General features: G+C 44.7%; 1 protein-coding gene and 1 pseudogene across 1 annotated transcript; one reads left to right on the forward strand and one right to left on the reverse strand.

The window, feature by feature from the left end:
- Positions 1 to 37,588: 37,588 nt before the first annotated feature.
- On the forward strand, positions 37,589 to 38,358 carry LOC124684362 (transcription factor IBH1-like 1). The gene is made up of 2 exons (XM_047218690.1): positions 37,589 to 38,171; positions 38,286 to 38,358. The coding sequence occupies exons 1-2, from the start codon at positions 37,641 to 37,643 to the stop codon at positions 38,286 to 38,288; spliced, it is 534 nt and encodes a 177-aa protein (XP_047074646.1). The 5' UTR covers positions 37,589 to 37,640; the 3' UTR covers positions 38,289 to 38,358.
- A 10,515-nt stretch (positions 38,359 to 48,873) lies between these two features.
- LOC124663136 lies at positions 48,874 to 50,428 on the reverse strand (annotated as a pseudogene).
- Between the last annotated feature and the right edge of the window lie 21,661 nt (positions 50,429 to 72,089).

A 72,089-nucleotide genomic window follows, 5' to 3' on the forward strand; every position in this document is an offset into this window, starting at 1 on the left:
GCGTGTGGTATCAAGATTACGTGATTGTTACACTTGATTATATACTTACAAGGCAAAGCTGGGGCACCATAGTACCATACTACTCGGTAATGCATCTAACTCAACTCGGACACACGCACACGAACATGCACATAGCTGATGTGATGATTATATTTCCCAGAAGATGGTAGTTGCTGACAGATTTTGTTTCAATTCAAGTTGTTTTTGGGTGCTGGCCTGAGGAAAATTGTCCATCGGAACCCACATGCCATATCAAGTGTAAAATCTTAGTGAGGGTAAGAAATGGCAAATTTTTTGCTAAAAGAGGTAATATGAATAAAAATATATTAAATGAGGTAATTAATGTCAAAAATATTAAATTAGGGGGTAAAAACTGGAATTAACTCTAAAATTTAAAACCTCCTACTATCTTGGTAGAGGGATATGATTCTAAGATACGATATTTAAGAAAACAATATGCAGATTACTTGGTATCAAAACCGTGATAGCAAACAAGTAACTCGTCTAGGACCTATTGACCTAAACACCATTCATCTTGTCCATGAGTAATTATTATCGACTTTATTTCCTCCTACCTCTCATGCAGTATACATATTCCTATATATGTAGGTCCCACCCGAAAAAACCACAAACGTAGCTCGAGCTATATGTAGCTCATTTAAAATAAATCAAAAATAATATTTTTAAGTTTCAAAAAATCTGAAAATAAATCTATATGTACATGCAAATTTCAACTCGGAATACTTTATATTCGAAGCTATGCAAAAATAATAAATTCTGATATCTATAATAGTGAATAGTACAAATTCTCACAATCTCAAAATCTACCAGATTTTGTTATTTTTGTGCTACCTCGATTATATGGTATCTCACGTTCAAATTTTACACAATTGTAGAACTAAACATTGCCTACATCTATATTTGTTTTCAGTTTTTTTTAAAAAAAATTAGAATGCCATCTTTGAAATTCTTAAAAAAAAGCTATATGTAGCTCATCCAACAAAAGTCCACACTCGGTCAGTCGCTTCCACCCATCTTGGGCTATACAAGCAACCTCAATAAAGAAGCATATACGGGGAAATGCACTTTGGTTCATAGGATCATATGCTCCCATTATGTGAATCCATATTTTAAAATATTAAAAAATTCTAAACTAAATTTTTACATGTATATCTAGATATTTTATGTTGGTGCACAATTTTTCAAAAAAAATATTTTTCTATGGCTCCTGTAAAAAAGACAAATTTTGATGATGTAACACGACTACATACATGGCATTTTTTTTGTCTTTTTTGTACACATCACCCAAAATATTGTTTTTCCACGAAAACTTGTGAGCGAACATAGGATGTCACGATGTATACCAAAAATTTTATGTCAGATTTTTTTAACATTTTTAAAATTGTTTTTTTATTATTTTCTATAATATGTGCATATGCACGGGTGTGCCAAAACACCACCTCCGCATATAAGCTGGTTGTCTCAAGTGAGCTCGGGACCATGGTTGTGTTTGAGACATTTCCCTCATTATCGTTTGATGTAGTTGTGTTGCAGGGAAATGTAAAAAAGGTATTCTACCACATAAAAACCCACTATCACAAATACTGTACATTAGATTGGGAAGCATAAGGGCATCTCCAGCGGCGCGACGCAAACGGACGCTGAGCGACCGTTTTCGTCCGCCGTGACCGGAAATGCGTCTGGGGCCTGTTCCAGCGGGGCGACGCAAAGTGACCGGGCCGTCCGTAAAGACGCAAACCTGGCCCAAATATGCGCCAGGTTTGCGTCTCCGCGGACGCTCGGCGGTCGCTCCGAGCGTCCTCCATTTCTTACCCGGTCCCGCATGTCAGGGACAGTGAAATCGACCGCTTTGATTTGCTTCTTGTTCCCCTTCTTTCCTGCCCTAGTGCGACGGCACCACCCCCACCCCTAGCGCCGCCCCACGGCCGTAGCGCCGCAGTAGTCGGCGTCGGCTCCGTTCTTGCCGCGCGGGAGAGCAGGAGCGTGCTCCGCCGCGTACGTGCCGGCTGTTTTCGGCCGAAACGCTCCCGGTTGCGCCGCCCTTCCGTGCCGCCCACGACCTGTTCGGTCAATTGCGCCGGTACGTTTCTACTCGTGTTTTCGGCGCTATTGTGGGTTTGGTGTGCTCCAAGCTCGGTGGGCAATTGTCCGTCACCCGGCAAGAACATGGTCGCTGAAGACCATGCATGAGGTGATGACATGCTGCGTGATCATGCACAACATGATCGTTGAGAACGAGCGTCCTGATGGCCGCAATGAGAACCAATGGGATTTCCAAGGTGAGTCTGGTTGCGCCACTTCCCGGAGCTTCATCTTGGCGGGACTATCTACATAGGAATGTAGAAGTCACCGACGAGAATGTCTCCAAACAGCCGCAAACGGATCCGATTGAGCATCAATGGACATTGGCCGGCCATGCGGATCATGCCTAGAGGAGTACTATCTTATTTGCATGCAGACTTTTTAAAATTTAAATGTAATAACTATGACTTCGTTGAATATTATTTTGTTGTTTCGAAACTTCATATTTCATGCAAACGCGAAAATGCGTCGCGCCGCTGGAGCCACCCCAAGGTGCAAACGGACGCGCGGACAAAAACGGTCAGTCTCGCGTCCGCCGCACGACGCAAACAGACATTTCGGACGTCCGAAATACGTCGCGCCGCTGGAGATGCCCTAAGGAAAATATCTGCTCGTTGCTAGAAGACGTGTGGCGGAGCATCTAATATGCATCATTGCCCCATGACATATGCTGAGACTCACGCGTGGAAAGAAACAGAGTGATAGGCAAGAGATTCTAGAAACATGCCCTTTTCTAGCCGTCCCATATGATGATCCTCATCCAATTGGTACTTACCCAAACTACATGGATCAAACATGGTTCCTGAGTCCTGGCAGCAATTTTATCAAGCATATGTTTCCCGGGCTTCGTTCAATCCATACTTGTACTACTTGGATAAATCTGCAATTATCATCGCTCCCTACAGACTCAGCCATTTAATTCCATCTAAGTGCAGCCGGCCTCTTCAATCTTCATGCCACGCACATCGATCAGTCGAACTGGCTCAATTTACCATTCATCGTTGCGCTGAAGGAGAAGCATATATATCAGCGGCGCCGAGGCCGTCACATGCATGTCAACTCATCCCCGTCCCGCTCGTCGCCAGAGAAGCGTTGCCGCTCAGCACTACGGTGATGCCACATATTCGGCCATGTGCATGCGTCTTGTCCTCACCTTACTTCCCGGAGCTCTTGCTTCCCTTTCAACTTGATACTCCAACAAGTTTTTCTGTCTGACTGTGAGATCAGTAATTAATTTGCCATCGTAGGGTAGAGAATTTCGGAGACCTTAAGCTCGTGGACATGTTGGGTCGTACTTGTCCATCCTTGTATCCATAGCAAACATACGCGACAATACGCAATGATGATGTGTTTGAGACGGCCAGCTGGGTGTACTTGTGACGGCCGTATCTAGCGTAATCTACCTTTCCAGTTTGCAAACCATTACTGTGTCAGCTTGCGCGCTTAGTCAATCCTAGTTCTCATCTACAAGGAGGGGTGCGTTTGGTTGCCTGGGCCTGATTTGTGGCTCACTGGCGCAGCCGTGCAAGCACACTTGCGCGTCCAGAATGAGCTACGGGTCAAAATTGGCCTGTTGTTTGGTAGGTCGGGCTGCATCGGCTGGGCAAAAAGGACTTTCTGTTTGTTTGCATGCAGCCAAGCCCAAATTTCGATGAAGATCATATTAGGCATGTTTGGTACCATCCAGTCATGTCTACGGTTACCTCTTCTCTACGACGGGTAGCCTTACCACGCTCTCACCTCCCATCACACAGAAATCACAGTTCATGATAGTTGCAATCAGTTCACGAAATCATCCCTAGCTACTACGAATTGCAGTTTATCATAACGGGGTCGTTCAACATACGGCGATCGAAAAGGGTTCGAGAAACAGGGGATCATAGGGGTTCTTCTTCTTCTTCTTCTTCTTCTTCTTCTTCTTCACTTCTTCACTTCTTCACTTCTTCTCAGATGGTGGTGTTGCCTCTGGCTTCCCACATTGCGTCTGCCCACTCTTGCCTCTTCACCTTCCAGGCATCATTGTCGTCTGCTTCCACGCCATGGACGGTCTCTACTTCATCAAAAGTGAAAACCTCTTCGAAGAACTCATCCTCGCCCCAACCTAGGATCCAGTTGTGAAGAATGCAGCAAGCAAGGACCAGCTTTGCCTGAGTGTCAAACGTGTGGAACGATTTCTGGTCAAGGACCTTGAACCTGTTCTTCAGTGTATCAAATGCCCTCTCAATGGTGACTCTAAGGCTTGAGTGTCTGAGATTGAACAACTCTCTCGCATTCAGAGGTCGGTGCTTCGTACAGAACACTACTAGGGAAAAGCCTATAGGTGGAGGCAAGTTGTGCCGGCGCACCACCTTGTGCATGCGCCGGTGGAAATGATTGCCGGCGCACCACATTTCAGCCGCGCCGGCGATGAAGGGCTACTGCCGGCGCACCTCGGGGAAAGGCTCGCCGGCGCTATTTCCTGGCATGGCCCCGGCCGATTCGGGCCAGGCCCAAGAATCATTGCCGGCGCACCGGCCCAGTGGTGCGCCGGTGGAAAGTTTGCTATTGCCGGCGCACCCCTGGGCCGGTGCGCCGGCAATGATTCTTGGGCCTGGCCCGGTTGTGATATAGCCGAAAGGGGTATATGTTGCCGGCGCACCATGGTCCAGGTGCGCCGGCAATAACCTGGCAGTTATTTCAGCCACCAACCAGCCCACTCACTCACACACTCACTACACTCCACTTCTCCACACAAACCCGAGCCTTCTCCCAACCCAGCTCATTTTTGCCCATTTCTATCCCCAATTTCACCAATTTGACCAAACAAAATCAAAATTTTTGAGCAAATCTTCCCTTCCTACATGCATCTCCCACATCCCCCTATGTAGATCTAGATCTACTATCCCGCATTGACCGCTCAATCTAGATCTAGATCTAGAAAGTCGGCTTCCATACGCCATTGTCGCGGCGCGTCGTCTCGATCTTATCGACGAATATATCAAACAAATAGGTGATTAATGAACAAATTAAGGAATGAAATCGATGTATGTTGGACATTTGAAGAAAAGCTCTCGTGTGTGGCATATATATATGTTGTGCTTGTGCTTGTGTGTGTGTTGGCGTTGAAAATGAGTTGCCAACGTTGCGCCGAAATGTTGATTCTTCAAGTTTCCGTTTCGGCACATTTACGGCGCTCCTATGTCCTACCGTGTAGGAAGGTCATGCCGAAATTTTCCGTGAAAACTACCGACGGATGCATGGTTCTAATGAATTATGTAATCTTACCATGCGAGGCGATAATGGTTATCGAGATGAGTGAAAGCATCGTGATGAGATATCTGAAACACGCGATCATCGACATGTATGAAAATAACCGCACGGAGGTATTGTGTCCGTGCCGGAGATGCAAACGAGGGAAATGGTTTGACCCGTATTCGGGCAAGTTGCGGGGGCACCTGCTCACTAATGGTTTCATGCATGGACACACTCAATGGATGAGTGATGATGGCGCGGAGGTCAATGGGGCGACGGCGGCGGTTGGTAAAAATGGCCGGCAAGAAGGAGGGCATCATGATACGATGACGATGAAGAGTTTGTCGCACATGACGATAACCTTGACGACGACAATAACCTTGACGACGACAATAACCTTGACGACGACGAAGAGGTGCCGCTAGCTTCGGTCGTGCGGGACCCTCATCTTCAAGATCTGCTTCTCGAAAAGACGAAAGGCGCCAAGCGGAAATCAAAGCTTGAGCAACTCGAGATAGACTCGAATACTCCGTTGTACGACTCAGGTCGCGGGTTGGGGGAGTCTCGCTTGAGAGTAGCTCTCGATGTGCTTGCGGATGAAGGCGAAACACGGATGGACGGACACAAGCGTCGACGACATCCTGGAATACGTGAAAGATCTCCTTCCTGCCGGGAACACGTGTCCTGGTAGTCTAGCCGAGGCCAAGAGAATCACGTGCCCTCTCGACTTACCCCACGAAAAGTATCACGCCTGCATCAACGACTGTATCATGTATCGCAAGGAGCACATGGACAAGACCAAATGTCCTGTGTGTGAAGCTGAACGGTACAAGAAAGGGAAGAAGAAAGCTCCTCGGAAAGTTGTGTGGTACTTCCCGCTCGCCCCCGGCTTCAACGGTTCTACGCGGACCGCAAGGAAGCAAAGCTCATGCGGCGGCACGCGAGAAAGAAAGGAGGCGGTGTTGAATGATAAAGAGCGGATTGAGCACCCGGTGCCGACGCACCCTTCGGATGCAAGCCGGTGGAAAGCATTAGACAATGAATTCGGAAGTTTTGGGGCAGATCCCGAAACATCGGGTTGGGTGCGAGCACGGACGGATTCAATCCGTTCGGAAACCGGAGCAGCACACATAGCACATGGCCCGTGTTTGTATGGATCTACAACCTCCCGCCCTGGCTGTGCATGAAGAGGAAGTACATACGGATGAGTATGCTAATTCAAGGGCCGACACAGCCAGGAAACGATATCAACATGTATCTCGAACTATTAAAGGAGGAGCTTGAAACGTTGTGGGCGGAGGAAGGGGTAGATACATGGGACGCCGTCGCGGAAGAATATTTCCCTTTGAGAGCCGCGTTGATCACGACGGTGCGGGACTACCTCGGATACGGTTACATTTCGTGCCGGGTGTGCCATGGACACAAGGCATGTGTCGGGTGCATGGAAGAGACGATGTTTTTGCAGCTTGGTAAGGATGGCTCTTCGAAAACGGTTTACATGGGGCATCGAAGGTGGCTACGGAAAGCCGACCCGTGGAGAAAGCGTGGAGATCCGTTCGATGGTACAAATGAACCCCGAGGACCTCCACGTAAGAAGAGCGGCGAAGAGATCGATACATTACTGAAAGGTTGGAAGGAGTGCCCTGCGCCGGGAAAGATTCGTCAAAAGCACTGGAGAGAAGAAGAAGAAAAAGGAAACGACGCCGCTCATTGGTGTATGGAAAAGGAGGTCCGTGTTTTGGGACTTGCCGTCTTGGAAAATTCTCGATACACCTCACTGCCTTGATGTCATGCATATTACAAAGAACGTGTGCGAGAGCTTGCTTGGCACTCTTCTCAACATGCCGGACCGGACCAAAGATGGGCCGAAAGCAAGACATGACCTGAAAGTTTTGGGCATCAGGGAAGAGCTTCGGATCCCGCCGGCCCAAGAGGGACGATCGGAGGAGGAGGCGGACGGCGGTCGGAAGCGCAAAAGGATTAAGCAGCCGGACTATTACTTGTCCCCCTCCTGCTTCACTTTTAGTCCGGCCGAGGTCGATCAATTTTTCAATTGCCTTGTAGGAGTCGAGTGCCCTTCGGTTACTCCGGGCTAATAAGCGGATACATGGACCCCAAGAAACGAAACTTCGGCGGCATGAAGTCTCATGAGCTGTCACGTGATGATGACGCGAGATTCTTCCGGTTGCAATCCGAGGTATAATGGATGACCATGTCCGTGCAACGCTGGTCGGGCTCTGTAACTTCTTCGACGTCATAACTCGGAAGTCGATAAGCGTGAAGAAACTCGCAAGGCTCCGGGAAGAGATCGTGGTGATCCTATGTGAGATGGAGATGTACTTCCCGCTTGCATTCTTTGACGTGATGGTCCATCTGTTGGTCCATATCATGGATGATATCGTCGATCTAGGGCCGGCATTCTTACACAACATGATGCCGTTTGAAAGAATGAATGGGGTCATTAAAGGATACGTTCGTAACAGGTCACATCCGGATGGAAGCATCGTACGGGGCTGGCTCACCGAAGAGTGCATCTCTTTACGCACGAATTATCTAGACATCGAGGACCACTGTTGGTTTGCCTCAAAACAAGTACCTCCGTAGGTTCGAGGGAGTAGGCCACAAAAATGGAAGGAAGGAACTGCACGTGCACATGTACGGTCGGAGTTCCGACTTTGACGAGGGCCAACTTAGTAGCGCTACAACACATTGACTTGATCGATCCTTGGTTGAAAGAGCACAAAACCATGATAGAGAACAGTGGCAAGCCGATGATGACGGAAGCAGAAATATACGGAGAGCACAACTCCTCTTTCGCGCGCTGGTTCAAAGACCACATTGTTGCTAATCCCCCACCAATGGATTCGACAAGGATAAACTAGTATTGGCCTTGTCACATGGCCCCGCGCCCAACATCATGACTTACCAAGCGTACGATATCAACGGGTACACATTCTACACGGAAGAAAAAGACAAGAACGGTGTTTACCGGAACTCGGGGGTAACGATGGATTCCTGGACGGGTGACGTAAAGACTAGATACTACGGAAGAATCGAGGAAATGCGGGAGCTTAGCTACGGCTGGGGAGAAAGTGCCGATGTTCCGTATCGGATGGGCTAAGAGCGTCGAGAAAAGAAGACCGGTATTTCACCACCATGTTTCTACCCGAAGCCAACAAATCAAAGTCCACGAACGCCACCGCGCGAGAATGAGCCATGGGTGCTGGCGGAACACGTGCACCAATGCTTCTTCATAACCGACCCATCCGGGCCTAGCCGTGTTATCGTGAGGAGAGGCAAGAGGACCATCGTCGGAATGGATGGAGTCGCCAACGAGGAAGACTTCGAAGGACAAGTCGGAGACCCAATGATGGAAGAATCCGAGGATGAAGACACAACATACACCACAAGAAGAAGCGAGGACCACGCTACCGAGGTCAGGTCGACCCTTCAAAAGAAGAAGTCACGACACGGGGCTAAATTATTCAACGACGAGCAAGAAAAGCAAGAAGAAAGCGAAACACTCTTCTCAATCGATGATGTAAAAATTTATTTGCAAACTATAACTCATATTTTGTGTAATTCATAACTACTCATATGGTCATGGCCAATATTTTATGTATGACTAATTAATATTGTGTTGGTCAATATTTTGTGTATGTATATATAACTCATATTTTTTTGTAATGCCTAATTAACTCATATTGCTTTGTTATTATCTTGAAAAGAGAAGGAAAAAAATAGTATAGGATTTGTGGGAAAAGAAAATAAACATAAAAGAAAGTGAAAAGAAATAAAGAAAAGAAGAAAAATAAAATAAAATAGAAAAAGGAAATGTTTTAGAAAAGGAAAAAAATAGTATAGGATTTGTGTTGGTCAATATTTTATGCATGCATGTATATATAACTCATATCTTCATGTTTTTACATAACTCATGCATATTGCTTTGTTATTATCTTAAAAAGATAAGAACATAAATATAATGCATAACTCATTTTTTGTATATGATTTGGGAGGAAAGAAAATAAACATAAAATAAAGTGAAAACAAATAAAGAAATGAAGAAAAAGTAAAAGTAAAATAGAAAAGGAAATGGCCGGCCGGGGGCTGGTGGGGGCTAAGTCCCACGTATAGCCGGACCCATGTTATTGCCGGCGCACCACCTGTTTGGTTCGCCGGGGGTAGAGTTGTCCCCGGCGAACCAAACGGGTGGTGCGCCGGCAATAACATGGGTCCGGCTATACGTGGGACTTAGCCGCACCGCGCGACACTTCTCCCTCCCCATTCCCCAATCGAGACGAACCCTAGCTAACCGCGCTGTTCTTCTCTGCTGCCGCCACCGTCGACCTCGAGCACCGCCGTCCTCACCCAGGCGTCGCCACACCGTCGCCTCGGAGAGGAGGATCGAGCAGGCGCCGGCCACCGTCGCGGCGGAGAGGAGGATCGAGCAGGCGCCGGCCACCGTCGCGGCGGAGGAGGAGGAGGGCGTCGCACACGCGCCGGCCATCGTGTCGCCACCGTCGGTAAGAACCCCCCTCTCCCTTCCCCTCATCCTTTCCCGACGCCGCCAGGACCTCCTCCACCTTCCCCTCCCCTCTTACTTCCTCTGTCCCTCCCCCGATTTCCCCTCTCTGCATCAGTAGCCGAATTCTTGCAGTAGTAATATGGAAATGGGGGGAATTGGATGCTCCTGTTACTGTCACATTCAAAAACCATGCCCTAATTTTAGTTCTTGCATGCGGTAGTCGAATTTCTCGACAACATGTACAAATTAACTCAATTTCACCGATTTACTTGATGAATTTTAGTTTTTTTACTTAAAGACAGGAGCATATTTATTTTGTCGAGTTCCTTGTCATGGTGAATTCCTGGTGTAAAGGCATTCCTGTTCCTAGTGTAACTGCATTCCCAACTTACGTAATTTAATTTTTGCATCTTGGAAGTATCGAGTCAATTCTTGTATAGTATACGTACTGCGGTTGAACTTGTTGCTTGGTGGGTGGTTACGGAATTCTTTTTAGTAGCGAGGACATGGCATTGTGTACGTTACTATGCTTCCTTAATATCTCGTTATGTTTCATGATCTAAGTTGGGGTAACTACCATCTATGTCATTTGCTTGAAAATGACACGGTGCTAAGTTTAGACATGCCATGTATTGTTATTTGATTTGTACTGTTAGAAGCTGTCGACTTGCATTGCATTGGTTAGATAAGGTTTAGTTGGTGTTTTGTGATGGCCTGTGTAGCTCATCTAATTGCGTTTGTCTATTATATTCAAGCTGTCTCCCACGAGGTAGTCCGATACCTGAGATTCCTTTGATAATATCATTATTCATATGTATGAAGTATCTGTCTCCCATTTTCACATTGTCTTTAATGTGATAATATTATCCTGCAACACTTTGCCTTTACATGCAGATGTACAGTTTGTTTGGTCTTTGCTTTTGCACATAATATGCTATGTCTTACCTCACTGGCTCCTAGCATGTAGGTTTATTGTTGCATATATAGATGCTTCGAGGTTATCCATCTTGCTTGGTGTTTGGTCTTTGCTTTTGCATATAATATACTATGTTTTGCTTCATTGCTCCTAGCATGTAGGTTTATTGTTGCATATATAGATGCTTCGGGTTATCCATCTTGCTTGGTGTATGATTCCACTGCCTTTGTATTATCCTCCTTTGTGATGCAAAAACCTAAAGTCGGATTATCTGTTTAGAAGTCTGTGAAATCTAATATAGTATTGCTAGTTGTTTGTTTGTGGTACCAACAGGTGCACTCAACCTTGAGATAGTACTTTGTTTATTGTTATTGGACTATGTGCTATACTGTTACTAATTGTAATTGTTTAAGTATGAACTTCTGCTACCTCACCATGTGGATGATGCAACGACCTAGTAGGCGATCTTGCTTTGTTTATTCTGTATCATTCATATCTTATGTTGCACTGAGCACTAAGCAGAGTTTGATGTAGCACTGCTTATTAGATATATAAAATTCACTATGTTCATTCTCTGGTTTTAAATGGAGGTTGTCAAGTGTTATTTTTATGCTGATGTAAAATGCCACTGTAATGTATATGCTAAAAAGCTAGCTACTGTAATTTATGTGGTGATGGTTATGGTGATGGCATGGTTATGGAGATGGTTATGGTTATGGTTATGGCATTTATATGTTTGCATTTACGTTACAGGGATTGAGTTGCTATTGAGTGCCGGAATGTCGATTCATTTCCGTTCCGGCAATTCTAGCACTCGGCATGACCAATTTTTAGCAAAGGTCATGCCGAATTTTTCCGTGAATTCTAACTCTTTTTCGTCTTCTATTAGTGCAAGCCACCATGTCGTCTCAAGAAGAGTTAGAGGAGCACTACAATAGGCACTTCTTTAGGACGGAGGAGGATGCCGAGGCCGGCGGTGTTGGCGGCGACGAGGACCATGAGATGGAGGATGCCGGCGGGGGTAGTGCCGACGAGCCGAGCGGCAACGAGGCAAGCGCCGCCGCCGGGGGTAGTACCTACGAGCCTAGCGGCGATGAGGCAACCGGCGCCGCCGGGGTGGCGGCGAGACAAGCGGCGACGATCCTAGCGCCGCCGCCGGGAGTAGTGGCACCGGGACAAGTGGAGCCAAGAGGCCGCGGAAGGCAAGGCGCCAAAACACGGTCGGCACCGGCGGAGACACGATCACGAGAGGTGGACCCCGCCGGTGGTTTGCCGGTGTTGCCTAAGGATGTTGCCAAGGGGTACGGCAACCAGCGGCATGTATCCTCCGAGAGGTCGTCAATCTCAACGAGACGGACCTCCGAGCTGAGAGCAAAGCGCCTTTGCGAGCCCGGCTCATTGCGAGGTTGCACGCACGATACAAGTTCCTAGGCGACTACGCCTCCGGTCATCAAACCAACAACATTGTGAACTCACAAGCCCTCACTGAAGTTCACCAAACACCTCGGCAGCTATAAGTACATGGTGCGGAGGCTGATTGCTTGAGGGCAAAGGTTTCGAAGAGGTCCACTCCGCCTTTCCGCATGTCACCCGGGCGGACTTTGATGCTTTTGTGGCCAATGAAGAGCTACAAGCAACCAAGAATCGCAAGTTGTGGGGGAAGGAAATGCGGGAGCTTAACATCGGCAACCACAACCTTGGGAGCCGTGGGTACGAGGGAAAGGAGCCCTATTGGGCGAAGGAGGACGAGGCGTATGTAAATGCCGGCATTGAGAACCCCTGGCTCAAGTACAAGGACCCGCTTGAAAGAAGATTCATCGGGTCCCGGTACCATAAGAAGAAACTAACCGGGGAACTTGTCACGGACCCGAAGGTCGTAACCGACATAATTTGGTTCACGAACGACCGGAAGGTCCTGGCGTTGGAGAAAAAGCTGGTAAGCAATTTACCGGTTTTATTAGATCAAGTATCGTTCATATAATAGTAGCAACATTTCTAAATGGTTCGCGTTTCTTCCGCGAGGAAGAAGAAAGACAAAGACTTTCTCAAGCCTCCCAAGGTGACGAAGGCTCCTCGTCCCGGGCGTCGACGGGCAGGGTAGCACTGGGACAAGCCTCTCGTACGGGCGCTAAACATCGTTAATGAGCATTCACCGACGAGAAGGCCGCATAGAGGCCGTGTGGCTGGCGCCGGTACGGGCTACAAGCATGGTCACTATGGCTTGTCGTCTGCGGCCGATAAAAATGCGCGTAATGAGAGGAAGCGGCGGGAGGCGGAGGAAATGAGGGAGTCAATCCTAGCCCAAGTCCAAGCTGGTTTGGTACCGCAAGCTGGTACCGCAACTCAAAGCTACACTCGTACACGAAGTCAAAGCTGAAGTCGCCGCTGGAGTCCAAGCAGATTTCAACGCTATGCAAGCGTGGTATGAGGGTGGCAAACAAGGCCCCCCGAAAATGCAAGTGGTTAGCTTCAACGGCAGCAACTCGATGGTGCCGCCGTCCGCCGGCAATGACAATGTTATAATGGAGACTCCTCCGGCCGCCGGCAATGTCGGCTGGTGCTAGGGATTCACCGTCCATGCCGGGTAGCAGCCCCTCCGTCACTTGCACGCCCGCCGCCGCATGTGCTGGCCCGTCGACATTAGCCGAGCTCAACGCCCTCACGGTAATTAACTAATGTGTACATCAAGTTAATATATTAGTTTCGTCATCCTTGCCCTCTCTCTAACGCCATACACATGTTCTCGCGGGCGCTCTCGACGCCATGCACCTTTTTGATGAGAGTAAACGACGAACTCAAAGACGTCGCGAGGGGTCCATCATTCGGCCCCTGGATAAGAAGTGGCACACACGAGATATGGCGGATGACGTTTACCGGGTTGAAGTGGATCGGGCGTTACCGGGCTATGAGGATTTGTTTCCTCCTAATCAACCGCATGGTGCCGATGACGATAGCCCGTTGAATGCTGGCCTCACCGAAGGGTTGGCTACTGCTATGGCCGAAGACCCTAATTCGGATCAACACCTACTCGGGGTCGACGGCAAGCAAAGACAAGCACCTTGCGGCGCCACATGTCGGCGTCCCTCCACGACGGCCGGCGGCGCCCGTGGTCATCGCCCCACCGGAACGGCCGAGCTGCGCCGGAGGTCGGCGCCCCACCACAACAGCCAGGCTGCGCCAGAGGCCGAGGAATATGAACGTGACAACTTCCAATGGGATATTCCTACGTCTTCACAAGTTGTCCATGAGGATGCGCCGGGCTTCAAATATGTGTGCTCCAAGAAGCTGTTCGATTCTCAAGAAACGGCTGATGAGGAGGAAAATCTCGAGGAGGTCGCCACCGCCGCCGTCAAAAATATGTTGAGCCCAAACACACTCCGTGCTACGGCCACTACGGCGATGGATGGTCCAGCACTACAACCCAAGAAGAGGAAGAGGGCAAATAAGAAGGACGCCCAAGACAAGGCGGCGGCGGCCAAATCCAAGGACAAGGTCCCACTCCTTGACAAGTTGCCAAACAATTGGCGACCTCTGCATCACTTGGGTCAACCGATGCTTGCCGGAGCATGTCGTGAAGAAACTCACCCCGGATATGAGGAGCTTGCATGAGGCTGTCTTGCATGTGGAGAACCTTCTTCTCAAATCAAAAGATCCTGGTTACCCTCTCTTCGTGGCGAAGGTGCCAAGCGGCATGAACTTCGTCGAGAAGTACCCCGCGGACTTGTGCTTCATCCGGTTCAACGACATCTTCAGCATCTATCGCATGCAAGCGCTCCACTTTAGTGTGGTTCGCCTAGTTGCTCTTAGCATGTCTTCCCAGATTGTTAAGGAGGGGACGCCGACCATCGCGATCATGGACCCCTTCTATATGCGGGAGAGCATCATATGCAACCCTGGGGATCGCGCGATTGCCACCCAGCAGGTCGAGGATTTCATGCTGGCGAACATTAAGAAGGGCGCCATTCTCATCCCTTACTTCCCCGAGTAAGTAATCACTCGCTAGTCCCCCATCACCATTCTATCCTATATCTCCATTTGCATTTCCAAAGGTTAATCCGTGTGTTTTCCGCGAGAGACAAGTTACTGCACCCTCATCGTCGTGCACCCGCAACACTCGCATGCGGTCTATCTCGACTCGGGTAGGGACCGCAAGAAAGACTACTCCCACATCGGGGCCCTTCTCAATGATGCTCTCACCGGCTTCGCCAACAAGGCGAGCCCCCTCAAAGTAGAGAGGAAATCCCGAGGAGGCTTCGTCTTAACCCACACAACCAACTTCCCCTGCCTCGGGCGATCGACGCCCGACAATGGGATGGACGCGTGGTACGCCATCCTTCGGATGCGGGAGTACATAAAGTACGCGAGATGACATGTTGCTGCCGGATAATCTCGAAACAGGTTTGCAAACATGGCGGATGTCCACGATAGAGAGATTAGAAAGAGCTGGGGTCGCATCCGGCGGTTCATTTGCACGATAATCCTGCGGGATGTCAACAATAGGTACGGCGAGTTCTTCTACGGCTATGGTCTACCACCTAATGACGAGATAGACCTCCGCTTGGAGATGTCGCGTGATGAGAGGCCGTTCAACTCGCTTGAGGGCTGCCGTCCATTCCCCCTAGGCGTACAACCTGATCCTACGACGGGAACACTTGCTAAAGCTTGAACGATATGTCCTTGAACTTCCGTACTTGTAATAATTGTTATATATTCCCATAGAATCGAGTAGTTGCTTTTATTTAGTTGTATGAATGTGCATGTGAACATGTGTACGTAGTTTCATTTACTTTGCTATATATTTCAAGATTATGGCGTACATAGCTTAATAATTATTTGCATTTACTCGACCACTACTTGCCTCGTATTTGGAGTTTGCCGATGATTAGAATGTTCGGTCAATCGTACACTCGGGGGTGGAGCCAGTGAGCCTTGGTGCGACGGCCACAAGTATCAATCTATTGTGCATCCTACCTAGCCTCCACTGACTCCATCCCTGGATGTTAATATTTGTTTCGACCGACAAAGTATGAGGCACGCTATTTAATTCGTACTACTTGTCTTCTATTTGAGTTCGCACTTCTTAATTGCATTGGCCGATGATTAAAATGTTCGGTCACTTGTACACTCCGGGGTGGGGCCGGTGAGGCTTGGTGTGATGGCCACAAATATCAATCTATTGTGCATCCTACCTAGCCTCACTGACCCCATCCCTGTATGTTATTATTTATTTCGACCAACAAAGTATGAGGCACATGCTATTTAGTTCATACTACTTGTCTCTTATTTGAGTTGGCACTTGTTCATTGCATTGGTACTAACGTTTTACTTGTCTTGTGAATGGAGATGCCGACGACATATGTCGTGTACAAGGGGAGGGTTCCTGGAGTCTACGACGGTCGGGAGGACTGTCGGAGACAGGTGCACCGTTTCGGCGGCAACGGCTACAAGGGATACCCCACTAGGGTGGAGGCGGAAGGAAGATACGCCCGTTATCTAGCGGGAGAGATGAGGGACATGAGGAGGAACCGGATGAAGACCATGGCCTTCGTGATGATGGTCATGACCATGTTGGTCATGTTCTATGTGATTCTAGTTTAGGTTAGGACCTACATTGTGAGGTGTATGACGATACTTGTGACGACTATGTACCAAGACTTCTAACTTTGTGAAACTTCGCCGTTCGGTGTTGCATATGCACATGTGTGTTGTATGAATCAACACATTCCGAAACGAGACTTGCGTATTTGTGTACTCGATACCGAAATGAAACTTGGCTCTCTATGTGCTTCTCATATTGCATGTAATACTGTATAAATATGAACTGCGTTTAAATATATACTCGTCAAATATGTATTGTAATATCTTGTCAAAATTGTATTGTAATATGCTTGGAAAAAAGTGGAAAAAAGAATTTTCGAATTAATTGCCGGCGCACCTAAATGACACATTGCCGGCGCACGTGGCATTCGCCGGTGCTTGGAAGCACTACTGCCGGCGCACCTGATAGTGCGCCGGTGGAATAGATCTTTGCCGGCGAAGCGTGGTGGTGCGCCGGCAGTAGCGGAGATATCGCCGGCGCACTACCTGGTGCGCCGGCAGTGTCCGTTTATCACCGGCGCGTTCGCACCGGCGGGCTCGTGGTGCGCCGGCAATGGGGGTTTTAGGTGCGCCGGCAATGGGCCTTTCCCTAGTAGTGGAACTCGTTGAGGTGGTACCTTGTTTTCCTGAAGGGAGGTAGAATTTTAGGTCGGCATGCATATCCAGCATCTCCAAGGTAGAACTTACCGTCAGGGATTGCAATCCATCAGGCCTTGAAAAGCCGTCGGCCAGGATGCTCGCATCATGAGATGAACCCTCCCACCTAGCAAGCACGTAGGTGAATCTCATATCAAAATCCACAACTGGTAGCACGTTCTGGCTGGTGTAGTGCTTCCTCCCGCGGAATGCTGCAGACATTGATCTCGGTACCTTTGCAGTGACATGAGTACCATCAATAGCCCCAGTGCAATCCTGTAAAAAGGTTAGCACACAATCATGTTTCTCACAGTAGCACACATCTGATAGGTAGAAGGAACATTATTTTGTACTCACCCTGAAATAGGGGAACCACCTGTAGTTGTTCTAGATCTTGGTTGGTGTGTTCATTGATGCTGGCTTAATCATATTTCACCTCTGAGCTCCCCAATTGCATACAACACCTGCTGGAAGTACCGACAGATAGTCTCCGTGGATCTCCTGAATGTGTTATGGATGACTCTGAACCTCTGGTTATGACCGATGACATGAAGAAACATTGCGACTTGTTCTTCGACAGAGGTGTGGATGCTATCAGTCAGCAGTCCTCTTTCACTGAACGTTTTCACAAGTGCACAGAAAGGGGCTCTTCTCATCCGTAGCATCTGGATAGCCTCTACGTCGTTGCAGTTGTAGATGTTGTTTAGGTTGGCAATCCTCTCCTGATCTCGTTGTAACATAGGTCCGTAAGCCACACGAGGAAAAGCAGCATGCCTAACTGCTTTCTTGTGCACCATCAGGATCCAGGCTTGTACGCAAATGATGAGTGATGCGGCGTGATGCACAAGCTGGAGCTGGTCGGTTTACTCAAACAAGATCTATGCATTACGAACGGTCTTATCGAACCCAACCAGTTCTATGAACATGAATCGAACACTACAGTAGAGCAGAGGAGTTTCCCCCTACCTCCGTCATGGCGGACGATGGACACGGCCGAAAGCCGCCGCAAATGTTCCCAGGCTCCATCGCGGCTGGAGAAGAGGACCTTGCTCCGGCGCCGGAGACCCAAGGGAGATGCGCGCTGCCAGATCTGGGTCACTGCCGCCGCCGTCGGTGCGATATTTAGGGGAAGGCAAAATATGGGAGGGGGCTAATGGAGAGGGTAACCGAAGAGGGAGGTTACTCCTACCTTTGTCGTGCTACGCCGCTAGGATTTTGGCTTCTCCCGCCATGTCGAGGCGGAGCTCCCGCGCGAACGGCGTTGTCGATTTTTGTCTCGCCAGTGCCTGGCCCTGGAGAAACTATCAAACTGGGCATTCCTCCGGGGCCTGTCCCAGGGGTGCTTTAAAACCCGTGCTATGCAAGAACGCGAGTGCGCCTAGGGAACTAAACGGCCGGAAATTTGTTGGGCCGATGCGAGCCAAGGGGCGATCAGGATACCAAACGCGCCCAAGATGTTTGAATTCTTCTTCCACTTCCTCCTCCGAAAGGTGACAACATCGATAATCACCATGTCATAATTGGTAATCGTCTGCTGTAATTCCTCTTCAGGTACCTCGCAGCAGAAGAAGCCCCGCTGGCCTCCTCCGAAACACGCCCAGAAGGGATCCAGAGTTTTGGAGAAGGAGGCGCACATAGCCGAAAGGTGCCCCACCGCGGAGCCTTTGACGCAGAACGGCTCCGCGGTGCAGTCTGATTGAACATGGCCTTGCTTCACGCAGTTGTAGCATGTCATGTGCGCCGCCACCTGGTTGGTAATGCCAGCCACACCCGAGCCAGAAGCATCGACCGGCGTCTGTGAAGGCCCCGGCCCTTGCGGCACCCTAGGTTGGCGAAGAGACCGCCTCCCGGTGCCCTAACCTAAGTCGCACCCTCGCAATCCAGGAGGGGGCGATGGTTGTCGAGAGGCATCCTGGCACTAACGCTCCTGGTCTCGGCACCACGACGAGGACCCGGCCCAGTCAAGATCCCGGGCCGCTTTGACGTTTGATACGTCTCCAACGTATCTATAATTTCTGATGTTCCATGCTAGTTTTATGACAATACCTACATGTTTTGCTCACACTTTATAATGATTTTATGCATTTTCCAGAACTAACCTATTAACAAGATGCCGAAGTGCCAGTTCTGTTTTCTGCTGTTTTTGGTTCCAGAAAGGCTGTTCGGGCAATATTCTCGGAATTCGACGAAACAAAAGCCAAACATCTTATTTCACCGAGACGGACCAGAACACCGAAGGGGAGACGGAGAGGAGGCCCAGGGCCTCCACACCATAGGCTGGCGCGGCCAAGAGAGGGGGGCACGCCGCCCTATGGGGTGGACCCCCCAGGCACCCCCTTGCGCCGCCTCTTCGCCTATAAAATCTCTCGCGACCTAAAAACCCGATACAAATTGACGGAACTCCAGAAAGACTCCAGGGGCGCCGCCGCCATCGCGAAACTCCGTTTCGGGGGACAGAAGTCTCTGTTCCGGCACGCCGCTGGGACGGGGAAGTGCCCCCGAAAGTCATCTCCATCGACGCCACCTCCTCCATCATGCTCCGTGAGTAGTTCCCTGTGATGACCCGGCATACCACTGCATGGTGTAGTATGCAAGTCTGATATAACACCAATGAAACATCGTTCCACTAGTATTATATCGCTCAGAGTGGTACAACAGAAACATATGCGGGTCCAAGGCATGTCTATAGAATTACAACATTGACTCTGTTACATAAGATCAGCACAGCCTCCTACTTTACAATGAGGTAAAACTGCAAATGAACTCCAGGAGAACGACTCGTAGTCTAATCCTAACACGAACTCTATTTGTAGAGTATTTAACTAGCTACGAGAGGCTATGAATAGATTCTAGCTAAATAGGAGCTAACTTTAGGAAGCTAGTTCCTTTCTATTGCTAATCTAGGTTTCTCCTTGTTGGATGTGGTATCTGACTCCTCTGGTAGGTCCTGTTTCTTGAAGTACTTGTTGACTCCTCGGCCTTCGAGTTGCACTCGTAGATCCTCCATCATGGCCTCCATATCTAAGCAGGGGATTTAAGAGTGGGATGAGTACGAGCGTACTCAACAAGTTCATTATAGGAAAGAGGTGTTTAATGCACTAGCTACAGCATTAGACCGTAAAGTCTAATACCAATGCAGGTTTTCATAATCATTTCTTCAAGAGGTTGCTTTTATTCAGAAGAACTATGTCCGTCGGCCTTCACCGGTTTACTAGAACTTCATGGAGCTCCTTTCCAGCAGCGTTCGCAGCTTCCATATCCCGGAACAGGGAGTGACAGGTCACGGTTCTTTACACTCGCAGAGGTGTGTTGCTTTACCCATAAGAGATCTTAACCTTGGTGCCAACCGGGCAATTTCCCCGTCCACACTTCCTATGGTGTGAGGCCCGGTATAAGATCTAGCCAATCATGTTCCTCCGCTACCTCGAACACCCACCCTTTGTTGCATACCCCGACCCTGGGTCCTCGTCGGTCCTCTTATACCACTTAAGGATGGACCCCGACCACGACAACGGTTTGGGATCGAACCAAACTCCTTCGCCGGTAGCTGCAACCCATCATAGACCGCAATACCGTGGGGACTTTAGGCTTCCCCAGCCCACCGCTTGCACTTCGAGCGACAAGTGTCTACGGACTATGCCGTGGGGACTTAAGGCTTCCCCAGCCCACCGCTTGCCCCGACGGATACAAGTGTCTACGGTAAAGCGCATCCGTTGATGAACGAGAGGTGGAAACACTTTTGACTACTCCGTCCCACTCCGGATCTTATGGTTAACACGGATATTACGGCATAAGAATCACTGGCGACATTTGTTGTTTAATCCTAGATGGATATAAGCCCGTGCAATGGAACCTCCACCATATCAACACAATCCATGGTTCCATTGCCCACCACATAGTCATATTCATAGTTATGAAAGTAGTGGTTTTGATTTTTGTGCAATAGTGATAACCATAATACTTTGCAAGTAATTTGATAAAAATACTCAAATGACATGAGCAAGTGATGAACTTGCCTTTATTGACTGCAAGATTATGCAGGCAAAGTCTTCGATACGCAATAACTCCAAATTCTGAAATAGTATCATCGTCCGATAAGGGCGATGTTTAAAAGATTGCCAAGGATGCAATAATGCATAAGTATGAGATGCAATCGTTCTAAACGTGACCTAACCCCGATGATTTAGGATCGGTGAGTTGTAATGATTAGCTCGGGGTGTGTTGCACTTTTAAAGTGATTCACAATCCAGGTTCTTATTCGGGGTTGTGTTGTTTTAGAATTATAAGCGAGATGGCAAAATGAATAGTAACAATCATACACAACCAGGAATAGTAGTCGTATAATAAGTAAAGAGCGAGTTGTCAATTTTAAGTCCTATAATACATGGTTGATGATTACTTATTATATAATTCAAAAGAGTAACTTTTGAAGAACATGTTCTAAAATGAAGAACAAGTATGATATTAGGTTTGTGGGGTTCTATGGTTTTCTATAATTCTAATTGGTTTCTGGAGTATGTAGTAGATGGATCACAACAATGTTGGATTCATCAATACCTAGGACCTGGTAAGGCTGAGTTAAGCCTAGGCATCCTAAGCAAGTATTTATACATGGTTGTTATCAAGGTTGATTCATCCGGTCTGGTGATTGCTAGCTAGAGTTTATAGGTTCTTATAAGCGGGGTTGAAGATGATTCCTTATTTTCTTCAAAAGAATAACTGTTGAAGAACATACTTCTTAATTAATAAGAAGTATTACAATTAAGGTTGAGGTTGTCTAGGATTTACTGTTGGTTTTGCTAAGTAAGGAATAATTGGCTTCTAAATAGGATGATTGATAATTGGTATCCAACACTAGTAGGGTTTAGTGTAGTAGGGAATGTAGTACAAAATAGTAGGTGTAGTTGCTATTAGGGTTCATCACAATGGTGTGATGCTAATTATGGATAACTAAGGGTGGTGGTCTTTGGAATAGGAACTAGGGTTTGCATTTGGTTAACCCTATTTGATCAGCTAGTTGTATTTGGATGAGAACAGGGAATAGCAATTAACTGGTGATAGGGTTTCTACATTTTATGTGGTCATGGCAATGATTTAGTTGTTACTGTGGTTCTATAATTTGAAAGTAAGTACCATGATCACATGTTCTAATCTAGGGTTTTAGGAGTCACATGAAATGATAGGGTTATAAAATCATTCCATGTGGAATTTAGGGTTTGTGATTAACCATTTAACTCTATGATTAATAACTTCATTTTAAAGTTGAAGTTATTAGTAACTTGGAGATAAGAATAATATTGAATTTGGCATTTTATTATTTTTAAACAATTAATAATTAAGGTAATTATTAATTAGGGTTTAAATTTCCACTAATAAAGATTTAACAAAATAACAAATAAAGAAAAATAACTTTAATGTTTTCTTTATTTTTCTTACTGGTTTTTATTTATTTTAGAAGGTTTTCCAATTTATTGAATTTTTAATTCAATTTAGAATTAAAGAAAAGGTTCATTTAATAAGTATTAAACAATTGAATTTGTATTAAAAATTTCATTTCATTTTATATTTTTATTGGATAGATTTTTCCTTTCTAAGAATTTTGATATGTTATTTTCATTTTTTTGAGTTTATATGAATTTTATAGATTTATTTGAAGTTGCAGGGATTATTGGATTTGAATTAAAACGAAAACTACTAGGTACACCCAACTAAACCTACCCCCACCCACTGACCAGTGGCCCAACAGCCATGTCACATGCCACGGTGGCGCTAACGTGGCATGGTTCACGGTGACTAGCGGGGCAGTCGACGATGGCGCCGGCATTCCCGGGTTCCCGCGGGGGCGTACGCGTGCTCGTTGGATTCAGGGAGTCGAGACGGACCAAATGGTGGCGGCGCCGCTCCGGTTTGGTCACCGGAGCGTGCCCGGCGACGAGGTGCAACGGCGGCGGATACGGTCACGCGGCGCGGCGATGCTACAATGCGAACTAGGATGCCATAGAGGGCTCTCGAGAAGCGGAAGATCACCTGGATGCTTCCCGGACTGTTGCTGGGGTCGATTGAGGACGGAGGCGATGCGGTGGTCGCCATTTCTTCCCCGGTACCGCGAAAGGGAATGGCTAAATTCCCCCTCCACCGAGCTCCCTTGACGTGTGGCTGTACCAGATGAACAAGGGCATCGAGGCGCTCCTCCTGAGCTCAACGGCGGGCTCCGCGGTGGTCGGGAACGGTCAATTGCTTAGGTTGCCGGCGAGCTAGGGTTTCGGAGTTTTGGTCAATGGGGACGAAGAGAGGGAAATTTGTGGGCTGTGGTGCGCTTTATACCTCCCTTGCGTGCGCCGGCGGTCGGCAACGGCGGCGGAAACGCGGGACGTGGCGACGTCGGCTCGGTGGCGAGCTCCTGTGCGCCCAGAGGAGAAGACGAAGACGACGCTCTTCGTCTCGTCCATATCCACGTGAAACGGTACGTGGGTCTGATTTTAATGGTGGACTGGGCCGTGTCGTTGGGCTTAAGGCTGGGCTGCCGAGGTGGGCTGTGGCGGCTAGGTAAGGTCCAGGTAAGTCCTCTCTTCTTTTCTCTCTTTTTCTTTTCTAGTTTTATTTTCTCGTTTTCAATTTTCTATTTTGAATTCTGTTTTAATTCAAATCTGTTTTTGCAGGATTTTGAATGTGTGGTTCCTTTTGAAGTTTATGGAGATACTAACATAGCTTAACACAAGATCTTATAAATATTTAACATGTGCAATGACACCCTTGTTTATTAAATGTTATTAGGGTTTGGTAATGGGCATCTATATAGTCAAAACTCCCCATATTAATTTAAAGTGGGACAAACTATTTGTCATTAAAATAATTAAATTTTTGGTTGCTTTGCATGAAACAATTTATGAGGCATGGCTTATTATTTTGTTTCTTGTTTGAGAATATGATCTCCTGGCATTATTTCATGTGCTCTTGGTTGTTGGAGAATTGTGTAGGCTATTTTCAAGTATTAATTTCATCTTCTAAACCTTTTCTTCTAAAATGGTTAAGATGGATCTTATTCCTTTTATTAGACTTCTATTTAGTTGGAAACAGTAATTAGTAGCACCTATATAGCATGGCTTGAAAGTTAGTTTAAGTTGATATCTTGATTCATTTCGGGGTTGGCTAAATAATCCCCTTACTACTATTGTAGCTTAGGCATAGTTTTAGGTTTATACTTGGTGATCCCCAGGTGATGCACATGCTAGGGTTGAGATATAATTATAGGTTGTGGATATGATAGGACACTAAATTATATTTGCTAGGGTTTAATTCTAGGTTATAGATATGGGGTGTCTCCATATTGCATGTGCTAGGGTTTAATCTCCCCTAACCAGGGTAATATGGTTACTTGCTTCATATTTTATGTGCTTCCCTAGTTACTAAGGATTTGAGAATTGGTTTTATCTTCTACCAATTAACTTCTATTATTATCCTTAATTTATCATTAAAGTAACTACATTGGTTATAGTTCTTTTATAGTTAACTTTGGTCATATGGATATATGGTTCCTCACCATATAAAGTATAGAGTTTTACTCTAAGGTTTTCTTGTGGTTTTGAAGTGAAGGATAAGTGGAATGTAGATGTGGTAGAATTGTACTTATGATCACCAAGTGATTCACAAGTTAAGGTGGAGATATAAGCCTAGGGTTGCTTACTATTTACCTCCCTATGATTTCATGTGGTGAATGATATCTACTTATCCTATTAGGGTTTATCTTATCCTCACATATCTCAAGAGCATGATCATGGTTAGACATGATCAACTTGTTCTTGATATCATTACCTCAATTTCTTAGGGTTTATGATCATTACCCAATTTGTAATGATCAAGGTTTGGCTTCCTAAGTTATTTCTCAGGGAATGGGTTTTCTCACTCTCAAGATCAAGTGTTGTCTTGATCAATTAAATGTATACTTTCTTTTATAGTTTCTTGAATGGGCATGGTTATGGTTGTCTCAATTATCTTGAGTATAACACCCTAGGTTGAGCTTTCTCATTTAAGAATGGTTATTCTAGGGTTTATGGTGTACTCCTACTATTTATTTAGGTTGCTGAGCTAAAGATTCAATTGTCTGACTTAGTTGGATTAGTCCAACCCTTATTTCACTAATTCATGGATATAGTCTTATTCCACTTGGTATTTGGTTATCTCACCACTCCAAGATGAAATGGTTTACATCCCAATACTTTAGTTCAAAGATTGTCCTCTATTCATTAATAGGTGAAGCTAGAATTGATATGAATAGACTCTCTTACTTGGGAAGGACTTGAATAATATCCTAGGGTTTCTCTTTAAGATGATGATGTGAATACTTGGATGCATATCCAAGGTTTAGCTCAAGGTTTGTTGCTTCTCTATATTTATTGTAGAACTCTCATCTCTCTTGGTTTGATGTATAATAATATGAAATAGAGAAGGATATATATATTTCTAGAGTTGATCTCCTTGTCTTGTTTCCAAGATTGAAATATAATGAATACCATGAGGTTCATGGTAGGTTTAAGGATTAGCTTAAGACATGGAAAAGATAAGTCAAGAATGGTTTCTCCTTTTTATTCTTATTTGACTTGTAATTGAATAAATGTTCTTAGGTTATGGCAATGATTACCATATTGTGATAGGTTGTATGATCAAGTAGTTGATCATTGAGTAAAGTGTTCTTGTGTTGATTATTAGTTCCAGTTGATCTAACCCCTTAGATCAAATCATCTCTACCCAAAACAAGGTTTTAACAAAGTCACATTGAGGTTTATAGCACTTGACTTGATGAGCTACTTCAATTCCACCAAGGTCAAGTGAAACTTCGATTCATCGTGACTTGTTTTACTTTAAAGCGCGAAAATTCCCAGATTTTCTATGCATGAATGCAATGCACACATCTGTTTCCTCTATTTCCGTAACCCCATTACCCGGGATATTACAGTCTCTACCCCTTAAACTAAACTTCGTCCTCGAAGTTTGATATCTCTCACGTTTCGGAGTGTGGATCTGTCTTGTGCGGACTACATCTTTTCTCAAACTCCTTGGTGATCTCACTCGGATATAATTGAATATATCCCTTGTCCAGATTCTTCCCGGAATCCATTAGGGTTTGACATCAAACAACTCGTTACTTCCTTTACTTCCATAACTTCCTCCAATATTATAAGCTTGTTTCCTTTCTCATTGAATATTCAATGATTAGGACTTCTTCTTGTCCTGACCGTCTTAATTGAGGACTAGTCGGATAACATTCTCCTATTTGATAAAATAGGTCTTTGTTTTCCCTTGCTACCAAAATTGCAGTAATGGTGCTTAATAAGGGACTAACTATGGAATTGGTCGTGATGGTTTATTTTTCTAATAATGGATTAGATTTATTTAGTCCATCCAATCATGGTTTATAGTTGATACCTCTAACTATTTTGGGTTATTTAGGTTCCATGAAAGGAATCATTCAAATAGACTTTAGTTTTGGTATGGTCAATCTACTTCAGTCTTTGGCCTTCTTGAGCTGTATTTGGTCTATGGTGTTTTCTTCGTCCAACTTCTTTATGCTTGACTTACTTGAGCTTCCGTACTTCTGAGTAACTATTACTTACTTTCCCAAGTTACGATCCACTTCTTACTTCCTCGAGGTATGAACCTCGGCTTCGGTCCGACTTCCTTCTAAAAGTAGTGTTCAATAATCTTATGAAAATAAGATCGAACTTCCTCTCGCTTCGGACCTTTTGCTTCAATCAAGCTTAAAGTTTTGAGTTATTGTACATCCAACTCAATCTTTACTCTACCCCTTAGAGTTTTCTTATGGTCTTCAACTCTTTTTTTTCTTCCAACTATTGGACTTATGTTAGAACATTGGTATAGGTCTTGTTTATGATTTATATTCCTCTAAGGTTTTGCGAAGAATCTTTGTGGTGTATCCACTCAATTGTGGACATCCAATGTGAATCCTTTGACTAAACGTTTATAGATCTAGATATTTGACTGACAAGAGTTTTATTTGTTCACAAACTTTTGATACAAATAATTAAATCGTGGACTACTTGTATTACCAATTGATACCAGCTGTGGTTATTATCCCAACTGTGGCTATTTGATATCAAAAAAATGGATTCTATTATAGGTTCTGATCAACTGGACGAGACATCTTCTACTTTATCTCGCAGTATTGATATTATACCAATTGTGGTCTTCTGATATCGACTATGGTCTTCTTATGTCTGCTATGGTTTCATATATCATCTTCCTTCATTCAGGGTTTATTTTGCAAGAAAACCACTAGCTGACACTATGATGATAGTATCCTAAGTGATTTCCCATGCATTCCCTCTTCCATGATGACTAGGGATCTGCTTGAGCTTCACCATAATCATCATATTTCTCACCTTCATGCTTCTTATGTACTAAAGTACTCCTCTGTTGAGGTAAAGCATGAGTTTATGTTGGTACTTCCTTCTGAATATTGTGGTTGCTTCCCACAAATTTACTCCTTTCTTCTGGTGGAGCTTCATCTTGTCTTCGGAATCTTCCGAATTCGTCACTTCCTCACACGTTTACCATTACCCTCTAGATCTATAGCACCAAGTAAGAACTTGATATTGCAACATGCATTTGCATACCAACGTCAAACTTCATGTATGGATCTAGTCAAACAATGAAAATCCAATAAAATCCAAGAAGATTCAGCTTTGTGTTTATAGTACACATCATCCTAAGCCTGAATATGATTGTTGAGTGAGACATCTCGAAACATCAGGCTCGATGTGTAGTATAGAACACCACATAATATAGGTTTATATCGTGATACTTAGCACGAATATAGGGAATTCTACTATTTGTCTCAACCTTTACCTTAATTGCACATTTGCAATGAGATAAACTTGAAACAAAGTGGTTTGGGATGGTTAAGGTTAACCTAATTTTCTTTGGAAGTACTACTTAACCTCCATTTTATTGAGGACTATCACACATGATATGTCTAGGTTCTATCATGTCTACTCTAAACACCTATTTATTAGGATATTTCTCCTATACTTCTAAGTGTTTATACTATCATAAGACTATGGTTATGATGTGCCTGGCACACTTCCCATTGTTTTGGAACACAATTCTTGCACTATTGTTTATTACTTGACTTCTTATTGTACTTCTCCTAAATATTTATGATGTTCGAGTCCATCACATAATGATTCTCAGGTGAATCATATATGATTAACAACTCCACCATATAAATAAACCTATATTATTCATATCTCTCTTCCTTACCTCCCATGATTGACTCATCATGGTCTATACTACCTTATATCACTCATAGTTATCACTTACTATCAATTGTTTCACAAGTTTGTATAATTTCCTTACTCATTATTTAACTTAGTCTATATTTTCTATTAGGATATCTTAATTATCTTCATTACTTGATATTACTTCTATTACAGGTCTGAGTAACCCTTACTTAATCATATCATGTGTTGGTATACATCTTCCAATAGGATATCTTCCTTATGGTTGTATCCTCTCTTTGGACTACCATGTATTGTATACCAATTGTGATCTACTCATCTATTGTTTTAATGACTTATTAATGTGCTACATGTTTTGGATTAGCTAACTAACTTCACTTAGTAAAGATAGTTAAGAAAGGTTGACTTAAGTGTGTCAGGATTATTCACAAGTGAATATCCATCTCAAGTCATAAGAATATTTGGTTTAGCTAAGACAACTTCCTATAGACACTACCAATCCTATAGGTCTCCTTTGAAGGGTTTTAATCCTAGGGTCAAAGCATTTGCTCGATACCAACCGTGATGACCCGGCATACCACTCGCATGGTGTAGTATGCAAGTCCGATATAACACCAATGAAACATCGTTCCACTAGTATTATATCGCTCGAGTGGTACAACGAAACATATGCGGGTCCAAGGCATGTCTATAGAATTACAACATTGACTCTGTTACATAAGATCAAGCACAGGCCTCCTACTTTACAATGAGGTAAAACTGCAAATGAACTCCAGGAGAACGACTCGTAGTCTAATCCTAACACGAACTCTATTTGTAGAGTATTTAACTAGCTACAGAGGCTATGAATAGATTCTAGCTAAATAGGAGCTAAGTTTAGGAAGCTAGTTCCTTTCTATTGCTAATCTAGGTTTCTCCTTGTTGGATGTGGTATCCGACTCCTCCGGTAGGTCCTGTTTCTTGAAGTACTTGTTGACTCCTCGGCCTTCGAGTTGCACTCGTAGATCCTCCATCATGGCCTCCATATCTAAGCAGGGGATTTAAGAGTGGGATGAGTACGAGCGTACTCAACAAGTTCATTATAGGAAAGAGGTGTTTAATGCACTAGCTACGGCATTAGACCAGAAAGTCTAATACCAATGCAGGTTTTCATAATCATTTCTTCAAGAGGTTGCTTTTATTCAGAAGAACTATGTCCGTCAGCCTTCACCGGTTTACTAGAACTTCATGGAGCTCCTTTCCGGCAGCGTTCGCAGTTCCATATCCCGGAACAGGGAGTGACAGGTCACGGTTCTTTACACTCTGCAGAGGTGTGTTGCTTTACCCATAAGAGATCTTAACCTTGGTGCCAACCGGGCAATTTCCCCGTCCACACTTCCTATGGTGTGAGGCCCGGTATAAGATCTAGCCAATCATGTTCCTCCGCTACCTCGAACACCCACCCTTTGTTGCATACCCCGACCACCGGGTCCTCGTCGGTCCTCTTATACCACTTAAGGATGGACCCCGACCACGACAACAGTTTGGGATCGAACCAAACTCCTTCGCCGGTAGCTGCAACCCATCATAGACCGCAATACCGTGGGGACTTTAGGCTTCCCCAGCCCACCGCTTGCACTTCGAGCGACAAGTGTCTACGGACTATGCCGTGGGGACTTAAGGCTTCCCCAGCCCACCGCTTGCCCGGACAGATACAAGTGTCTACGGTAAAGCGCATCCGTTGATGAACGAGAGGTGGAAACACTTTTGACTACTCCGTCCCACTCCGGATCTTATGGTTAACACGGATATTACGGCACAAGAATCACTGGCGACATTTGTTGTTTAATCCTAGATGGATATAAGCCCGTGCAATGGAACCTCCACCATATCAACACAATCCATGGTTCCATTGCCCACCACATAGTCATATTCATAGTTATGAAAGTAGTGGTTTTGATTTTTGTGCAATAGTGATAACCATAATACTTTGCAAGTAATTTGATAAAAATACTCAAATGACATGAGCAAGTGATGAACTTGCCTTTATTGACTGCAAGATTATGCGAGCAAAGTCTTCGATACGCAATAACTCCAAATTCTGAAATAGTATCATCGTCCGATAAGGGCGATGTTTAAAAGATTGCCAAGGATGCAATAATGCATAAGTATGAGATGCAATCGTTCTAAACGTGACCTAACCCCGATGATTTAGGATCAGTGAGTTGTAATGATTAGCTCAGGGTGTGTTGCACTTTTAAAGTGATTCACAATCCAGGTTCTTATTCGGGGTTGTGTTGTTTTAGAATTATAAGCGAGATGGCAAAATGAATAGTAACAATCATACACAACCAGGAATAGTAGTCTGTATAATAAGTAAAGAGCGAGTTGTCAATTTTAAGTCCTATAATACATGGTTGATGATTACTTATTATATAATTCAAAAGAGTAACTTTTGAAGAACATGTTCTAAAATGAAGAACAAGTATGATATTAGGTTTGTGGGGTTCTATGGTTTTCTATAATTCTAATTGGTTTCTGGAGTATGTAGTAGATGGATCACAACAATGTTGGATTCATCAATACCTAGGACTGGTAAGGCTGAGTTAAGCCTAGGCATCCTAAGCAAGTATTTATACATGGTTGTTATCAAGGTTGATTCATCTGGCTGGTGATTGCTAGCTAGAGTTTATAGGTTCTTATAAGCAGGGTTGAAGATGATTCCTTATTTTCTTCAAAAAAATAACTGTTGAAGAACATACTTCTTAATTAATAAGAAGTATTACAATTAAGGTTGAGGTTGTCTAGGATTTACTGTTGGTTTTGCTAAGTAAGGAATAATTGGCTTCTAAATAGGATGATTGATAATTGGTATCCAACACTAGTAGGGTTTAGTGTAGTAGGGAATGTAGTACAAAATAGTAGGTGTAGTTGCTATTAGGGTTCATCACAATGGTGTGATGCTAATTATGGATAACTAAGGGTGGTGGTCTTTGGAATAGGAACTAGGGTTTGCATTTGGTTAACCCTATTTGATCAGCCTAGTTGTATTTGGATGAGAACAGGGAATAGCAATTAACTGGTGATAGGGTTTCTACATTTTATGTGGTCATGGCAATGATTTAGTTGTTACTGTGGTTCTATAATTTGAAAGTAAGTACCATGATCACATGTTCTAATCTAGGGTTTTAGGAGTCACATGAAATGATAGGGTTATAAAATCATTCCATGTGGAATTTAGGGTTTGTGATTAACCATTTAACTCTATGATTAATAACTTCATTTTAAAGTTGAAGTTATTAGTAACTTGGAGATAAGAATAATATTGAATTTGGCATTTTATTATTTTTAAACAATTAATAATTAAGGTAATTATTAATTAGGGTTTAAATTTCCACTAATAAAGATTTAACAAAATAACAAATAAAGAAAAATAACTTTAATGTTTTCTTTATTTTTCTTACTGGTTTTTATTTATTTTAGAAGGTTTTCCAATTTATTGAATTTTTAATTCAATTTAGAATTAAAGAAAAGGTTCATTTAATAAGTATTAAACAATTGAATTTGTATTAAAAATAAAAATTTCATTTTATATTTTTATTGGATAGATTTTTCCTTTCTAAGAATTTTGATATGTTATTTTCATTTTTTTGAGTTTATATGAATTTTATAGATTTATTTGAAGTTGCAGGGATTATTGGATTTGAATTAAAACGAAAACTACTAGGTACACCCAACTAAACCTACCCCCACCCACTGACCAGTGGCCCAACAGCCATGTCACATGCCACGGTGGCGCTAACGTGGCATGGTTCACGGTGACTAGCGGGGCAGTCGACGATGGCGCCGGCGTTCCCGGGTTCCCGCGGGGGCGTACGCGTGCTCGTTGGATTCAGGGAGTCGAGACGGACCAAATGGTGGCGGCGCCGCTCCGGTTTGGTCACCGGAGCGTGCCCGGCGACGAGGTGCAACGGCGGCGGATACGGTCACGCGGCGCGGCGATGCTACAATGCGAACTAGGATGCCATAGAGGGCTCTCGAGAAGCGGAAGATCACCCGGATGCTTCCCGGACCGTTGTCGGGGTCGATTGAGGACGGAGGCGATGCGGTGGTCGCCATTTCTTCCCCAGTACCGCGAAAGGGAATGGCTAAATTCCCCCTCCACCGAGCTCCCCTTGACGTGTGGCTGTACCAGATGAACAAGGGCATCGAGGCGCTCCTCCTGAGCTCAACGGCGGGCTCCGCGGTGGTCGGGAACGGTCAATTGCTTAGGTTGCCGGCGAGCTAGGGTTTCGGAGTTTTGGTCAATGGGGACGAAGAGAGGGAAATTTGTGGGCTGTGGTGCGCTTTATACCTCCCCTTGCGTGCGCTGGCAGTCAGCAACGGCGGCGGAAACGCGAGACGTGGCGACGTCGGCTCGGTGGCGAGCTCCTGTGCGCCCAGAGGAGAAGACGAAGACGACGCTCTTCGTCTCGTCCATATCCACGTGAAACGGTACGTGGGTCTGATTTTAATGGTGGGCTGGGCCGTGTCGTTGGGCTTAAGCTGGGCTGCCGAGGTGGGCTGTGGCGGCTAGGTAAGGTCCAGGTAAGTCCTCTCTTCTTTTCTCTCTTTTTCTTTTCTAGTTTTATTTTCTCGTTTTCAATTTTCTATTTTGAATTCTGTTTTAATTCAAATCTGTTTTTGCAGGATTTTGAATGTGTGGTTCCTTTTGAAGTTTATGGAGATACTAACATAGCTTAACACAAGATCTTATAAATATTTAACATGTGCAATGACACCCTTGTTTATTAAATGTTATTAGGGTTTGGTAATGGGCATCTATATAGTCAAAACTCCCCATATTAATTTAAAGTGGGACAAACTATTTGTCATTAAAATAATTAAATTTTTGGTTGCTTTGCATGAAACAATTTATGAGGCATGGCTTATTATTTTGTTTCTTGTTTGAGAATATGATCTCCTGGCATTATTTCATGTGCTCTTGGTTGTTGGAGAATTGTGTAGGCTATTTTCAAGTATTAATTTCATCTTCTAAACCTTTTCTTCTAAAATGGTTAAGATGGATCTTATTCCTTTTATTAGACTTCTATTTAGTTGGAAACAGTAATTAGTAGCACCTATATAGCATGGCTTGAAAGTTAGTTTAAGTTGATATCTTGATTCATTTCAGGGTTGGCTAAATAATCCCCTTACTACTATTGTAGCTTAGGCATAGTTTTAGGTTTATACTGGTGATCCCCAGGTGATGCACATGCTAGGGTTGAGATATAATTATAGGTTGTGGATATGATAGGACACTAAATTATATTTGCTAGGGTTTAATTCTAGGTTATAGATATGGGGTGTCTCCATATTGCATGTGCTAGGGTTTAATCTCCCCTAACCAGGGTAATATGGTTACTTGCTTCATATTTTATGTGCTTCCCTAGTTACTAAGGATTTGAGAATTGGTTTTATCTTCTACCAATTAACTTCTATTATTATCCTTAATTTATCATTAAAGTAACTACATTGGTTATAGTTCTTTTATAGTTAACTTTGGTCATATGGATATATGGTTCCTCACCATATAAAGTATAGAGTTTTACTCTAAGGTTTTCTTGTGGTTTTGAAGTGAAGGATAAGTGGAATGTAGATGTGGTAGAATTGTACTTATGATCACCAAGTGATTCACAAGTTAAGGTGGAGATATAAGCCTAGGGTTGCTTACTATTTACCTCCCTATGATTTCATGTGGTGAATGATATCTACTTATCCTATTAGGGTTTATCTTATCCTCACATATCTCAAGAGCATGATCATGGTTAGACATGATCAACTTGTTCTTGATATCATTACCTCAATTTCTTAGGGTTTATGATCATTACCCAATTTGTAATGATCAAGGTTTGGCTTCCTAAGTTATTTCTCGAGGGAATGGGTTTTCTCACTCTCAAGATCAAGTGTTGTCTTGATCAATTAAATGTATACTTTCTTTTATAGTTTCTTGAATGGGCATGGTTATGGTTGTCTCAATTATCTTGAGTATAACACCCTAGGTTGAGCTTTCTCATTTAAGAATGGTTATTCTAGGGTTTATGGTGTACTCCTACTATTTATTTAGGTTGCTTGAGCTAAAGATTCAATTGTCCGACTTAGTTGGATTAGTCCAACCCTTATTTCACTAATTCATGGATATAGTCTTATTCCACTTGGTATTTGGTTATCTCACCACTCCAAGATGAAATGGTTTACATCCCAATACTTTAGTTCAAAGATTGTCCTCTATTCATTAATAGGTGAAGCTAGAATTGATATGAATAGACTCTCTTACTTGGGAAGGACTTGAATAATATCCTAGGGTTTCTCTTTAAGATGATGATGTGAATACTTGGATGCATATCCAAGGTTTAGCTCAAGGTTTGTTGCTTCTCTATATTTATTGTAGAACTCTCATCTCTCTTGGTTTGATGTATAATAATATGAAATAGAGAAGGATATATATATTTCTAGAGTTGATCTCCTTGTCTTGTTTCCAAGATTGAAATATAATGAATACCATGAGGTTCATGGTAGGTTTAAGGATTAGCTTAAGACATGGAAAAGATAAGTCAAGAATGGTTTCTCCTTTTTATTCTTATTTGACTTGTAATTGAATAAATGTTCTTAGGTTATGGCAATGATTACCATATTGTGATAGGTTGTATGATCAAGTAGTTGATCATTGAGTAAAGTGTTCTTGTGTTGATTATTAGTTCCAGCTTGATCTAACCCCTTAGATCAAATCATCTCTACCCAAAACAAGGTTTTAACAAAGTCACATTGAGGTTTATAGCACTTGACTTGATGAGCTACTTCAATTCCACCAAGGTCAAGTGAAACTTCGATTCATTGTGACTGTTTTACTTTAAAGCGCGAAAATTCCCCAGATTTTCTATGCATGAATGCAATGCACACATCTGTTTCCTCTATTTCTGTAACCCCATTACCTGGGATATTACATTCCCCCATGGACTACGGGTTCTAGCAGTAGCTAGTTGGTACTCCCTCTCCCATGTACTTCAATACAATGATCTCATGAGCTGCCTTACATGATTGAGATCCATCTGATGTAATCGGTGTTGTGTTTGTTGGGATCCGATGGATTGTTACATTATGATTAGTCTATCTATATAAGTTTGTGAAGTTATTGTTGCTTGCAATCTTGTTGTGTTTAATGCTTGTCACTAGTGCACGAGTGGCATGATCTTAGATTTAAGCTCTATAATTATTGCTTAGATTGTATCTACAAGTTGTTTGCACATGTCTATGTCCGGAACCCGAGGCCCCGCAGTGACAAGCAATCGGAATAACTCGGAAGGGAAGGCGTAGGTATGAGGATCACATGTTTTCACCAAGTGTTAATGCTTTGCTCCGGTGCTCTATTAAAAGGAGTACCTTAATTACCGATGAGATTCCCTAGAGGCCCGGCTGCCACCGGCTGATAGGACAAAAGATGTTATGCAAGTTTCTCATTGCGAGCACGTATGACTATATATGGAAAACATGCCTACATGATTAATAGACTTGATGTTACTGTCTTAATGCTATTTCAATCCTATCAATTGCCCAACTGTAATTTGTTCACCCAACACTTGTTACTTGTTATTTGAGAGTTACCACTAGTGTAGATAGCTGGGAACCCCGGTCCATCTCTTATCATCATATACTCGTTCTATATGTCATTGGAAGTACTATCAACTATTTTCTGGTGCCATTGCCTCTGTGTTACTGTATCATTGCTGTGTATATCTTGTTACTATTGCTCTCATATTACTGCTGCTTTCACATCACCCATGTTACTAGTGCTTTTTCGAGTGCGGCTAAATTGACAACTCAGTTGTTAAGGCTTATAAGTATTCTTTGTCTCCCCTTGTGTCGAATCAATAAATTTGGGTTTTACTTCCCTCGAAGACTGTTGTGATCCCCTATACTTGTGGGTTATCAACGTTGTTGGCGGTGGTGCTCCTCTTGCTCTTGATATATCGAGCTTCTGGCTAAGTTCTTGATCTCTGATGCGGTTGTCCCCACCTTTGGCTTCATCATAGGGACGGTTCCCATGGTAGTAGCGATCACGGTCCATCACGGAGAGATGCGGGAACACCTCGCTAGAGACGGGGTGGTGTGGAGGGAGAGGGTTTTAGCACGAGAAATGTTGCGAGAAACGTCCCAATCTGGAGCAGGAAACTCTATCGCTGGATTACCGGGTGAGAGCCAAAGCCACTTAGGTACCTACGACGGCGGGGTAGAATCGAAATACTCTGATGGGGACGAGTCCAAAGAGATTGTGACCCCTCCTTTTTACCCCTCGAACATGTATGCTCCATCGAGCGGAGCAACCCCTCGTGTAGGCTGGGAAGGAACCATGGGCCGACATTGGCCATGGATGCCCGAGCAGGCCAGCCTAGGCCGGCCACCTAGGCTCACTCCCACCGCCGCGTCACGCTCCGCCAACCCTAGCGGCAGTGGGTCTCCCAGCATTGGTGGCGGCACCACGAGCGCCGAAAGAGCAACGAGTAGGTCGCCCATGCGAACTGAGGAGACCAGGACCGATGGCGGTGGCACGGCGGAGACAGCTGTAAGAAGCGACGTGGTTGCCGATCCAACACTAGCAAAACAAGACGGCAACGGAGGGAACTCCATCTCTTCCAGGGGAGGCGGCGGAGGAGGAGGGCACTCCGGCGCCAAGATCCCCGATGGCGATGTGCGGAGATAACAATACCCAATAATAATACGTAGTCAGTGCATGCGATGCACGATAACAACGTATTTGAGACAGCCAGCTGGGTACTTGCAATGCGTGCATCTTGTTCTACGGGCGGCGATTCGGCGAATCTAGTGTGATATACCTTTCAACTTTTCAAGCCGGCCATTTCAGTGTGACGATGACACGGGGAGCCAGCTCGGAAATTTTGTTGTCATCATGCGCTTGGGAGACCTTAAGCTTGTGGACATGTTTTGCCGTACTTGTCGATTCTACGTCCATACGTACCTAGCATACGACAATGTATAATCATGAAAAAATATGGGCACGACTGCATGCCGTATTAAAGGACATAGGAAAAGTCGAAAAGTCTCCTACTTTTAGGCTTTATTTAAGTCCCACACATGTGCATTCGATCGTAATGAACGGGACATGCCATGTCTACATCAACAAGTAGCAACAAAAATCATGTGTGAGAGATTATGTAGGAATCGGGTTGCACATGCTGTACAGAATATATGCTAGTGACACATCACATGCATGCATGCCGGAGACTTGTATTTAAGCAGCACGAGTGCCCATGCTCATGCTACCTAGCTATCCATCAACATTAGTTACCACAAGCAATTACATTTGTCTCTGCTCAAGGCAAAACAGCAGAGAAGTTCAGTCATGCAAGGCCCTAGCACCAAGTCCTTCAGGCAAGCGTTCCTCGAGAACCTCCTTGTAAGTCTCCAGCTACAGCAGGAGCACACGAGCAAACATGATTCGTCATCCGTCGGCGCCGCCATGAGCCTTCATGAGAGGAAGCTCGCTGTCAAGTCCTCTGCCGATGTCGCAATGGCGGCTGCCCGTGGCGCCGGCGCGAGGTGGACTAGAGCCATCTTGGCTCCGGCGTCCAGTGCGTGCAAGGTGCAGAGGTGCAGGAGGATCGTCATCAGGTGCCGCGGCCGAAAGAGGACCTTGACGACGAGGTCAGCTCCTGCTAGCGGCGGCGGGGCTAGTAATGAGGTTGCGAGGAGGCTGGTGAGGAGGAGGACCATGGCGCTGAGGGAGGTGATACCGGGAGGCCGGGACGCCGCCGTCGACGAGGCCACCCTGCTACGCGAGGCCATGGACTACGTCGTCCACCTGCGCGCTCAGGTCGACGTGCTCCGCCAGGTGTCGGAAGCCGTGCAAAGATCCGGCTCCAGTATCCTACAGGTGCGTAACAAACTGACTATCGACCGAAATAATTTCGTTTCCCTGTACTATGTACAGTTCTGCGGTTCTGCCTAGGTGTCTTACTAATTACTTGCTTCAATGACTGTCTTGCAGTGATTCGTTGTCTCCTTGCGTACGTCAAGAAAAAGGGAAACATAATTAGTTAGTGATTCAATGTCTTCAGACGGTGATGCCTTGGTGGGTGTCAAAGCCTTTGGCAAAGAAAAACATGGTCTTCATGCAGGCATAGATGCATGAATGATGAACAGGCGCACACACACCTTGGCTACTGGTGAAGAACATATCAGGATTTAGTCCGGCTCTTCCGAATGTTCTGGTCAGTGTGAGGACTTGTAGCTACCTAGTAGATGTTGTATCTGAACTTCTGAAGGGAACTAGGGGAAGGGAATACAGGACACTATTCTTGTAGATCAGCCGTAACTGAACTGGGATTATGTACCGTAACACCTAGTTTAACCCGCGGAGGTGAGAAATTTTGACATAAAGGACCACCTGCCCCAATGAATTGTCAAAAAAGACCACCTACGAATGAAATTGCCAAAAAAGACCACCGCATAGTGGCGGCAAGACCTGCCAGGCGACACGTGACACTTGCCGCCTGAGCCCGTGGCGGCATGTCCTGCCACCATAGCCTGTGGCGGCACGTTAGTCCAGGCAGTATCGCCGTTGCGTGGAGACGGAAGGTGAGGGCCATGCCGCCTCAGCTCCTGGCGACAGGGTGACATGCAAGGGTGGCGGGACCTGCCGCCACAGTACCTGGCGGCATCACTCTGATGTCTAACAAAATCAGCCAAATAATATTTTAGCTTCAGAGTGTCCTGTAACCGTTGTGCTGTAAACTGTAGGAGGTCCTGTAACTTGTATGCATGTTACTGAGAATGTGCACATTCGATTGCCTATATATTTTTTCATAGTACACGGGGTTCTGTTAGATATTCCTATTTTTAAGGGGATCTTCAACGGGGCGACGAGGACCAACTATGCGGTGGTCTTTTTTGGCAATTTCATTCGCAGGTGGTCTTTTTTGACAATTCGTTGGGGCAGGTGGTCCTTTATGTCAAAATTTCCGGAGGTGACTCGTTGGGAGAAGAAACAAACAAGAGAGATTAAAATGTTGCTTAAATCATGCGTGCATGTGTAGTTTAATCTCAAGACCTGTTAATGCATGTTTTTTTTGGAAATATCTGCATAATTTCTCACTACTTGCGTCAGACTTAGAGAGATGCCTACCATTGTTCATAGTTAAGCTATCAACATGACAATAGTCAATTGATAAATGTTTTATTATTGAGATATTTTCTGTGCAAATTTTATTGCCAGATTAATTTATCATTTTCCAGTTTCCATAACAATTTCCCTAGCAAGCAGATGTTCATCAATCTCAGTTTGGAACTCCAAATCTCCAAGGGAACTAGGTCTGCAAATAGTTTCCCAGGTAATTAAATGATATTCTCTAGCGCCCAAATCTTCTTGTCATTACAGTTTTTTCCTAAACAAGTCAAAAGTATTGCAAACACCGAGAAACTTAACATTTAACTAGCTATGGTCAACAAGGAAGCCCCAGCGGATGTGTCTCACGCGACGCTTTGGCGACTCGGGAGGCGACTGGGAGTTCGCCCTCCCGGAGCGCCGCCGCCGCAGATCGGGTCGCACCCAGGGGGGTCGCCGGTCGACGGCGAGGAAGGGGAACAGGTTTGCCCCCCTCGCTCGCATCTGCTCCGACGGCGAGGACTCGCTCTCTGACACCTGCGCTTCGGACGCCGACGGAACTTCAACATCGCCATCTTCCTCTGTGCTGAACCTAGGGAGGTTCTGGCCAGATCCGGCGGGGGAGGCGCCGCCGCCGTTGCCGCCGGTTTTTTCTCCAGGGGAGGGGAACCAAGCACCAGCCGCGCCGCCGCCGCCGTTGGAGTCTACCCACTTCCCGCCGCTTCCTGCCGCTCCAGATCTGGGCCGGAACTTGCTTCCCGCCGTGGGATCTGGTGGTTCCGCGTCAACATCGCCGTCGTTCCGCGTGGGCGAGCTCGTGGTGGAGCTCCCTCCGTGTCCTGGGCGGCCGGAGCTGAGGGCGCCGCCGCCGCTCCACCTAGGGTTTGCCTGCTGCACGGGGAGTGCTGCACGGAGTTGTGGGGGGCCTCCTGGGCCGGCCCAGGGATTGGGCTCTGCGCTTGAGGCCCACGTGGGCTTGGTTGGGGCGCTGGGAGCGTTTGGGCCAGCCCAACCTCCTGCGGTCCAGCGGGACCATAGTACCCCTTCGTCTGAGCCGTCAGATTGCCGCCACGTTGCGGCCGGGGGATCGAGCGGCCCGAGTGCGGTTAGGGCTCTCGGCCGGGGACGATTCTACCCTCCGCCGCCAGGTCTTAAGTGGTTCTGGCTTCCTCCAGAAACCCTAGATCTCACTCTCGCCTTCCCCGCCACCTCGCAAGACGTTAATCGCAACCGCTCCGCCGCCAAGCGCCTCACCACCCACCGTGACCCCTGCTCAGGCGCCCTCGTTCCCCACCTCGAAGCCATGGACCGTGACCGCTCGTACGGCAAGCGCCCGTTTGATGACTACCACGGGAGCTACTCTCGCAACCGCGAGCAAGATCTACGGCAGAAGCTGGATCGTGAACAAGAGGAACATCGTCGTCAACAGCGCCAACGCGACCGCGACCTCGACCGGGCGGGTTCCTCGTCGTGGCGTTCCGAGGGGGAAGGCCCACGACAGGACACCCGGCTCCCTCCTCCTCCTCCTCGTGGCCGCGATTCAGGGAAGAACGCGGGCCGGAGGAATCTCCGCCAGACGCGCGCACATCAAGGACCTACCTCTGCTCATTCTCTTGGGGATGGCACCGGCGCAGGGGACGCCGCTGCTACAAACCCTGATGTGGCCCACATAACATGCTATAACTGTGGGAAACAGGGGCATATCCAAGCCGACTGCACCGACGATCCCTTCTGTGTCAATTGTAAGAAAGTTGGCCACCTCTCTGCCATGTGCGCCGCCTTCGCCAAAGTGCTGGCTCCCTATTGGGCGGGTTTCGGCGGAGGGCGCCAGGGCTTCCTCTGCATCGAAGTCCCAGACGAAGAGCTTCAGCGCCTCGCCTCCAACTCGCCACGGTCATCCTGGAGGGGGGGCGCCTTTCGGAAGAAGAAGTGGAAGAAGAGTTCAAAGACCTCGTGGATGAGAACTGGAATTGGCAGGTGCGGCAGCTCTCGGCCTCAGACTTCGCTGTCGTCTTCCCTTCCAAGGAAAGCCTCCGCATTGCGATCCGTGGGGGAGGGTTAACCCTGCCGTCAAGTAAGATCAAAGCTCTGGTTACTGTCCCACTGGGGGACCCGCTTGCTTCTGAGACCCTTGAAGAAATTTGGGTCAAGCTGATTGGGGTGCCGCCTCCGTTGCGTCTTGCTGAACGCCTGCTGCTGTCAACGCGCGAGGTGGGCCGCCCAATGTCTGTGGATGAGGACTCCCTCTCTCCTGTGGAGACGCCGGTCAGGATGTCCTTTGGCTGCCGCAAAGGAGATGTACTCCCAGAGTCTATTACGCTCTTCGTCAACCTCCAAGGGTACCGTATCAAGATCCTTCGCGAGACCGCTGCTGCTCGAAGACTCCCCCCAAGGGCTCCCCCTAGCTTCCCTCCTGGCGATGACAATGAGGAGCGTGAAGATGACTACGAAGAAACAGACGATGACCGTTGGGATGGACGGCGGGGCAAGCACTTGAAAGAGAAACGAGCTGCCGCCTCGGCACCAAGCAAGGGAGGAAGCGGCCCGCGGAAATCGGTGCCGCTCAACGCTGCGCCTTTCTCTCCTCCTGCGGACGACGCGGTGCTTCTCACCATCCCGGCCTCTGCCCGCAGTCAGTACGGCTCCAATCTAACCCCCACAGGCAACATCTTCCCTCTCGTGGCACAAATTATCAAGGCCTCGGTCCCCTCAACCTCCAAGCTCCAGCCTCCTGAGGCCTCTAACAGTGACTTGCTCCTTGACCTTTCTGAGAACCTGTCATCGGGAGAACGGGTCTCGCCGACCCTCGGAAAAGCCCCGAGCTTGTCCGAGGAGGATAGAGCGGAGGTGGGCTGGGTCACCCTCCCTCTCGCTACGTCCGATCGAGAATACCGGAGGAACAGCGAGCGCAGGAGCAAGAGCAACCATGATCGCCCCTCTAGAAAGCTGATGCTGGAAGCGGCGGAGGCTGAAGCCACGGTGGAGACACCTGCACCTCCTCCTTCGCTGGACCTGCACCAGGCTCCCGCCATCTCTAAGGGCGGCCCACCTCCCTCGGGCCAATTGCTGCTGCTGGATGCTCCAATCCCAGCTCTGGGGGCTACCGTTGCTCGCGCGCCGCGCTCCAAGGCCCCTCCGGTGGAGGCGCAACGCAAGAGTGAGAGAGCAAAAGGGACTTCTGATGGCCCGGTCCTGGAACGTGCCATCCGCGCCACCGCTGAGAAGAACTCCATGTCCAAGAGCTCCATCGAGGATTCCGCTGCACCGTCCTCCGCCACGCCTGCTCCGGTGTAATCCCAACCCTCCCTCTTCCTTTGTCGCTTTCCAAGATTCGTCGGTTCGAGCATCCGGTTAAGGTAGCTAGAGATAGCTGCATCCTGTTTAAAACCTCGGAGGGGTCGCCTGCCCACGCGGTGACTCTGCTCCAAGCTCGTGAACGTGCCCAGGCTGAACTGCTCTCAGCTAAGCGAAAGTTGGAAGAGGAAAAGGCTAAAGACAAGGAAGAAGCAATGCGGACAAGTACTGACCAAAGGGAGGAAAGTACTTGCCCAGAAGCTGGTTCCGAGGGGGAACCATGCTCGGGCCCTGGCAAAACAAAGAAGCTTGCTCCCAAGAAACGAAGGATCGCGCGCAGACCTACCCCGGTTGGGCACCGGCCGATAACCCGCCGAGCACGGGCGCTTAGCATGGTTTCCCAATGAGGGCCCTCTTCTGGAATATCAGGGGGTTCGGCCGCAGAGGGAGGCGAACCCTGCTCAAAGACTACCTCAGACTTCACCGTATTGATCTGGTCCTTCTTCAAGAAACTATTAAACAAGACTTCACGGACGCCGAGCTTGCCAGCCTTGAGGTGGGAGAGAAATTCTTCTGGTCTTGGCTCCCAGCGAATGGCCACTCGGGAGGCATGCTGCTGGGAGTTAGGGACAGTATGTTTGAAGTGGGAAGAATGGACAAGGGTCAATTCTTCCTTAGCCTATCTATTCTGCATCGGGCTACCAAGAAAAAGCTGGAAGTCATAGGTATCTACGGCCCTGCAGACCATGCGCGTTCTAGAGGGTTCCTGGCCGAGATTACGGCCAAAATCGCCAACTGTGACTTGCCGATCCTCATGGGTGGGGACTTCAATCTTATCAGAGCGACGGAAGATAAGAACAACGATAATGTCAACTGGACCCTTATTGATCTCTTCAACGACAGCATTGCTTCTTGGGCCCTTAGAGAAATCCCGCGCATCGGGGCACGTTTCACTTGGTCTAACCGTCGGATTAATCCTCGTCCGCTCCGCTCCGGACCGTGTCTTTGTCTCTGCATCCTTTGAAGCTATTTTCCCTCTTTGCTCTCTTGCGGCCGAGACCTGTCTTGGCTCTGATCACACGCCTCTTGTGTTTGACACCGGGGAGGGCTTCCCCGTTCGTTCTAATCGATTCTTCTTCGAGACCAGCTGGTTTGAGCGCCCAGATTTTGTCCCTCTTGTCCAGCTTACATGGGCCAGGCTGCTGTCCAAGGTGGGTGGTCGAGACATCATCGACTGGTGGTCGTTCATGTCGTCGGGCCTAAGACAAGATACTTGAGGGGATGGAATCAGAACCTTGGTAGGGACACCAAGGCCACAAAGAACGCGCTCCTCACTCAGATCGCACAACTTGATGTGCTGGCGGACTCCTCTGGTTTGGACGAAGACGCCTGGGCATCTAGATATCACCTCGAGGAGCAACTGCTGCATATATATATAAGATTGAAGAGGAACACTGGAGACAGCGAGGCAGGGTCAGGTGGGCTCTGCAGGGAGATGCAAACACAGCCTATTTTCACGCAGTTGCCAACGGCAGAAGAAGGAAATGCAACTTTTCAGCGCTAGTCACGGACAGCGGGACGATTACGGACCCGAAGCTCATCAACAGCATGTTTATGATTTCTACAGAAGCCTGCTTGGCTCGTCAGCTACAAGGATGTGCGGGTTGGCGCTAGACACCTGGGATAGGTGTAGTCGGGTCTCAGAGGAGGAGAATGTGAATCTGGCTCTCACCTTCTCTGAGACTGAGCTTGATGCCATCGTTAAAGACATGAAGACAGATACCGCCCCGGGCCCGACGGTTTCCCAGCTTGTCTTCTTCAAGAGATTCCGGCCGCGAGTCAAGCCGGGTATTTTGCACATCCTCAATGACTTTGTGCTCGGGGCGCATTGACATTTCTAGGCTCAACTTTGGAATTCTCTCGCTTATTCCGAAAGTGCCCGTGCGGATCAAATCACACAATACGGACCAATTGCATCGATCAATGTAATCTTTAAGATCGTTTCTAAGGCTTACGCATCTAGGTTGGATCCGGTTGCTCATAGGATCCTCTCTCCCAATCAAACTCGCCTTTGTCAAAGGAAGAAATATCCTCGACGGTCCGCCGACGCTGCTAGAAATCATTCACGATTTGAGACAAGAGAAAGCATAATGGGGTGCTTCTCAAGCTGGACTTTGAAAAGGCATACGACAGAGTGAACTCGGGACTTCTTGGGGGAAGTTCTCCGTTGCAAAGGTTTCGATGAAGGATACATCCATAGGATTTTACAACTTGTCTCTGGGGGACAAACTGCTATTTCTATCAACGGTGAAGTGGGGCCGTTTTTCAGAAATTTGAGAGGGGTTCGCCAGGGAGACCCCCTTTCACCGCTGCTTTTCAACTTCATTGGTGAGGCCCTGTCCGGTATTCTTTCGGCGGCTTCCAAGGCCGGACACATTCACGGTCTGGTTCCACACCTGTTGCCCGGGGGCGTCTCCCATCTTCGAGTATGCGGACGACACGCTTATCCTCATCCAAGGTTCGGATGAGGATATTGCCAACCTTAAATTCCTGCTGATGTGCTTTGAGGATATGTCGGGGCTCAAGATCAACTATCACAAAAGCGAGGTCTTTGTGCTGGGTCAGCGGTTCGAAGAGCGGACTTCAATTGCTGACAAGCTTAACTGCAAACTTGGCTCCTTCCCCTTCATTTATCTGGGCCTCCCTATCTCGGACAGAAAGCTAACCCTAGAGCAGTGGCTCTTTCTGGTGCGGAAACTCGCCACAAAAATCGAACCTTGGTTGGGAAGGCTGATGTCATCAGGGGGACGACTTATCCTTTCCAATGCATGCCTAGACAATCTCCCGATGTTCGCGATGGGCCTGTTCCTCCTCCATGATGGGATTCATGCGAGGTTTGATTCTCATCGCTCTAAGTTCTTTTGGGAAGGAGCGGGACCGAAGAGGAAGTACCACCTGGTGAACTGGCCAACTGTTTGTAGACCCAAGGAATTTGGAGGGCTAGGGTTACTCAATACCAAAAAGATGAATGTGGCACTGATGTTGAAGTGGATTTGGCGACTATACCAGGAAGAGGACACGATCTGGGCTCGCATCATCCGTGCTAAGTATGTGGACGCCTCCGACTTGTTTGCGGGATCAGGTCATGGGGGCTCCCCCTTCTGGAAAAGTCTTCACAAAATCAAGAACCTCTTCAAGGTAGGAGCAAAGCACAAGGTGCGGAACGGCAATAGAACCAGCTTCTGGAAGGACTGGTGGTGGGGAAGGGGCCCCCTTCTGGAGTCCTTTCCTTTGTTATTTGCCATCTGTGATAATCAAGAGATTTCGGTCGCTGATGCGCTGTTTCAAGACAACCTGCAAGTCCGTTTTCGCCGATCTCTTGATCAGGAGGGAGTGCGGCAGTGGGAAGATCTTCACAGAAGTTTGGCTGCGGTGACTCTCACAACGGGTCAAGACGAGATCTCTTGGCACCTGGAACAAAACGGATCATTCTCAGTGAGATCCATGTATGCCATGCTGTCGAAGGGTACGACGGTGGCGCACTTCAAAGACCTGTGGGAAGCTTCGGTTCCGCTAAAAATCAAAATCTTCTCCTGGCAGTTAGCCCTGGATAAGCTGCCCTCAGCACAACAGATCCTTACTCGTCATGGTCCGTCAAACGGCCTATGTGCCCTGTGCGGTGCGCCGGAGGACGTTAGCCATATCTTCTTCTCCTGCTCTTTGGCGATCTTCGCGTGGTCGATCACGCGCCGCCGCTCGGTGCAACCGGCGCCCTCGAACCTTGCCCGGCTCCATGATATCCTGTCTAGCTTCTCGGGTTACCCCGGAAAGTTGTTGTGGATCCTTTTTCTTGCCCGGTCTTGGGCGCTGTGGCATGTGCGCAATAAACTTGCTATTGAAAAGAAAATTATCGCTAACCCAGCTGACATCGTTTACAAAATCATCATTTTTTTGCAGCTGTGGAGCCTAAAATGCAAGTCAAGAGAAAGGGAGGGCTTAAACTGGATGGTGCGCGAGCTAAGGGAGCTGTACGCGTCTCTCAGGCCAACGACGTCATGATGGAGTAGTCCGTGCCAGGGTGGGATGCCTGGGATGGTCTGGAACACATGAAGACCTCTACTTTTATGCTGTGGCGTGCTCTATCGTCATGTATCTTGTTAGAAACTCTGCGTATGTGTGTGTTGGCGAAGCTGTAATGCCCAGCAGTATGTATCTAAACCTTGCTACCTTGATGGCTTTATTAATTTAAAGTCGGGCAAATCTTTGCCTATTATCTTTATGGTCAACAAGGAAAAGATTGAGAGAAGATAAAAGAATAAGTCAAAGAAAATGCCCAAGGAGAAAAAAATTCACTATAGTTGGAGATGACACGGCTTTGTCCACCATAGATTATGAACTCTCTCTCTCTCTCTCTCTCCATTTAGTGCAACATAGACTACCAAATTAAAGTGTACTATTGTGGCCTCAAATGGCAGAGTTGGTCCTTTTTTTTCTGAGTTTGAAACAATTTATGTTTATGCCATCCATGCATTGAACGCTAGCCTATATTCAATATAAATGCAACAATTACATAGTCAGCTTTTGTAGAGGACACGCAATGTCAAATTTTAGTTTATATTAAAATTTAAATGTGTTCGAGGTTAGATCCGAATTCAACCGCCTACGAATATTTACCGATTTTTTAGATTCCTCAAATTCAAAAGGGAAAATAAAGTTTTTTTTACCTTTCAGAATTTAATGGGAAAAAAATCGGGTATACCCGAGAAGCGGTAATCTCCTCTTTCTCTTCCTTATTTCTCGCTTCCTCTTCTCCTCTTCATTTCCTTCCTCCTCCTTCCCTTTTAAATTTATTCTTCCCCTCCTCTTCCACTTCTCCTCTTCCTTCCCTTCCTCTTCATTCTCTTCCTCTTCTCCTTTTCTTCTACATTCTCTTCCTCAACCTTCTATTCCCCATCTAGCCCTACTCCTCCAAGCCGCGGGAGACTACGAAGACGGCACCACCGAGGCCGCCGCCACCACGGGCTACTCCTCTCTGCCAATGCCTCGAGCTCCTCCTCTCAGTCGCCACCTCAAGCTCATCCTCACCTCTGCCACCTCAAGATCCTCCTCTTCGTCGCTGTCTTGAGGGCCACCTCTGCAGCTGCAATCCATGGATTCACATCGGCGACGGAATTGAGTCGTGGACTCGATTGCTTTTTATTTTCAAACTGATGGTGATGTTTGTAAAGTAGCCGACCTACGACAACATTTTTTTATATTCTAAAACAACTTATCTCCAGCACACTTGGCTGGTGCGCTGGCGGAAAATTTCTCTACCACCAGCGCGCACCTGGCTGGTGCACTAGCAGTAATGCGTTACCACCGGCGTATTACCGCTGGCGGGCGCTATTTTCCTAGTAGTGTCTAGTGAAAGAAACTGCTCACGGCACTTTCAATATAAATCCACATCATCTCGAGCGTAATACAAGCGCCGGCAAACCCAAAGCAATCATGTAGGAAGGGAGGATTTCGAGCGCACGTTGCTGGTCATAAACTCTATGTAGAAAGATTCCCACCAGCTCACACGTCAGCCTCTCTCCCCACCTACCCCTCTCTCTTTTTAATACCAATCTACCCGGAAATGCTGTTTTGATCCCGAGCATAGATGCGCCCGTTTTCTGAACCACTCATTTCTTCTCAGTGGGTGGTACTTGGGTCGTATTCGGCGTCGTATGTCTATTTTAAAATATGGAGTTTGCAGAGCACGGACCCACATGTATTTATGTTTCTCTTGACGGATGGTTGTTATCGGTACAGAACCAGGAAAGGTGCACCACGGGCCTCTTCTACATTTTACCCCTCCGACGGGCAGTGCAGCCTAGCAGGAGCCGCGTCTGTGCTGCCGCGAACGTGCTCGGCGGTCACAACCTTGCGCCGCGCGCGGTAGCAACCCACGTCTTGAAGCATTGGATCCCGCCACCGCTGCCAAGCATGGCCGACGTTGCGACGAGTAAGGACCTACTGCTCAGCTGCAGAGTGGCCTCTAGTGCATCGAGCACCACCGAGTAGAATTCCATAGCCGCGGCCACCTGACATGGCATGTCATCGTTGGCGATCGTAAATACCGAGGTGATCATCAGACGGGCCCACCTCAAGAACGCGGCGAGCTCGCTGTCCCATGGAAGCCTGTGGAGGAACATCAGGCAGTTCGGCTACTGATGGCCAGAATCTCGTCTAGGTGCAGCTCAAGAACCGTGGCTGGGTCAGCTGTGAGCTGGCAAAGGCGCGAAGGTGCTTGTCGTTGATCCTAACCTCAAGCGAGCGGCGAGCCAAGGTTGGTGTCGGCGCGGTCGGCGCTCGCAGATGGCCTGCAGGAGCAGTGCCCACTTCCCACTACACGTCGTGCGCATCATCGAGGTCCACGATGTGCACACGCGGAGAGCCGACGGTGGCCTCCAGGATCACCTAGTTGGCCGTGAGGTGCGCGAACCGTAAAAATGGTGCGATCTTGTTGTACGCTAGGTGCGCCATTGCCCATGAACAACTTCGGCACAACGCCCACGACTGCTGGTGTGCCGCCACCGCCGAAGTATCCTCGTTTTCATGCAGAGTGAGTGCTAGGTGGTCGGCCGCGTCGCCCTCAGATCGACACAAGAAAGCACGACGCCAGCGACCCGTGCCCCTTCCAGGCTCCAGGTCCCAGCGATGCAGCAGGTCGGCGCACGCGAGGATGAGCACCCTCGGCGAGGCGTGCACTGGTGCCCGCGGTGGCACAGCGCGTCGTCAGCTCGTATGGGTCGAGCATGGTGTGAGCAGCAGTACGTGGTCAAGGCATCGCATGGCCATCTGTACCATAGGTCCACGTTCATCATTTCCATCATCAAAACGCTCACGGCCGTTAAACCTTGCCCAACCGTACTCTACACAGATGCCAACTACCATGCGGTTTCTATATTTTTTGCACTCTGTATCCTGAATAAAGAATTGCACTAGCCCACTGACTTGAAACCAAATGAATGGTCCACAAAACGAGCGCAGATGTGCCCGAGATCAAAAACGCCCTGTCCTCATCGAAACACACACACTCTCTCCTCTCTGTTATTTGCTGCCGGTGCATGTTATTAGGGTTATTTGGTATGTGTAGTTTTTTTTAGTCGGCATTTGCTGCGAGCGTTCCAAAATAGGTAGCGGGTATATGGGCGCGTTTGGTAGCCTGCCTCCAATTCGTGGCTCACGCCAGCGAGATGGGCTCACCTGCGAGTCCCGAATGGGCCATGGGCCATAAAAGCCGGGTCGTTTGGTAGCCTGTGCGGCCTTTTACGTGCCGGAGAAGGAAGCCAGACCCCATCGTTTGGTTACATACGAGTCTAGTTTTAGCCTCACCATTTATCCACAAGGTGACATTACCTTTCACCTCTTTGGCACGTCGACGATCACGAAGGTAGACACCACCATGGCACCGCCGTCATGCCAGTCAAAACCATCACCACGTCATCGACCTCGAAGATGAAGAGCACCATGACACCGCCGGTCACGCCGGTCACAAGCATGGGCACGTCGCTGACCACGAAGATGAAGACCACCATGACATTGTCGGTCACGATGGTCACAAGCATGGGAACATCGCCGGCCACGTAGATGAAGACCACCATGGCACCGTCGTTCACGCCGGCCAGAAGCATCACCACCTCGCCGACCACGAGGACGAAGACGACCATGACGCAGTCGATGACGCCGGCCACAAGGATCACCATGTTGTCGACCACGAAGACGAGACCACCATGACACAGCCGGTCACGCCGGTCACAAGCATCACCACGTCGCCGACCACGAAGACAAACACCACCATGACACCACCGTTCACGCCTGTCACAAGCATAACCATGTCGCCGATGACGAAGCTGAATATCACCATGACACCGTCGGTCACGCCGGTCACAAGCATCACCACATCGTCGACCACGAAGATGAACATCACCATGCCACCACCACCATGGATTATCACCTCTCACTTCTCACATATCATCACCACGTCGTCATCTATGAAGATGGCAAGCGAGAAGTTGAGAAAAAGTACTCCAAACTGTACTCACACATACGTATACTGATACGTCCAATTTGCATCACTATTTTATATCATAATTTGCTGTTATTCATTGATATATTTCATATTTGGAGATGATACTTATGTTATTTCATCTATTTTGCATGTTTCATGATTATTGGAGGATCGCGCACCGGAGCCGGGATTCTGCTGGAAAAAGCACCGTCAGAATGCAATATTTTGGAAGATCAACAATTGACGGGAATTATACGAAAAATCCTATTTTTCCGGATAACGAAGGGAGCCGGAAGGGGGAGCCGAGGAGGGCCGCCATGGGCCCCCTCACAGGCCGGCGCGGGCCCTGCCCTGGCCGCGCCGCCCTGTGAGGAGGGGGCCCACAGCCCCCTCTCGCCTCCTTTTCTTCGCGTACTCCTTCGTCCCGAAAACCTAAGCCAGAGGGGTACGTCGCGAAGAGCCACAGCCGCCTCTGCGGGGCGGAGAACACCAGCAGAGAAAGAGCTCTCCGGCGAGCCGAGATCCGCCGGGGAAATTCCCTCCCGGAGGGGGAAATCGACGCCATCATCACCGTCATCGAGCTGGACATCATCTCCATCACCATCATCATCATCTTCATCATCATCACCGCCATCTCCACCGCTGCACCTCGTCACCGCTGTAACAATTTGGGTTTGATCTTGATTGTTTGATAGGGGAAACTCTCCCGTGTTGATTTCTACTTGTTATTGATGCTATTGAGTGAAACCGTTGAACCAAGGTTTATGTTCAGATTGTTATTCATCATCATATCACCTCTGATCATGTTCCATATGATGTCTCGTGAGTAGTTCGTTTAGTTCTTGAGGACATGGGTGAAGTCTAAATGTTAGTAGTGAAGTATGGTTGAGTAATATTCAATGTTATGATATTTAAGTTGTGGTGTTATTCTTCTAGTGGTGTCGTGTGAACGTCGACTACACGACACTTCACCTTTATGGGCCTAGGGGAATGCATCTTGTACTCGTTTGCCAATTGCGGGGTTGCCGGAGTGACAGAAACTTCGAGCCCCCGTTGATATATCGATGCAGGAGGGATAGCAGGATCTCGCAGTTTAAGGTCGTGGTTAGATTTATCTTAATTACTTTCTTGTAGTTGCGGATGCTTGCAAGGGGTATAATCACAAGTATGTATTAGTCCTAGGAAGGGCGGTACATTAGCATAGGTTCACCCACACAACACTTATCAAAACAATGAAGATTAATTAGCCGTATAAAGCGAAAGCACTAGACTAAAATCCCGTGTGTCCTCGAGAACGTTTGGTCATTATAAGTAAACAAACCGGCTTGTCCTTTGTGCTAAAAAGGATTGGGCCACTTGCTGCAATTATTACTCTCGCACTTTACTTACTCGTACTTTATTCATCTGTTACATCAAAACCCCCTGAATACTTGTCTCGTGAGCATTTACAGGTGAAACCTTCATCGAAACCGCTTGTCAACACCTTCTCGCTCCTCGTTGGGATCGACATTCTTACTTATCGAAGATACTGCGATACACCCCCTATACTTGTGGGTCATCAAGACTATTTTCTGGCGCCGTTGCCGGGGAGTGAAGTGCTATTGGTAAGTGGAATTGGTAAGGGAAATTTCTACTGTTTGTGCTGATTTTATTTCTGCCTCCTGCTATAATTCATTATGGAGAGATCTTCTCTTGAGTGTTTATTTGGAAAATCTACTACTACTGCAAAGGTAGTGGATGAGGCGCCATGTAAGGAAGAAATACCATACAAAATACCTATGAAAATTATTGAACGTGTAGTGGGTAACCGTTATACAGGGGATGGAACTGTCCACCCTGGAGATCATTTACTGTTCTTACATGAATTATGCGGTTTATTCAAGTGTGCAGGTATTGCTATGGATGAAGTGAGGAAGAAACTATTCTCCATATCGTTGTCTGGTAAAGTGGCGCATTGGTATAAATTACTGGATAATGGGGATTCTCGTTGAATGGAATGATATTGTGCCCCAGCTTTATTCTAAGTTCTATCCTCCAAGTGAGATTCACAAAGATCGGAATCGCATATATAATTTTTGGCCTCATGAAGGAGAGAGTATTGCCCAAGCGTGGGGAGATTGAAGTCTTTAATGCTCAAATGCCCCATTCATGAGCTTCCTGGTAATATTATTATTGATAATTTCTATGCAAGACTTTCTTTTCAAGACAAGACCTTGCTGGATACTTCTTGTTCTGGATCATTTACATGCAACAAGGAAGAGTTTAAAAGGGACCTTCTTAATCGTATCCAAGAAAATACTGAAGGATGGGAGAACGACAAGGATAGAGAATCAGGTATAAATTATGATTATAAATGCATTGAAGCTTTTATGGATACTGATAAATTTCGTAATATGAGTGCTACTTATGGTCTTGATTCTCAAGTTGCTGCAAATCTTTATAAGGCTTTTGCTTCTCATTATGAATTGCCTAAGAAGAACTTTGATAAGTATCATGAACCGTATAAAGATAAAATTGATTCATCTATAAATAAATGTGTTGTAGTTGAAACTCGTTGATCATGTTATTCCCGAAGCTTATATTGAAAAAACTCCTTTCCCCGCTAAAATGAAGGAGTACTCGTTATAAATAGTGCGGTTCATAAAAGTGAAAAGAAACCTATAGAACCTGAAGAACAAATAAAAGTTGAACCTGCTGTTGCAATTATTAAAGATCTTGTGACTGAAAATGTAGAAGATGGTCATATTATTTTCTATGAAGATGCCTCTAATATTGTTTCGCATCCTAATAAGTCTAGGAAAGCTAGTGTTCCTATGCTCTCTGTTAGAATTGGTGATCATTGTTCTTATGGTTTATGTGATATTGGTGCAAGTATTAGTGCTATTCCTTATGAGCTTTACACGGAGATTATGCACGAAATTGGTTCTTATGAACTTGAAGATATTGATGTGGTTATTCGGCTGGCTAATAGAGAAACTATCTCTCCAATTGGTATTATTCGAGATGTGGAAGTTCTATGTGGTAAGATTAAATATCCTCGCCGACTTTTTGGTACTTGGTTCTGCTGCTAGTAAATATTGTCCTATCATTTTTGGTAGACCTTTTCTAAATACTTGTGGAGCTATTATAGATTGCAAGAAAGAGAAAATTTTGACTAAATTTGTCGGTGAATCTTATGAGTTTAACTTCTCTAAATTTACCAAAACTCCTTATAAAATTGATTCGCCTAATAGTGATTTTAAAGTTGAACAATGTGCATCTATTGCTCTTGCTCCTAGTAATCCTTTGCAGCAACATTTGGAGAATAGTGAGAGTGAAGTTTTTAAGGAAGAAAGAGATGAGCTTGATGAAATTTTCCTTCGTCAACCTATTCTTAAGCATGATTTACCTAGTGGAAGATCCGGGTACAACACCACCACCAAAGGAAGATCCTGTCTTTGATTTAAAACCATTGCCTCGATAATCTTAAATATGCTCATATTGATGATAAGAAAATATATCCTGTTATTATTAGTTCTAAGCTTTCGAGTTTGAAGAAGAAAGGTTATTGGAGATATTGAAGAAACACCGAGGTGCTATTGGCTACACTCTTGATGACTTGAAGGGGATTTCTCCCTCTATTTGCCAACACGCCATTAATATGGAAGATGATGCGAAGCCTCGTTGTTGAACCTCGGCGTCGTCTAATTCCGAAGATGAAGGATGTGGTAAGAAATGAGGTATTAAGACTCCTTGAAGCTGGTATTATATATCCTATTGCTGATAGTAGATGGGTTAGTCCTGTGCATTGTGTTCCTAAGAAAGGAGGAATGACTGTTGTGCCTAATGATAATGATGAGCTCATACCTCAAAGTGTAGTTGTAGGTTATAGAATGTGCATTGATTATCGAAAAGTTAATAAGGTTACTAAGAAAGATCATTACCCTTTACCATTTATTGATCAAATGTTAGAAAGGTTATCTAAAAATACTCATTTTTGCTTTCTTGATGGTTATTCTGGGTTTTCACAAATTGTTGTTAAAACTAAAGATCAAGAGAAAACCACTTTCACTTGTCCCTATGGAACTTATGCTTATAGGCGTATGCCTTTTGGTTTATGTAATGCTCCTGCTACTTTTCAAATATGCATGTCTGCTATTTTTCATGGCTTTTGTGAGAGTATTGTAGAGGTATTCATGGATGATTTTTCTGTCTATGGGAATTCTTTCGATAGTTTGCGGAACCTTGATAAAGTTTTGCAGAGATGTGAAGAAACTAACCTTGTTCTTAATTGGGAGAAATGCCACTTTATGGTTAATGAAGGAATTGTATTGGGGCATAAAATTTCCGAGAGAGGTATTGAAGTTGATAGAGCTAAAGTTGAAGCCATTGAGAAGATGCCCTATCCTAGGGATGTTAAAGGTATTCGTAGTGTTCTTGGTCATGCTGGGTTTTATAGGAGGTTTATCAAAGACTTCTCCAAGATTTCAAAGCCTCTTACTAATCTTCTTCAAAAAGATGTACCTTTTGTTTTTGATGATGATTGTAAGGAAGCTTTTGAAACTCTAAAGAAAGCCTTAACAACTGCCCCTATAGTTGAACCTCCTGATTGGAACTTACCATTTGAAATTATGTGTGATGCTAGTGATTTTGCTGTAGGCGCTGTTCTTGGATAGCGAGTAGATAAAAAATGAAATGTTATTCATTATGCTAGTAAGACTCTTGATGCTGCTCAAAGAAATTATGCTACTACTGAAAAAGAATTGTTAGCTGTAGTCTTTGCTTGTGATAAGTTTAGATCTTATATCGTTGATTCAAAAGTTACTATTCATACTGATCATGCCGCAATTAGATACCTTATGACAAAGAAAGATGCTAAGCCAAGGCTTATTAGATGGGTACTTCTTTTGCAAGAATTTGATTTACATATTGTAGATAGGAAAGGTGCTGATAATCCTGTTGCCGATAATTTGTCTAGATTGGAAAATATTGCTTATGATCCTGTTCTCGTTAATGATAGTTTTCCAAATGAACAATTGGCTGTAATAAAGGTGAGCTCGCGAGACAGTCCTTGGTATGCTGATTATGCTAACTTTATTGTTTCCAAGTACTTGCCTCCAACCTTTTCAGCTCAAGCAAAGGAGGAAATTCTTTTATGACTTGAGGCATTATTTTTGGGATGACCCACACTTAGATAAAGAAGGAGTGGATGGTATTCTGCGAAGATGTGTTCCCGAATATGAGCAACAAGAGATATTGAGTAAATGTCATGGTAGTGCTTATGGAGGACATCACGCCGGAGATAGAACCGCGCAAAAGGTTCTACAATCAGGTTTTTATTGGCCAACTCTCTTCAAAGATGCAAGGAAGTTTATTTTATCTTGTGATGAATGTCAAAGGGTTGGTAATATCTCCGGACGCAATGAAATGCCTATGAATTATACTCTTGTTATTGAACCATTTGATTGTTGGGGATTTGACTTCATGGGACCTTTTCCCTCTTCGGAAGGTAACACTCATATACTTGTTGCTGTTGATTATGTTACTAAATGGGTGGAAGCCATACCTACAAAAAGTGCTGATGGTGAAACCTCTTTAAGAATGCTTTTAGACATTATTTTTCCTAGATTTGGAGTGCCTGATGCGCGTAGATGTACACGTCCGTTGGGAACCCCAAGAGGAAGGTATGATGCGCACAGCAGCAAGTTTTCCCTCAGAAAGAAACCAAGGTTTATCGAACCAGGAGGAGCCAAGAAGCACGTTGAAGGTTGATGGCGGCGGGATGTAGTGCGGCGCAACACCGTAGATTCCGGCGCCAACGTGGAACCCGCACAACACAACCAAAGTACTTTGCCCCAACGAAACAAGTGAGGTTGTCAATCTCACCGGCTTGCTGTAACAAAGGATTAACCGTATTGTGTGGAAGATGATTGTTTGCAAGAAAACAGTAAAACAAGTATTGCAGTAGATTGTATTTCAGTATAAAAGAATGGACTGGGGTCCACAGTTCACTAGAGGTGTCTCTCCCATAAGATAAAAGCATGTTGGGTGAACAAATTACAGTCGGGCAATTGACAAATAGAGAGGGCACCGCAATGCACATACATGGCATGATAAATATAGTGAGATTTAATTGGGCATTACGACAAAGTACATAGACCGCCATCCAACTGCATCTATGCCTAAAAAGTCCACCTTCAGGTTATCATCCGAACCCCCTCCGGTATTAAGTTGCAAAGCAACAGACAATTGCATTAAGTATGGTGCGTAATGTAATCAATAACTACATCCTTAGACATAGAATCAATGTTTTATCCCTAGTGGCAACAGCACAACACAACCTTAGAACTTTCGTCACCGTCCAGGTATCAATGTAGGCATGAACCCACTATCGAGCATAAATACTCCCTCTTGGAGTTAAGAGTAAAAACTTGGCCAGAGCCTCTACTAATAACGGAGAGCATGCAAGATCATAAACAACACATAAGTAATAACTTGATAATCACCATAACATAGTATTCTCTATCCATCGGATCCCGACAAACACAACATATAGCATTACAGATAGATGATCTTGATCATGTTAGGCAGCTCACAAGATCCAACAATGAAGCACATAAGGAGAAGACAACCATCTAGCTACTGCTATGGACCCATAGTCCAGGGGTGAACTACTCACTCATCACTCCGGAGGCGACCATGGCGGTGTAGAGTCCTCCGGGAGATGAATCCCCTCTCCGGCAGGGTGCCGGAGGCGATCTCCTGGATCCCCCGAGATGGGATCGGCGTTGGCGGCGTCTCTAGAAGGTTTTCCGTATCGTGGTTCTCCGTACTGGGGGTTTCGTCACGGAGGCTTTAAGTAGGCGAAGGGGTAGGTCAAGAGGCGGCGCGAGGTGCCCAGCACCATAGGGCCGCGCGGCCGGGGCGGGGGCCGCGCCGCCCTATGCTCCGGCTGCCTCGTGGCCCATCTTCGTTTCGTCTTCGAACTTCCGGAAGCTTCGTGGAAAAATAGGCCCCCGGGCTTTGATTTCGTCCAATTCCGAGAATATTTCCTTACTAGGATTTCGAAACCAAAAACAGACAGAAAACAGAACTGGCACTTCGGCATCTTGTTAATAGGTTAGTTCCGGAAAATGCACGAATATGACATAAAGTGTGCATAAAACATGTAGATAACATCAATAATGTGGCATGGAACATAAGAAATTATCGATACGTCGGAGACGTATCAGCATCCCCAAGCTTAGTTCTGCTCGTCCCGAGCAGGTAAAACGATAACACAGATAATTTCTAGAGTGACATGCCATCATAATCTTGATCATACTATTTGTAAAGCATATGTAGTGAATGCAGCGATCAAAACAATGTATATGACATGAGTAAACAAGTGAATCATAAAGCAAAGACTTTTCATGAATAGCACTTCAAGACAAGCATCAATTAGTCTTGCATAAGAGTTAACTCATAAAGCAATAATTCAAAGTAAAGGTATTGAAGCAACACAAAAGAAGATTAAGTTTCAGCGGTTGCTTTCAACTTGTAACATGTATATCTCATGGATATTGTCAACATAGAGTAATATAATAAGTGCAATAAGCAAGTATGTAGGAATCAATGCACAGTTCACACAAGTGTTTGCTTCTTGAGGTGGAGAAAAATAGGTGAACTGACTCAACATTGAAAGTAAAAGAATGGTCCTCATAGAGGAAAAGCATCGATTGCTATATTTGTGCTAGAGCTTTGATTTTGAAAACATGAAACAATTTTGTCAACGGTAGTAATAAAGCATATGCATCATGTAAATTATATCTTATAAGTTGCAAGCCTCATGCATAGTGTACCAATAGTGCCCGCACCTTGTCCTAATTAGCTTGGACTACCTGGATTATCACCGCAATACATATGCTTTAACCAAGTTTCACAAAGGGGTACCTCTATGCCGCTCGTACAAAGGTCTAAGGAGAAAGCTCGCATTTGGATTTCTCGCTTTTGATTATTCTCAACTTAGACATCCATACCGGGACAACATAGACAATAGATAATGGACTCCTCTTTTAATGCTTTAAGCATTTGACAACAATTAATTCTTTTCTCATTAGAGATTTGAGGATATTTGTCCAAAACTGAAACTTCCACCATGAATCATGGCTTTAGTTAGCGGCCCAATGTTCTTCTCTCACAATATGCATGCTCAAACCATTCAACTCAGTGTAGATCGCCCTTACTTCCGACAAGACGAACATGCATAGCAACTCACATGAAATTCAACAACGAGTTGATGGCGTTCCCCAGTAAACATGGTTATCGCACAACAAGCAACTTAATAAGAGATAAAGTGCATAATTACATATTCAATACCACAATAGTTTTTAAGCTATTTGTCCCATGAGCTATATATTGCAAAGGTGAATGATGGAATTTTAAAGGTAGCACTCAAGCAATTTACTTTGGAATGGCGGAAAATACCATGTAGTATAGGTAGGTATGGTGGACACAAGTGGCATAGTGGTTGGCTCAAGTATTTTGGATGCATGAGAAGTATTCCCTCTCGATACAAGGTTTAGGCTAGCAAGGCTTATTAGAAACAAACACAAGGATGAACCGGTGCAGCAAAACTCACATAAAAGACATATTGAAAACATTATAAGACTCTACACCGTCTTCCTTGTTGTTCAAACTCAATACTAGAAATTATCTAGACCTTAGAGAAACCAAATATGCAAACCAAATTTTAGCATGCTCTATGTATTTCTTCATTAATGGGTGCAAAGCATATGATGCAAGAGCTTAAACATGAGCACAACAATTGCCAAGTATCACATTACCCAAGACATTTATAGCAATTACTACATGTATCATTTTCCAATTCCAACCATATAACAATTTAACGAAGGAGAAACTTCGCCATGAATACTATGAGTAGAAACCAAGGACATACTTGTCCATATGCTACAGCGGAGCGTGTATCTCTCCCATAAAGTGAATGCTAGGATCCATTTTATTCAAACAAAACAAAAAACAAAAACAAACCGACGCTCCAAGAAAAAGCACATAAGATGTGGCCGAATAAAAATATAGTTTCGGGGGAGGAACCCGATAATGTTGTCGATGAAGAAGGGGATGCCTTGGGCATCCCCAAGCTTAGACGCTTGAGTCTTCTTGATATATGCAGGGGTGAACCACCGGGTGCATCCCCAAGCTTAGAGCTTTCACTCTCCTTAATCATGTTGCATCATACTCCTCTCTTGATCCTTGAAAACTTCCTCCACACCAAACTCGAAACAACTCATTAGAGGGTTAGTGCACAATATAAATTGACATATTCAGAGGTGACACAATCATTCTTAACACTTCTGGACATTGCATAATGCTACTGGACATTAGTGGATCAAAGAAATTCATCCAACATAGCGAAAGAGGCAATGCGAAATAAAAGGCAGAATCTGTCAAAACAGAACAGTTCGTATTGACGAATTTTAAAATGGCACCAGACTTGCTCAAATGAAAATTCTCAAATTGAATGAAAGTTGCGTACATATCTGAGGATCATGCACGTAAATTGGCATAATTTTCTGAGCTACCTACAGGGAGGTGGACCCAGATTCGTGACAGCAAAGAAATCTGGAACTGCGCAGTAATCCAAATCTAGTACTTACTTTTCTATCAACGGCTTAACTTGGCACAACAAAACACAAAACTAAGATAAGGAGAGGTTGCTACAGTAGTAAACAACTTCCAAGACACAAAATAAAAACAAAGTACTGTAGGTAAAAACATGGGTTGTCTCCCATAAGCGCTTTTCTTTAACGCCTTTCAGCTAGGCGCGGAAAGTGTGTATCAAGTAACATCGAGAGATGAAGCATCAACATCATAATTTGTTCTAATAATAGAATCATAAGGTACCTTTATTCTCTTTCTAGGGAAGTGTTCCATACCTTTCTTGAGAGGAAATTGATATTTTATATTACCTTCCCTCATATCAATAATAGCACCAACAGTTCGAAGAAAAGGTCTTCCCAATATAATGGGACAAGATGCATTGCATTCAATATCCAAGACAACAAAATCAACGGGAACAAGATTATTGTTAACTGTAATGCGAACATTATCAACTTTACCCAAAGGTTTCTTTGTAGAATGATCAGCAAGATTAACATCCAAATAACAATTTTTCAGCGGTGGCAAGTCAAGCATATTATAAATTTTCTTAGGCATAACAGAAATACTTGCACCAAGATCACATAAAGCATTACAATCAAAATCTTTAACCTTTATCTTAATGATGGGCTCCCAACCATCCTCTAGCTTTTTAGGAATAGAGGCTTCGCGCTCTAGTTTCTCTTCTCTAGCTTTTATGAGAGCATTTGTAATATGATGCGTGAAAGCCAAATTTATAGCACTAGCATTAGGACTTTTAGCAAGTTTTTGCAAGAACTTTATAACTTCAGAGATGTGGCAATCATCAAAATTCAAACCATTATAATCTAAAGCAATGGGATCATCATCCCCAAGGTTGGAAAAAATTTCAGCAGCTTTATCACGGGTAGTTTCAAGCAGTTTTAGCAGTTTCAGCGGTTTTTGCGCTTTGCATTAGAAGTGGAAACATTGCTAACACCAATTCTTTTATTAGTATGAGTAGGAGGTGCAGCAACATGTGTAGCATTAGCATTACTAGTGGTGGTAATAGTCCAAACTTTAGCTATATTCTTCTCTTTAGCTAGTTTTTCATTTTCTTCTCTATCCCACCTAGCACGCAGTTCAGCCATTAATCTTATATTCTCGTTAATTCTAACTTGGATGGCATTTGCTGTAGTAGTAATCTTATTATCAATGTCATTATTAGGCATAACTTTCAATTTTAAAAGATCGACATCAGAGGCAAGTCTATCAACTCTAGAAGCAAGAATATCAATTTTATTAAGCTTTTCCTCAACAGATTTGTTAAAAGCAGTTTGTGTACTAATAAATTCTTTAAGCATAGCTTCAAGACCAGGGGGTACACTCCTATTATTGCTGTAAGAATTCCCATAAGAATTACCATAACCATTACCATTAGCAGAAGGATATGGCCTATAGTTATTACTAGAATTGTTCCGATAAGCATTGTTGTTGAAATTATTATTTTTAATGAAGTTTACATCAACATGTTCTTCTTGGGCAACCAATGAAGCTAAAGGAACATTATTTGGATCAACATTAGATCTACCATTCACAAGCATAGACATAATCACATCAATTTTATCACTCAAGGAAGAGGTTTCTTCGACAGAATTTACCTTCTTACCTTGTGGAGCTCTTTCCGTGTGCCATTCAGAGTAATTTATCATCATATCATCAAGAAGCTTTGTAGCCGCCCCCAATGTGATGGATATAAAGGTACCTCCAGCAGCTGAATCCAATAAATTCCGCGAAGAAAAATTTAGTCCTGCATAGAAGGTTTGGATGATCATCCAAGTAGTCAGTCCATGGGTTGGGCAATTCTTTACCAAAGATTTCATTCTCTCCCATGCTTGAGCAACATGTTCATTATCTAATTGCTTAAAATTCATTATGCTACTTCTCAAAGATATAATTTTAGCGGGAGGATAATATCTACCAATAAAAGCATCCTTGCATTTAGTCCATGAATCAATACTATTCTTAGGCAAAGATAGCAACCAATCTTTAGCTCTTCCTCTTAATGAGAAAGGAAACAATTTCAATTTAATAATATCACCATCTACATCCTTGTACTTTTGCATTTCACATAGTTCAACAAAATTATTAAGATGGGCAGCAGCATCATCAGAACTAATACCAGAAAATTGATCTCTCATGACAAGATTTAGTAAAGCAGGTTTAATTTCAAAGAATTCCGCTGTAGTAGCAGGTGGAGCAATAGGTGTGCATAGGAAATCATTATTATTTGTGGTTGTGAAGTCACACAACTTAGTGTTTTCAGGAGTATTCATTTTAGCAGTAGTAAATAAAACAAACTAGATAAAGTAAATGCAAGTAACTAATTTTTTTGTGTTTTTAATATGGAGAGCAAGACAAGATAGTAAATAAAGTAAAACTAGCAACTAATTTTTTTGTGTTTTGTTTAAGTGCAGCAAACAAAGTAGTAAATAAAATAAAGCAAGACAAAAACAAAGTAAAGAGATTGAGAAGTGGAGACTCCCCTTGCAGCGTGTCTTGATCTCCCCGGCAACGGCGCCAGAAAAAGTGCTTGATGCGCGTAGATGTACACGTCCGTTGGGAACCCCAAGAGGAAGGTATGATGCGCACAGCAGCAAGTTTTCCCTCAGAAAGAAATCAAGGTTTATCGAACCAGGAGGAGCCAAGAAGCACGTTGAAGGTTGATGGCGGCGGGATGTAGTGCGGCGCAACACCGGAGATTCCGGCGCCAACGTGGAACCTGCACAACACAACCAAAGTACTTTGCCCCAACGAAACAGTGAGGTTGTCAATCTCACCGGCTTGCTGTAACAAAGGATTAACCGTATTGTGTGGAAGATGATTGTTTGCAAGAAAACGAGTAAAACAAGTATTGCGAGTAGATTGTATTTCGAGTATAAAAGAATGGACTGGGGTCCACGAGTTCACTAGAGGTGTCTCTCCCATAAGATAAAAGCATGTTGGGTGAACAAATTACGGTCGGGCAATTGACAAATAGAGAGGGCACCGCAATGCACATACATGGCATGATAAATATAGTGAGATTTAATTGGGCATTACGACAAAGTACATAGACCGCCATCCAACTGCATCTATGCCTAAAAAGTCCACCTTCGAGGTTATCATCCGAACCCCTCCGGTATTAAGTTGCAAAGCAACGGACAATTGCATTAAGTATGGTGCGTAATGTAATCAATAACTACATCCTTAGACATAGAATCAATGTTTTATCCCTAGTGGCAACAAGACAACACAACCTTAGAACTTTCCGTCACTCGTCCCGGGTATCAATGTAGGCATGAACCCACTATCGAGCATAAATACTCCCTCTTGGAGTTAAGAGTAAAAACTTGGCCAGAGCCTCTACTAATAACGGAGAGCATGCAAGATCATAAACAACACATAAGTAATAACTTGATAATAACCATAACATAGTATTCTCTATCCATCGGATCCCGACAAACACAACATATAGCATTACAGATAGATGATCTTGATCATGTTAGGCAGCTCACAAGATCCAACAATGAAGCACATAAGGAGAAGACAACCATCTAGCTACTGCTATGGACCCATAGTCCAGGGGTGAACTACTCACTCATCACTCCGGAGGCGACCATGGCGGTGTAGAGTCCTCCGGGAGATGAATCCCCTCTCCGGCAGGGTGCCGGAGGCGATCTCCTGGATCCCCCGAGATGGGATCGGCGTTGGCGGCGTCTCTGGAAGGTTTTCCGTATCGTGGTTCTCCGTACTGGGGGTTTCGTCACGGAGGCTTTAAGTAGGCGAAGGGGTAGGTCAAGAGGCGGCGCGAGGTGCCCAGACCATAGGGCCGCGCGGCCAGGGCAGGGGCCGCGCCGCCCTATGCTCTGGCTGCCTCGTGGCCCCTCTTCGTTTCGTCTTCGGACTTCCGGAAGCTTCGTGGAAAAATAGGCCCTCGGGCTTTGATTTCGTCCAATTCCGAGAATATTTCCTTACTAGGATTTCTGAAACCAAAAACAGCAGAAAACAGCAATCGGCACTTCGGCATCTTGTTAATAGGTTAGTTCCAGAAAATGCACGAATATGACATAAAGTGTGCATAAAACATGTAGATAACATCAATAATGTGGCATGGAACATAAGAAATTATCGATACGTCGGAGACGTATCAGTGCCTAGATATATTATGACAGATGGAGGTTCTCATTTTATTCATGGTGGTTTTAGAAAAACTCTTGCTAAATATGGTATTAATCATAGAATTGCTTCCGCTTATCATCCTCAAACTAGTGGGCAAGTAGAAATATCAAATAGAGAAATTAAATCTATCTTGCAAAAGACTGTTAATAAAACTAGAAAGAATTGGGCTAGTAAATTGAAGGAAGCACTATGGGCTTATAGAACTCGCTTATAAAAACCCCATGGGAATGTCACCTTATAAAATGGTTTATGGAAAAGCTTGTCATTTACCTTTAGAACTAGAGCACAAAGCTTATTGGGCTGTTAGAGAACTAAACAAAGATCCTAAACTAGCCGGTGATAAGAGGTTGTTGCAATTAAGTTCTCTAGATGAATGGAGAAGTGAAGCTTATGAAAATGCTAAACTCTTTAAAGAGAAAGTTAAGAAATGGCATGATAGAAGGATTATCAAAAGAGAGTTTAATATTGGGGATAAAGTCCTATTGTATCGGTCTTGTCTCAGATTCTTTGCAGGGAAATTACTCTCAAAATGGGAAGGACCATATATTGTTGAGGAGGTGTATCATTCAGGAGCAATTAAAATTAGTTCTCTCCAAGGCAATGCCACGCAAGTGGTGAATGGACAAAGGCTCAAGCATTATATCTCAGGTGATTCTTATAATGTAGATGTTGATGTTATTCGAGTGGAAACACCGGAGGCTTTTATCAAAGGTCAAATTGACAGTCCGCCAGAACCCGACTTTGAATAGGTAACATCACAGGTAATAAAAAGTTCGCAATTTACTTTCCGAACAATGTTTTTGCTGTTTTTGGAAAATATGAAAAATTACGAGATCGAAACGGAGTGGAGGAGACGCACGAGGGCGTGCCCCCATAGGCCGGCGCGGGCCCCAGCCTGGCCGCGCCGCCCTGTGAGCTGGCCCCCTCGTCGCCTCTTTCCGACTCTGGTTCGACCTGGTACTTTCCGATTGTTGTGAAAATTTTTGCTATATAATCGCCCGGACCCCTGGAGGTCCGTATATCGTTTTCTCGACGTGTTATATTTCGAGCTGTTTCTGCCAGGATCTATTTTCAATCTAGGAGCACCATGGTCTCCAACAACAAGGATAAGGAGCCTTCGGAGGAAGGTATCCAAGACCCCGAGTTGAAGGAAGAAGTCAAGGAGGATGATGAGGAAGTCGAAGAAGTTCCGCGAGTACGCCCGCGCACCACCATTGCAAGCATCGGAGTGGTGTCAAACCCGTTCAACGCCAAGAAGAGTGCACGGATTAGCACCGGAGGAGGAGTTCCACGTCATTACCTAGCTCCAAAGACATCTTCTTCATGCACTTACCATCCCTTCCGCAATCTAATCTACAATAATCAAATTGAAAGGACTCCCAAGGCAGCATTGCCTAGCAATTGGGATATAGATCGTTCTAACACCGCAGGAAGGACGAAGCCCGAAGTCGAAGGGTGGGGAAATAACTCCAAGAATTGGGACTCGCCGTCGGACATACTTCTTAGTCGCGTCGAGCACAATTCGGAGATGATCCGCAACCTCATGTACAAGATTGATGAGCTTCAGGAGCTTGTGGAGAAGCTTGTTGGGAATTCATCACCGCCACCGCCAAAGGAGTAATTCATCATCGGTATTGGCATCCCCTTGGTTTGTTCCAAGCTCTGGGGAGTGCCGCGGTATCACATCATCACTACCTTTTACTTTTTACTATCAAGTAGTGTCATATCATGAGTAGGGAAGTTATCATATAAGATGGGTTGCAGTGTGGAAGTATCTCTCCTTTAGTTTGTCTATGTATCCCTTGGTGTGAGTTATCGTTATGAAATATTAATGAGAAGTCTTATCATTTACATCTTGCACACCTTATTTTAGTTTGCAATTTCTATTATATGATTGATCTTGATTTTAGTATTGGTACCACTTTGGGAGCATTGAGTAAATCTATTTGGTTTTGGCAAACTTAGCATTGGTCAATAGCAACAACACCTTGAGGTTTAAGTAGAAAAGAGAAATATACATATAGTTGTTTCATTGTCTTCCTTTCTTGTTAGCTCATAGCTTATTATTCTGAAATTAAAATTGTTTGTGCTGGCAAGAAAGATGCATGATTATGTCTATCACATGTATATTTGTTTGTTTCCCTCAAACTCTTATGCTTGCTAATTAACCTTGCTAGCCAAAGACCTGTACTGAGAGGGAATGCTTCTCGTGCATCCAAACCTGAACCCAAACCTATGCCCTTTGTGTCCACCATATCTACCTACTGCATGGTATTTTCTGCCATTCCAAGTAAATACTTCATGTGCTACCTTTAAACAATTCAAAATTTATTACTTCTTATTTGTGTCAATGTTTTATAGCTCATGAGGAAGTATGTGGTGTTTTATCTTTCGGTCTTGTTAGGCAGCTTCCACTAATGGACTAGTGGCTTCATCCACTTATCCTATAATTTTGCGAAAAGAGCTGGCAAAGGGGTTCCCAGCCCCAATTAATCAACTCTCATTAATAATTCTCTTCACATGTTTTGCCCTGATTCATCAGTAAGCAACTTAATTTTGCAATAGACACTCCTCCATGGTATGAGATTGTTGGAAGGCACCCGAGGATTCGGTTAGCCATGGCTTGTGTAAGCAAAGGTTGGGGGAGTGTCATCCTTAAATAAACTAAAGTACATGTGTAAACAAAAGAGAAGAGGGATGATCTACCTTGCCGGTAGAGATGACGTCCTTCATGGGAGCCGCTCTTTGGAGGTCTGTTTGGCAAGGGGGTTAGAGTACCCGCTACCAGTCGTTGACAACAACAAACACCTCTCAAAACTTTACTTTTATTCTCTTTATATGATTTCAAAACTAAAAAAAGCTCTAGCACATGATTTAATCCCTGCTTCCCTCTGCGAAGGGCCTGTCTTTTACTTTATGTTGAGTCAGTAAACCTATTTCCATCCATCTCAAGCAAGCATTTGAGTTGTTGTGATCAAACCATTATATTGTGATTTACTTCATCATGTCTTTACTCTTCCTTGTTCAGTACAAGTTTTATCTGAATGAATATAGCTTTGCAAGTTGTCAATGATCATTATGATTGAGTATGCAAGTTTACCATAAGCTTTAATATGAAAGCGCTGCTCAATAGATAAGTATAATTTGTTAATTGTTCTCTGACCAAGAACGAAGTTTGCCATCACCAACTATGATTTCTTATGCACCTTTATTTGTGATTACCTTATACTTGTTTCAAGTTGAATTATATGAGGAAGTGGTTTACTAGAATGTCTTGTGTGAATGAATGTAATATCCCAGGTTTAGAGGCTACAAAATGAGAGAACACCAAAGTGTGCATTGCATTCATGCATAGAAAATCCGGGGAATTTTCGCGCTTCAAATAAAACTTACCACAGTAACTGAAGTTTCACTTGACTTGCTGGAATTGAAGTAGATCATCAAGTCAAGCACTATAAACTTCACTGTGATCTTTGTTAAAACCTTGTTTTGGGTAGAGATGATTTGATCTATGGGCTAGATCAAATAGAATTAGTTTAATAACAAAAAACACCTTAAGTAAGGATCAACTACAAGATCTTATAAAGGATCTCAACATGACATTCCTTACAACAACACATGAATAATTATTCAACCATAAACCATAGAACACAATTAATTAAGAAACTATTCTTTACTTATCTTATCCATGTATTCTATTAAAGAAATGTTCTTACCATGAGTCACATGGTATATCTTTTCAACTACAATACTTGAACCAAGTCAAGAACACTCATATTCATTCTTCATTAACCCTTGACCATTCCAACCTTGTTTCCTAACTCATACCATTAAACCTACGAAAAGAGAGAATCATTCATATGCTTATATTATGCATTCAATAGAACCTAGATCACTATTTAAACCTTATCCAATTGAGGTACTTGTTGATATTAACCAATGATACAAGAAATATAAGTCAAGTATCAAACCCTACTTGACCTAGCTCATACTTGATGGTAAGTAAGAACCTATTCTTCTAGCATATATAGAGAGGCAATTGTTGTGATCATTACAACTTGGTAATGATCCTAACCCTAGAGGAAACCCTACCTATCTCAGAGAGCTTAAGCTACATATGTATACTCAAGTATATGGACCAATACTTGATCTTGGAGAGAGAACCATAATTAACTAATGAATTGTTATGAGGACAATACTTTGATCATGACAAATTGGGTGATGATCATAAACCTTAAGAATCTAAGTGAGTGTGTTGAGAGAAGTATTAAAGAAGAGAGATTAGTGAGGAATAAGTGATTCATGTATGATGCATGATCTTGCTTGATAAATATAGATGATAAGTTAAACCTATATATGTGATCCATAGATCTCATTCTTCTCATGAAATAATAAGTAACTCATTAGTAATTAACCAAACCAATACTCATGCCTTGTATAGTATAGTATTGATATGGTATTTAAACCCTGCCTATCCAAACACTTGAGACAAACCTAGCATTGCATTGATACATGAATCTTAGCCAAGTGAGGAGGTATAACCCTAGCCAATTAAATATACCTAGCTTATGATCATAGTTCAAACCTAGTTGTGTATCACTTGGGTGATCACTACTAAAACCCTAGACCATCTTTGCATTTAATCCAAGTATCATTTTGGATTATAAATATAACCCTGCCATACCTCATGCCTATTCAATACTTCAATTAGTGAAGTATTCCTAAAACTCTAACCCTTTCATATAGGATCCACCCCACATAAAATATTGTTTCCTAACTTGTGTAGCATGGATCACAAGTATAAACCAAGCCATATATACTTAAAGACTAATGCCATTTGGTGAGTAGAATGAAATCAATATCCCATTCTACTTTGTTATCCAGATACTTTGTTTAGTGAACCAAATAAGATAATATTCACATAAGTAGTTGAATTAACCATGATGAGCATAGGATCTATCTCAAATAATTTAAGCTAGAAGTTGCTAAGAAAGATTATTAAATATAGAGTGAATCTAACCATCTTCTTAAACCCTAAGAAATAATCCTTCCCATAAAATGATGAATTCATCTCATTCTCATTACCATTTAACTTAAACCCTAGCCATAATTATAAATATGGGAACACAGCATATTGTTAAGTACTAGCTCAACCTAATCATATGTTCATTATGCACAAGTTATAAGTCTTCAAACCACTTAAATAGATTTTGTTCTCAAATGAAAAAGGAGATTGAGATAAAAATCTAAAACTTATTTCTATGTAATTACACCTCACAACATATCAATCTAATTAAAAAATTCAATGTTTATTTAAACAACAAAATGATACAGTAAGCATCATTATCGGATTATATTAAGGTTCAAATATTTTAGAACCTGTAAAACAAAACATAATTCAATTTGAATTAAAATCATAAAATAGAAACCAGGAAATAAAAACAGAAATTTGAATAAAGAGAATGGAGGGAAAACCTTACCTTGCCAGCACCGTAGCAGGCCGTCGCAGCCCAGAACCAGCCCAGCCCGCGAACGAAGTCAGCCCACACCACTTACCGTTTCGCTTGCTTTAGAAATCGTGCGAAGAGAGACGTCCCTCTCGTCTTCTTCCTCAACGACGACAGCGCGCGTCGGAGCCGATAGGGCCACGACCTCGGCGGCTATAAGGATGGCCCTGGACGTCTCAGACCAGCTCAGAGCCACGTCCAACTCTTCTCGCGTCCGAGTCTATCCGTTCGCGTCAAGATTCACGCCCACACTCAGTACACCGTCGCCGTTGCATCTCCACCTCTGTCGCCGGCGAGCCGACGAACCAGACCACCTCGAGAGCTATAAAACCACCAGGAGCTCCGCGTTGAAACCCTAATCCTTTGCCGCTCATCCATTTCTCCTCGGAACCATTCTAGCTTCCGATTTCTTCCTCTACTGGTCGCCGGTGACCATCATGGCGCCGTCGACTGGAACCACCCCGGAGTCCACCGTTAGGCCGAGGAGGTGCGCCTCGGTGCGTAGAGCATCTGGGAGCAATCAGGCATCGAGGGGAGCTCGGAGCCAGGCGGATTTCACCGTTCCCTTTCACACGGGTTCGCCGGAAAAATGATCAATCGCCGTCGTCTCCGGCGATCATCGACGCCATCGACCACACCAGCATGTTCAGGGTGAGTCTGCGCGTCTGTTGGACCAACTCTCGCTTCCTAGCTCGCATCCTAGCTTCGTTTCGAGGTTTGGCCGGAGTGCGCCGCCGCAGCACATGGTTGCCGGCGATGCTCCGGCGAGTTTCTCGGCAAACCACCGCTACCATCGTGTTCAGTAGGTCGTGGGGATCCAGAAAAGTATACTCGCGCATCCCGGGAGGCCAGAAACCGGTGTCGCCGTCGCGTTCTGACCCGCCGGCGTCAAGCCGCCGGTGGTGTCGACGTGGAGGTGGCCCCTTCTGGTCATGTTGACTTGGTCAGCTGCCAACGAGGCAGGAGACTAGTCAAAGGACCCCACCAGTCAGTGTCTCAGACTAGAAACGAACCGGTACGTTTAGTATTTTTGTTTTATTTCAAATTCCAGAATAATACTGAAACTTTGCAAAATTCTAGAAAATTCATTTCAACTCAGAAAAATGCAAATAATATATAAAAATTCTCACAAAAATAAACTCTACTCAAATAAAATATAAAACAAAAATGTGTGTCAAAATAAAAATTCACTTATTTTTAATCCTATTAATTATGCCATTTCAATTATTTAACATGCAATTTGAATTCAATAATTAATGAAGTTTCAAAATTAAATTTTAACTATTCAGTAACTAAGTAAAATATTAGGATTAATTTTCTTTATCATATTTTCATTAACTTAATTATAAATGGTAATTCATAAACCCTAATTTGCAAATTATCGTTTTCTATTTTCTTTAAATAGTAAGAACTCAAGAAAATATTATAAGCCAATATCATTTTGGTAGCTCAATTATTTACTTAAACATTCTTAAGTTAACAAGTTAAATACTTTAAAACCTAACAATAATTAGGAAACCCCGATTTCTAATTAAACCCTAACTAGTAATTATTTTAATTCTTAAACCATTTAAAATAATTAAATGATAAGGCTATTATTAATTTTGTGCAAAGTACTTAATCACATTAATTCTAGTACCAAGCATTACCTGAAGAATTGGATCATAATTTAGAAACCCTAGTTTTATTATAAGTTAGAATCTAGATCCCATTATTTTATGTGATCATTTGAAAATACTTTAACCCTAAAACCCTAGTTATATGTCACATGTGATCATGTGAGATTCATCTATACCTATAGAACCTTAATAAGAAACCAATGAATGCCTACTTATGATCTACTAGCATAAACCAAGTCACATGAGATTATCATTTCATGTTCCTATTCTTAATTAAAACCTATATGATCCACTAATGTCACCTAGGTATAAACCCTAGCTTGTTACCACATGTTAGCACCATTGATCATCAATCCTATATACCACACCATTAGGATCAACCTCAACCATCAAACCCTAGTAGAACTATAATGAT

Source organism: Lolium rigidum, chromosome 1, assembly GCF_022539505.1.
Source record: "Lolium rigidum isolate FL_2022 chromosome 1, APGP_CSIRO_Lrig_0.1, whole genome shotgun sequence".
Classification (NCBI taxonomy): Eukaryota; Viridiplantae; Streptophyta; class Magnoliopsida; order Poales; family Poaceae; genus Lolium; species Lolium rigidum.

Excerpts from the sequence above, each read along its gene's own strand:
- LOC124684362 (XM_047218690.1), top strand. The coding sequence starts at position 37,641 with ATGCAAGGCCCTAGCACCAAGTCCTTCAGGCAAGCGTTCCTCGAGAAC.